General features: G+C 48.3%; 2 protein-coding genes across 2 annotated transcripts; both read right to left on the minus strand.

Moving 5' to 3' along the window:
- Positions 1–1083: 1083 nt before the first annotated feature.
- On the minus strand, positions 1084–17573 carry LOC142571544 (uncharacterized). The gene is made up of 5 exons (XM_075679988.1): positions 17424–17573; positions 8403–8533; positions 6102–6311; positions 3906–4157; positions 1084–1307 (listed from the first exon to the last, which is right to left on the minus strand). Exons 1-5 carry the CDS (start codon positions 17542–17544, stop codon positions 1167–1169), a joined length of 855 nt encoding a protein of 284 aa, XP_075536103.1. The 5' UTR covers positions 17545–17573; the 3' UTR covers positions 1084–1166.
- Positions 17574–32645: 15072 nt separating this feature from the next.
- LOC142571553 (uncharacterized) lies at positions 32646–51702 on the minus strand. Its single transcript, XM_075680002.1, has 4 exons — positions 51464–51702; positions 43592–43722; positions 41917–42126; positions 32646–34329 (listed from the first exon to the last, which is right to left on the minus strand). Exons 1-4 carry the CDS (start codon positions 51582–51584, stop codon positions 33943–33945), a joined length of 849 nt encoding a protein of 282 aa, XP_075536117.1. The 5' UTR covers positions 51585–51702; the 3' UTR covers positions 32646–33942.
- Between the last annotated feature and the right edge of the window lie 20387 nt (positions 51703–72089).

The following is a 72089-nucleotide window of genomic DNA, read 5'->3' on the forward strand; positions in this document are numbered from 1 at the left end:
GAAATTGAGTATTACTCGAATTGACCACGACGCTCCTCACTTTGTACCCTCATTGTCGCCACAGGAAAGCCTGAGCGATCAAATGTGTTGCACGCCATTTAAGGTGATGTAATGTTGAACCGTTAAACACTCCTGCATATAGATGTTTGCTTCTCATTCAGACAGTTTACAAGGCTCTAAAAAAATTCCATGTACTTGTATCACGAGAAACATTAACAATCCTTATTAACAAGTGCTGACCCATGTCAGCAATGTGCGAGGACAGTGCCAAAAACATTACCTTTCTTTTCGATATCAAACGTCAGTAATTGTCCGATGAGTTCCTTGGCTTGCCAACAGAAAAAAACTACAGAAAAAAACTTGCAGAATTGAAGCTACTGAACACTCAAGGCGTGCATATAGATATATGAAAGGAGTAAACCCTAGCCCCACTTTGGCATCAGCCTCCATGCACTTCCCCACGGACCCTTCAATATACAACGCTTTACATAACCGCGAATTTGGACACGCTTATTTCCGAAGAGGTGCTAGGCTCAGGAATGACGATTACGCCGCAAGCGCTCACCAGTATTCATGCCGCAATCAATAAAGAAAACGTTGACGTCACGGATAAGATAAATTTGTTAATCAGATAATAGGAGATTGCCATGTGCCTGATGCCTACTACTTCAAATAATATTCTGAAGAAAGAAAAGAACTATTGAGGTAACTACCAGACTACTACAATACAGAATACACCGCCGTCATCTGAGATAACATGAGACGATGCGGCGACTGCGCGCATACCACAACAGGAACGCAGCCCCAAATAAAAATGACACCGAATATAACGGTGCCTTAGCGCAGTTATATTTTGCAGATACGGAACAATGATTGTATAATGAACTTATCACTTAAACAACGTTCAATTATATAACTCTTCGTACTACATTCAATGTTTCCTTTTGTCATAAAGCCCTACCCAAACACTCGTGTTCTCGCCGATTACCACCTGGTATTTGTTGTTGGACCGGCTTTTTTTCTTCCAGATTTCACAAAGATCTCTATAGCTCGGAAATAAATACAGGGCATTATACGTAGCGGGGAATTAATCATTTATTCGCACAGAGGATGCGATAAATTCGTCAGAACTAAAATAAACTGAAATAAAATATTTACAGCATGGCCTAAATATCGGTCTTGACAACGTCACACGAATCACGTTTGCGCGTAGCCGTGGCTACCCTACGCAGAGACCGTCGGAGGAATCCTGTTGGGCGTTTCTTCTCAGGTCCCTTGAGTGGAGACTGTAATCCCTCTTCATGGCTCTGAGAAGACAAAGGCCAGAATGCGCATGGCATGAATTATGAAACCGCATTTCTGAGAAGTTGTAAAAAAAACGATTACATAAAACGACTGAAACCGTGACAGCGCGACTTGCGCAGCTGCTTGAGGTTGCTAACATGCCGAAGGCATGAGTACCGGGGCCGTTCCCTACGATCGCTTCCTTTGGCAGACAGTTATTTCACCTGCATCCATATAGGATCAACTTTGCCGACGTGTGGCAACCGCATCACTTTAAAAACCGGAAATAAGGTGTCGTGGGCGTGATGGCGACCTGCAGTGAACGTCTGATGACGCTGCTCATGCCGCATGCCTCAAAATATTTTCTTTTCCCTCAGCGACTGCAGATACATGCGATAACGCATCTTCCGTCTCTACATTGGGTTGCTACCCGAATGCACACAGAAAGAAGCTGTTCAGCTTAGTTAAAAAAGCTAAGGCAGCAGAGCGAGTACGGAGATCGAAAGAGCGTGCAACTACTAAATACCATCAGAAATTTTACTCAGCCGCCCAGAACGTAAAAGACATTACACTCAGCCGTCTATAATATAGGAGTAATTGCATTAGAAATCAGTACAGAATAACAACTTCGCATATGAAATGCAAATGAATGCGCATTGCACGTTACCGAAATCGGCAAGGCACCTTGGCAATGCTTATGCGACACTACATAGAATGGACCAGCCAACGAAGCAGCAACATCCTTAAGTGGGATTGGCAGGACACTACATGCGCTGCTTCAGACTTGTTGCCACGGGTGCTGCGTTTTGTTAGTGCACCCACTGTCTATCACGCATATTAATTATAAACGCAAGATTGACGCCCCCTACAAATAAGAGAAGTCCCTAACCTCTGATTAGCGGAGACTTCCGCTGCGTACTGAAATTACATTAGGCGGAATCGCTTACCTCCCATCTTTACATCCCAGCGCGTAAAAATCAGACGGAGCCCAGGATGTCTACATCTGGAGTGCCTTAAATCGACGACCCTACTACGATGGGTAATCCATAAATGTTGTGCTATATATTTACGCAGACAACCGCACGGTTCGAAAGTATTAATTATTACACTGATCGGGAGCTTTAGAAGCACTACGCTTTCATTTTCACAGACAGTTCGGCGCTTAAAAGGTGTATACAGTTATCCGCTCTGAAGTGAATGAAATCTAATTGAAATACCAATGAGGCTGTTCAACATAGAAATGATGATCCTCTACCTACACAATGCGTACGAAAAGGAGGCTGTCAACAGAGAGGCAAGTGCCCCACATAAGATGCCGTAAGTAGGGCTGCACGATCAGCTTTATTTTTCCGCGCTTTTGGGTAGAAAAGAAACTTATGCGTGATTCTACGACATTCGGTTAACGCGGGCTGCGAGCGCTAACCACGTGCACGCACGAACACCCTCAACAGGCCACCGTGATCAGATGGGCGCATTCGCATATAGTGGTACAAGATACCCCAGAAAAAGGCGCGTAGCAAGTGCAGCACTCGTCCTGCCGACTTGCATTGTGGAGGAGGGCTCGTCCTTTACACGCTTTATTAATGATTTCGTGTTCATTGACAAGGACACGACGAGAGTTCAACTAGGTTCACCCAACACTGACGGAATCGCCATGAAAGCTAAGAAACACTGCAATTTCGAGAATGCACGAAATTATTAAGTACACCAGTTCGTGTTTTCGACGTTCTCGTGGAGTTTGTAGACGACATAAATTAACTCGGTACGACAAATTACGAGATAGAATATGTGTAACTAGAGGTATTTTTACGAAGCCAACAAGCACTGACACTAAGGACAGCATAGGGGAAATTACGTGCGAAATTCGAAGGTTGCGGGTTCGGTTCCCACCTGTGGCAAGTTGTTTTTTCATCCACTTTAATTCCCGTTAATTTAGTATTTCTTTATTTTATTTATTAAGCACAAGTAATTTCCCCTATGCTGTCCTTGGTGTCAGTGCTTGTTGGCTTCTTATGATACGACTAATAAAAAATCGGGACGCTCGGTTAACCCCCTCCCTTCACGTTTATTACATAACGAGGGTCTCGAATCCGGCAGCATTGATACCTTCAGGTAGCATGTGTGGGTTTATTGACCAGTTGCCGTCACCCAATATGATCACGTTCTCGTGACTCCTGCGGCAAAAAGGACGTTCCACGTCCGCCGTGAAGGTATGCGAGTGGTGGCGCTGGGTAACACTCCCAGGGTTCTACTAGGACACATAAATACCCAAGAAAGCGTATGGGGAAACAGCGCCGCGTTAGCTCAATTAGAGCATCGCACGCGAAATGCGAAGGTTGCGGGTTCGGTTGCCACCCGTGGCAAGTTGGTTTTTCGTCCACTTTAATTCCCGTTAATTTATCATTTCTTTATTTCATTTATTAAGCACAAGTAATTTCCCCTAAGCTGTCCTTGGTGTCAGTGCTTGTTGGCTTCTTATGATACGACTAATAAAAAATTGGTACCCTCGGTTAACCCCCTCTCTTCTCGTTTAGAGGCACTTTTAGTTTGCTACCCTGCACAGTTGGGAAGGGTCACAGATAAAACTGAAAATATGCGAGCTCAACAGCGCTCAACCATACCACCGAACAAGGGCTGGAGGAGTTGGCGACACCTGCAAAGAAGGAGGCGAACTCGCCACTGCCGTCGTCTTTCGAAGGATCCTTGTGTTTGTGATGAAAAACCTTCCCCAGGAATCGCTGCCAGCCTTGCTTTTTCTTGAAACTTGTTGCCGAAACATGACCCCGATGCGGTGAACCAGCGTCCCACTGCTCGGACAGTGTGAAGCGTTCGTTCGGATCACATTTCTGCTGGTTCGAGGGCTGCGACGAGTTCTGGCGAGAGAGAAAGTTGCCGTTAGCTGAAGACACGAAACATTAGGAGGAATCGAATAGGAAAGTAAAAACTGCAGGGGGCTCGCCGTGTAACTAAATGACACAGCCAACTTAATTATGGCTCTGTAGTGCTGTTTCCGCGTTACATCACTGTTAGTACATTGCAAGAACCTTGGAAGTCCCAGAGAAGCGAGTACAAGTAATATTAGAGTAAGAATGGCTTCTCATCTGGAATAGGTATGAAAGAGCACCGGATAAGACTGACTCGCCGTGTGTAAGCGTGGACATTTTGGAACTAGCATGTGTATACCATACGAAATATAATCAAAGGAGCGTCATTAACTAAAGCAAGGTAGCTACCAATAAACCCTGGTATTCTTGAAGATATTACGAGGCTTTCGCAGCATCGCTCACGATGATGTGAAAGACATTTACAAACAATTGTAGAGCGCAACTCTCAGGCGCCCGTTCCCACGGCGAGCTTCGGCGTCCTACTTACTAACCGAGTGAACGAGCAGAGCGCGAGATGAAAGACGAGCATGTCGAAAAGAGTGCGAGGAGGAAAGCGCAGGAGGAGGGTGCAGCGGAAGCATAAGGAAGAAAATGATATGGCGATAGCGTTAGAAAAGCGTAGTGGCGCGCACGGCGGGTTCTGCGGCGACGATGGCCATGAGATGGCGCCAGAGTAACCTGCGTCGTCTGCATAGAAACAAAGCGTTACATGAGCGGCGGATCCTGTGAATCGCGCCCACGCGTCATTATTAGCGCGGCAGTCGCACCACACCTCGCACCGTTTGCAACGTGCCGCATGGGACCTTGTCAGTGCCATCCATTATATCGCGAAATGAACACGTATGCAGCTGCGCTCAAATTTCACGTTATTAAGTTGCGTGATCAGTGAACTTTTTTGATGTACGAGTAGGCCTATGCGAGCATCGACTGTCAGTTGCTGGTCAGGACGTCCTGAAAAGGTGCGACGATACACAAGCGCGACCAATGACGCATAATTCTGCCCAAGTATTCGCCGCATCACCGCTTCGTCCAGGAAGGCCCACCTTTCCCGCCGGCGCACCACACCGGTCTAGATAACAGCAAACGCTAAAGGTTCCCAGGCTTTTTCATCGACGTAGGATGCACATACAAGCGGGCTGCGTGCATCCATAGTTCACTGCTAGTCATAAAGTGCTGTGAAAATAAGTACCCGTAATATGAAGAGAGACCGCGATTAAAACGTCTCTAATTAGGAGTGACCTTTATTACGGTTTCTGTTCACAAATCAGCCCTGCAACACCCTGTTCATCCTTTCCATTGTTACAGTACTTTTGAAGCGAAACTATTGAAAGTGAAGCTTCATTTAATTTTGTGCTGCGTGATGCCTTGCCGAGAATACAGCAACTGCGGTGACTAGGTTTATGCAAGTTAGCATGTGAAAATGGGCACGGGAGCATTATTGAATCCTATCGCCGTATGTAGGTGACAATGGGTGAACAGGTGGCCGAATAAACAAGTAGAACTATACGCAACAGGTGGAGTCTGCAAAGAAACACCTTGGTGCAGAGAAAAGTTGAAGTGAACGAAATGAGACCACAACGTGCATTGAGTGAAGGACGGTGAGCCACAGAAGTAATTGCATTTCAATAACCGTGAAATATCTGTTAGCCAATTCACCGATTCGAACAGACGCGTGGGATCCTCCATAGTTATAATTTCTAAAAGTATCTTTTTTCGACCAGCGAGCCTCATTGAGCATGTCTGCAATGTCGAAGAAAGAGGTAAATTAACGGGAAAGGAAAGAAAAAAAAGGCCAGGCGCAAGAGGTATTGCGTAATTCACCGACCAATAGTAGGGATAATTGCGTAGTGAAGGAGCCGACTAATGTTACCGGCCTGCAGGTGCATTCCGCTGTGAGCTTTTAGTGCAGATAAATTTGATGCAAAGACTCGCCTCATTGGCGGCTGTAGCACGAGAACAAGTTGGTGGCACGGGTTTGCTCAGGGAGTAGAGCAAAGGTGGGGGCGTGGCAAGTCCAGTCCCCGAGAGCTCCAGGTGAGAATGGAAGGAGCCGGACGACAGAGACCGACTGGGAAGTGAATACCTGGCCTGAATTTCGTCCCAGGGCACAGACTCCTTGGTTACCCAGTAAGGCTGCTCGCGCTGTGAAGGTGCAGGAAAAAAGCGTGCACTGTGAATCATGAAAATAAGCCGTCACATTGTAATTGCCACGTGTTATCGTAGATGCAGAGGGTATGTCAGAAGATACAATTGAAGTTATGAAAGTTATGAACTAGGCCATTTCCTCCGATATTGTGAACTTCTATAAGTAGGTTTCTTTTTCTGGCGATATTTAAAAAAATTAGACTACAACTATAGTGTGTACACTTCTAGTGAGCCCAACCATATAGCAATTACGTTCAGTAACACAAAGCGAGTGCATGCAACGTGTCCAACAAGGAAGACCGCGGCTACACAGATAGCTCGCTCATGTTTTCGTAGCGCGTCAATAAGAAAACTATGACACATGGACGACTACCAGGAGTATGACAGTTGCACTTGTAAGCCTCAGTTGTCTAATTAGCGCCTCGAAAATCACCAGCTTTAACTTTTTGCAAGGCTGGATACGCGTACGAACACTTTGTATCTCAAGAATTGAAGGACGTTTTCAAATCAATCGCTAAAGTTTAAGTTGAAAAGATTGTACGGAAGAAATAAGACAAACTATACAAACTCGGGCAATATTAAAATTTACGTTGTTGTGGCAAAAGGAAGTAGAAGTTATCCGAAACACCTCGTAAATTGTAGAATAACGTGCTCCCATATAAAGTGCCCTGAAGAAAGCGAACGCATTCAGATAGTAGACAGCACATGGGCAAAGTTTTTAAATCAAGCATAATGCGTCTATGCTACTTCAAGTGCCCAAGCCACAAAGCACCTAAATATTGAGCACGCTTTTAAGAATACAGCAGAGCGTGAAACTCGTCCTTGGTATAGCGTTGGTGGTAATGGAGTAGGCTGATCAAGATTGAGAAGGGGTTGTTTACCGCCTTCCAAACTTCTGCCCTCGTTCTCCTGGAAGTGCAGAGCTACAGAACGGAATCGCTGACAGACCAGTCGATTTTGTAGACAGCCCGTTGCCGAAAGCTAACTGAAGGAAGAGCTCATGGCAAGGAGCTGACAGCAACGGACCAATCGCGCTATCAAATCTCAACAAAATGCAAAAGAGAAGGGAATGAGTCTGTATAAACAATATCTAGAAACTCGAGTAAATGTAGGAAAGCCAAGGATACTACGAACAAGAAAAAATTCCGCAGCACAAAAGTGCAGCAGGTAGTCGAGTGCTATACATTGCAAGTGCGAGTGTTCGGCCCAATGTGGTAGACAAGTAACCGAGGGCTGGTTACAGGGACGAGCCAGAAATAAACAATTACGTTGACCGGAGACATTTGCTCACAAGAGCACATGACTCGTTAAGAGCAGCATCATCGTCGATCATGGTTTTCAAAACATCCTCAACACTTATTCGTGAGGAACGGTCATACTTATAAAGCGCCCTTGTGGTTACGTGGACGCAAAAAAAAAAAAGAAAAATCAAAGGTACTTAGTATTAAACTCAGCGAGAACTTACCAAACCAGCTGATGGAATTGATACTCGAAACAGCGCATGAAAGCTGCACGGATGCACTATCGACCACCTTTATATGAAACAATAGACAAGGTGTGCCAGAACATTTTCACCAGCGCACCGATTCCATGCGTCATCGCTAACATACCCGGCAGACATTCTGCACTTTGAGACTTCACGGACATATACCACGTGTAAAGCAATCGTATTTGAACCAGGTTGATGGTGCAATTGCAGCCATCACACATAGCTGTACACCAGCAAAAGTTTATACCGTTTGGGCTGTATTTTCCCCCCAAACAACCATCATCACCCGTCTTCCCCACATTTCCTTTCTTTAACGCTACGAGCCCGGTACTGCCTAGTCACGAACGGCTGGCGCGTTATCGGCTTTACGTAGCATTCTCTACAGGAAGGTAGCGAGCGCCGAGTTTTCAAGAGCGGAAACGCAAGCAAGGCAGATGATTATCGTTGTCGGACAAGATAAGCCCCAAAAGGGGTAAACTTTTTTTTAGACAGTGAACTATAGATAGCGATGCCCAATGATTATAAATGCAGTTCGCATCTTCGATATTCATCCTCAATGGTGATCGACGCTCGAGTATACGATACTTATGGGCACGTACCCTCATCTGCTGCACATACTCCCAAAGACGCAACTTCTCGGTGGTGGCGATCGTCTTTCCCCTGCGTTCTGCGAGCTTGTCGATCTGGTCGAAGGAGAACTCGAGGAGCTCCTCCATGTCGACTTCCTCGTCTGCAGACAAGCAGTAAACAGATGGACTGAGTGAAAACAATTATTGTATTTACATACACCGTGCAGGCCGGAACAGAAGCATTGTGTAAGGGGCGGGGGGGGGGGGGGGTCAAATACAAGTCTATCGAAATTAGGTTAACAGGAAAAATACATAACCGCAAGTACAGTAACATAACGGAAAATTACAGCTTCCGTCAATCATGTCCAGAACACTGAAGCAAAGAAGCGGCATTATCACAACGGCTGCCATGTTACAGGTGCAATCATGCGATTTGCGCTTGTACCCGATTTGCGATTGTACCAGCCTGGTTCGGTCTTTGCCCCGTGCATTGCCCCGGCACGTTAAGGATCCCCTCCCCGAAAGCCAAAAATTAATCAGGAGTCCCACCACTAAAGCGTGCCTCACAATTAGGTCGTGGTTTTGGCACATACCACAGAATTCAATGGAACCAGCATATACCGGGTGTCGCAGATAACTTGGACCAAGATTTCTTTTCAAAACCAAAAGCGCTAAAGAAATCGTACCGACTGCATATTAGCAGTAGTCGTGTGTACTGAGCAGTATTGTTTTAGTCACTGAATATTGTTTTTATCTGGTCTACTCTCGTTATAGCTGGAACCTAACATGTCAATTCTAAAGTTGCAGAGCGCATCAGATAACCGCGGATGCATGCATTGCCTGCTTGCTAAAACTTGCCTGGTTGTCTTTGCCGATAAAAACGAAATCCCGCAAAATATGAAAAAATTCGGCTCCGATCCACGCTGCAGTGAAGGTCGTTGGCAAGCGAAGCTGTGGTAGAATTCGAGTTTTTAGAAGTGCGGCCCCAAGAAGACAGCGAGCCCCAAACGGAAGGCAGCCTTCGGACATTGCGTTCACGTCAACCCAAAGAACAAACTTTCGAGGGTCCCCGCTTCGGGGGACCGAGCGGGCTACGAGCACGCGCGTGATAGCCAAGAAAAGCATACGAGCCTGTTATGGTCGGCCAGCGGGGGTGGTGACCTACAGCTCTCTCCGGTCCCGCCGCGACGAAGCGTTTCGTGAAGCCAACAATACGCCCTCTTCGGACAGCTCTACGCCGCCAGTAGGGCTAGACACGTTTAGCAGACCGAGTATTGTTAGCTGGTTCACTGTCGCCTTCACGGACCACTTGGAGGAGGAAGACTCCCGGAAAAGGGAGTCCTACGGCGCTCCCCCTCGGACTCCGGTCGTTGGACATACGCGCCAGCTTGAGTCAAGCGAGACAACCCATGTCTACGAGGCCCCACTCCGTTTGGTGTTTTCAGTGAAACAAGTGCGGAAGTGAGCCCTCGCACTCAAAGGCGGATTCTTCGACGACTGAACGCTCCGATTCGACGAAGGTTGGACGGCACAGAGGAAAGAGGGTTTAAGCAGCCGTTTTCGGATCTTCGGTGTACTTCGTTTTCAGTAATGCTAGACTGATGAAATTTAACGCTCTCCAGCCTTTATGTAGATATGGTAAATAAATCCTGCGCTCCTCTTCCTCGATAATAACAGGTGCTTATCTTCAACAACGTCCATAGCGTGGGTGAGTCGGAAGACTGCATGGGCCAGCTACCTCTCATTACATGCCCGACCCGAACTCTTACAAGCCGCAGCTACAGAAACCTCGTATGGCTCAGTCAAGTTGGTTGCAGAGAAAACTGGCCCTGTTCCGGGCGAAATTCGGCATTTGAGGAAAGACTCAGGCCAACGCAAGACGCTAGCTGCACTCGGGTCAGCATACTCTGCTCCCGCTTAACACAAGATCTTCGAAGAGTCCAGTGGTGCCTAAATCGACCGCTTGGCAAATATCTTCACATTCTAATAAAACATGCGCCATCGTTTCCCTAGCTTCACCGCAGCGAGCACATGCTTCCTTCTTATATCTCGCTTTATAGGTCCGCGTTCTAAGGCATCCTAATATCGCTTCGAAAACTAATGAGCTTCCCATTGAGTTATAAACGGTTTCTTCCCCGATTTAGTCATTTCTTAAGTAGTTAATCATGGCAGGTCGTTTTTCTACTGCGGCTACCCATGAGATTATTTAAGCCTCTCCGACTTTCCGCTTAACGTTCTTTGTTCCCGTGTTACTCGCCCTACACGCCGCACACTTGCTGGCAAGCTTCGTAGTCTTCTTCCTCCACTGTGAATCGATGGTTTTCCTGTACAAATACCTTAACACTCTCCCAGCCCATTTACTTTCTTCCATATTTCTCGGTCGTTCTTCATTATCAATAGTACTGTGCGCTTCCCTCCCTTCAAAACTTCTCCAGCAGATATCACCCTGCACAGCTTCATTTGTAGGCTTCCCGTAAGCGCCCAATGCGAGGCGTCCCACTTACCTTTGGTTGCAATCGAGTCCCGATGGTACGCCTGATTCAAATAAACAACCGCATTACCAAAAGCAAGTCCTGGAACCATTACACCTTTCCGCATAGCCCGGAGCATCTCGTACCTATGGTATCCCCATGGCGATCAAGGCAGAAAGCTGGGCTAGTTGGTGTGTCATCATGAATCAAAAGACTAGCGCAAATAACAGGGACACAGACAGAGAAGACGACAGGACGAGCGCTAATAGCGCTCGTGCTGTCGTCTTCTCTCTGTGGCCCTGTTATGTGCGCTGGTCTCTTGATTAATCCCCATAGCGCTCTGCGCTTCATTATGGCTGCATTTATCGTCCCCTTTACTGTTCTATTTCTTTGTTTCCATATGTTTATTGCCTTCGTTTATCAATATACCAAGATATTTATATTCTTTTACCCAAGGTATTTCCTGGCCCTGTAATGCCACTGTCTGTTCACAGTTTTCATTGAACACCATAACACCCGATTTTGTAACGCTAAATTTCAAACCGAAATTCTCGCCTTCCTGTCCACAGATCAGCGAGACGTTGCAAACGACTTTGCTTGTTAACTAGCGACACAACGTCGCCCGCATAAAATAAACCTGGACGCTGCTGCTCTACTAATGTAGCCGCCTGTTTTTCTATAAAAGATGAAACCCGTTATTACTTCCTTCTAGCGCCCTCTCCATCCTAACCATGTACATCAATAACAGCAGTGACGATAAAAGGCCCCCTTGCCTCAGTCCGCGGAGGCGACGTCATCCAGTGCTACTCCAAGTAACCGAGTGGCGCGTGCCTTCCTCCTATTAGTCGAGATTACAGTGGAGCCGTTAGAACCGCGCTGGGTTTCTCTTAACGTTCGAAGCTTCACCGTTGTGAAGAAGAGAAGCCGAGAGTAAATTTCCCAGAGTTCTTGTACTTTTAAAAAAAATCTTGGTCCAAGTTATCTGGGACGCCCGGTATGCGCCTTGTGCCGACGCTTTCCGCAGTTGACAGTAGCACCAGAACAGCCTAGCGAGGGGGGTGGGGGGAGAAACAAAATTGAAGGGATGCGTTAGGCGTCTAATACCTCCGATCGCCTTTCAAAAGGCTACAGGGGCCGATCTGAAAAAGTCAAAGTACGCGGGTTTCGCATGAGACGGCATGCTCGCAATCGAGACGCAGAAGCGCGAACAAGCCCCAACTCCAAAATGCCCGGTGCGCAACATCCACATGAATGAGAAAGCATGCGTGTCGCGGGTTATAAATGAGTCACTTTGTTTCGCTTGTGGCCGGCGTCGGCGACACTGGGGTAATAAACGAAAGGGTCGCAGCATCCTGTCGCCAGTCGAAGGTGCCAACGGCGCGGCGCCGATGCCACGTGAGGCAGTTTGAAATTCGGGATTCTCCGCTAGCATGGTCGTCTGCTAAAGTTCCTGCTTGAGCCCTGCATGACATCAGGCGTGCCATAAACGTGGCAGCTTCATGCGGCCCGGTATCGGCGCACTCCTTTAAGAAGTACCTTCAAGCTTAGAAAGGCAAGTACGAGACATGTAGCGGCTCCCACGGTGCGCGTCTACACGGAACGAGTCGAACGCGATGTGAAATTAACGCGCACACAGTAACTGTACTATCAAACACGACCCTCTCAGTCTGAAGGCGAACAGTAAAAGGTCGTCGTTAAACGCTAAAGAGATATGCGCCAGCCATACGGATTTGAAGTCCTATAGCTTATACGTCACAGTTTTGCACACATTGAACAAAACTCATCGTCGCGACAGGACAGACGCAAATAACTACGGGATTCCAAATACGTACTGCACCTGGTCTTCGTCAAATTAAGAAAATTAGTAAGGTGCACAACAAAGGTTAACGGAATTGCACTTGAAAGACAAAAATTGGTCAGCCACTCCACACTGAAGACAGATTCCCAGCGAAGCTGTTTAGCGCGCGACACAGGCGACCCAGAACATTGAACAAAGGTACGAACATGTCCTAATCTGTGGTCATCGTGGCTGTAGAAGTATGCACACACATTCGCGTAACACTTAATAAATCTGTCCCTCACGGAAGACACTGAATGGCTCATACCCCCTTAGGGAAACGCTCATACCACCGTAAACACGGCCTCCCGATTACGATGACAAAATAGAAGTGAAATTCTACGCTGGAATTATCAGAGGGAACAGAACCAGCTGTAGAAAACGACGAACGCGCGAACATTAGCGCTAGAGCGTTTGCGCGGTAGGCGACGAGAATTTTTAAAGTTCTCGTGAAGAAGTTGTACGAAACATTTATTGGAGAAATCTGTTCAAACCCTTGTGAGATTTATTTGGGTCCCACGTGTGACAAGGGTAGTTCAAGGGCGCGTTGCAGGACCCTGGGCCCCACAGGGGCATGTGCCATTGAGCTTAGACCCATTCTGCACTATCAGGGTCGTACCACATGGTTTGTTTTTTGTTAACTCGGACACATGTTTCTCCAGATCGTAGCCATAGACAGCTGCGCTGTAAAACGCATCGCGAGCGCCAGGAAGGACAGTGCTGAATATATACGCGAAGTACGTGCTCTTTAACGCTTCCTCATTTCTTTGGCCGCGAGACAGTTGAGATATGCACCGACAGGACACAACTACCATGCCCGCGGATAATAACCTATACCTTCCTTCGAAATAAAACCACCGCGTGCAAGGCAGTAGATGGAAGTTAATGGTAAATGTGAGCAAAAATTCAGCGTAATTGGCGCCTTGAACACTAACTATCGCAAGATAAAGACAGAACGTGGCGAAATAGTGTACACCGGATGTCGTGCGGGCCGAACCTAATGATAGTCTCAACACAGCGAAGTACTATGACTAGACGATTACCACGAGGCAACCCCACTCCCTTTTCCGCGCCTGTCCTGACGTGAACGCAGCGTTTGCACCGACAGGTCCAGAAAATGCCTATGTGTACCTGTAGCTGATAGCCTGAACTAATGATGAAAAGGGCCCACGTCGAATGCTATCGTGGGAACGGCTTCGTCCTCGAATTCCCCGAGTGTTGCGCGCTGGCTAAATATGCCTCCGCATGATTAGCACCATCGGAGGCGGAGTGCGGCTGAACGATGCGATGTCATGGGCGGGATATTGCGACCGATTTGACGATTGAGATTGTCCGGGATACATGCCACCAGATTCCCTCGTCTAGTCACCTAGTAAAGTCGACGGTATTAAAAGCGGGCACTTTTCTTGCAGCAAGGCGGGCAACCGTGCCCCGATGTGAACTGTGACGTTTAGTATTCTCGTACAAGTGGGCTTGCTAACCTGGAGCCAGTGTAAATCAACAGTTTTTCCTTCAATCCTACGCAGGACGTACTCGTCGATGGGCTCGGTGGATGCCTGGCCCAAACGCCACCTCGAGCCGCAACAGGGTCAAGCGCGTCGGATTTCACATACGACTCGAGCGTTCCAGCCTAATCACTGGTGCCCGCGCGCGTTCCAGAAAGTACTACACAATTCGTGTCGCGCATACCATCTGATGACAAAGTTCGGCGAGAACATAAAATAGACTAACATTCGAGTAAGTTGCAATCGTGCGGGCGCGTCTCCCGCTGAGTGGTAATTTTAATTTGTTAGCCGGGGAAATGCAATCCAGGAGGAAATGAAGTACACGTGCCAATATGCGTAATATGTCACTGTTTGTATCCTGAAGATCTGCGTAGTCCTGGTTCCGAAAACGTGGTGCATTAACATATGTAGAATAAGATTTAATCTGCGATGCGCTGATTAGTTCAAATGCGAAGCATCTTTCCAGTCCAGGCACTTCATGACGGGCGAGCCTATAGCGCTGTTTTGGTGAGCCGATCCCGGTGATACTGCAGTCTGAAATTATGTGCCACAGTAGCGACTAGGTATGTGCCACTGGGTTTTAGTTGGCTTGCAATGTTCTGTTGCGATTGCAAACATTCCGTATTATAAACAAACAATACAGCCTATTATCTGTGCATAACAATGGCCTACAGAACAGTTACATTAGGCATATACAACACTTCTCCCCAAATAATGAATGCTTCGCATTATGCAAATGGCAACCACAGTCCTGCCTACCGTTTGCTTTTCTGCGTATTATCAAAACACGCTCATGCACGGAAAAAAATGAATGAAAAAAACGGAATTTGCACACGCGAGGTATTGTAAAAGAGCCAGAGGCGACGATTGCAAATACTTGCAAGCTGCGTGCCTTGGCTATCGTGGCAGTGCGCACAATACAAAGGCACGGCGCTAGCACTCGTGAAGCGAACAGCGTAGCAGACGGCAGTAAACCGGGTAAACTCTTTGGTCGATGGTGTGTTTATGTATACCACGACGGGACCAGGAAACCGAGGCTAGTGACTGTGCCGTGATCGCGGTGCACCAGTCATCAACTATAGTGAGAAATGATAGTGTCCATTAAGTAAAAAATTACCGACGATTACGTTACTGCCTAATGCGAAATGTGAGCGCAGCAAATAAGCTGTTTCACCTTTTGGATAGATTGAGGCAAAGAAATCGAGCAACACATGTATGCGCTATCACATAATTTTTTTTTTATTTTTCACACGTATTCCTTTAACAAAGACTCCACTAACAGTTCTTGACAGTCATGAAGGAAGCTTTGTGGTCGGAGAAATAGACTGATATATGTTCGACTTGGTACACCAATGCTTGATTCTCAAAGACGAGATCTATACAAGTGCCTCGCGAGGTTGTCACAGCCGTGGGGGAAGCAGAGGCTAAGCGCCGCCGCCGAGAAGACCCTGCCGTTCGCGCCGCCGAAGCGGAGGCTCATCGCCGCCGTCGAGAGCAACCAGCAGTAAGCGAGGCTGAAGCAGAAGCTCATCGCCGCCGCCGAGAAGACCCTGCAGTTCGCGCCGCCGAAGCGGAGGCTCATCGCCACCGTCGAGAGCAACCAGCAGTAAGCGGAAGCGGAGGGGGGCGGCGTGTACACCCAGCGGCAAACGATGGGGGCAGAAGCGCGCGCAGCAAGCGGACAACACGATAAAGGGAGGAGGGAAGAGATAGCAGCGACTGACTGATGCCGCTGACGGCGATAGTGAGTCAACCCCAGCTATCCGCCACACAAGAACAGGGGGGGGGGGGGGGGGACCCTTTCCTCCTCTTTCTGCATGGCGGCGACGGTGTTCTATGCAGTCACGTTATCTTGACTCTCTAGCGGCGTCAGCGGCATCCAGCGGTATCAGTCGGTCGCTGCTAGCGCTGGGGGGATGAAAGGGGGGCGGAGCTGGTTACGAGGCCGACGACGACGACGACGCCGACGACGACGCGAAACCCAGGAACGGACGCCAAAGAGCTGCGCTCTAAAACGCATTACAATTCCCATTTCTCTGCATTGCTAAGCTGACAAAGTGCAAACGAAGGCATGCGTACAAAGGGATGCTCCGGCCCGTCCAAAGAAGCGGCTAAACGTTGATTATCCGCGAGAAGCGATAGGCGAAAACGTGAAAGCAACCGGAGAATCCGCGAACCGTGACTGTGCTTGAGCGCTGTACGAGACGGCGCAACGGCGACAGAAAGCCATGCGTTCATCTGTTCATAAATGCAGTGCTATACACGGGACATCACCTGCCTGGGAATCTTGGTGGCTACGGGTTTCCGCTGCTGGGAACGAAGTCGTGGATTCGATTACCAGCCGCATTCCGATGGGGCGGAGTGAAGGAAGGCTCGTGCCAAGGGGGCACGTTAATAAATGTCTTGGAGGGAAAATAAGATGCAATCCCGTTCTTGCGAGCATCTATAAGTATGCGCAGTGCCATGTCTCGAAGACAGTAATTGCACTTGTCAGAAGCAGCAAAGAATGCAGTTGCGTACGCGCTCGTAGATATCAAGTTCGTTCCCGGACGTGCTGTTGGGAAGCTTATGTCACGTGCCCACGTTGGCCCATTATTGGTTTACACTGTACTAGTCGACGCAGAACAGCAACACTTATCCTACGACCTTCACTCTGTTGGCATGTATGCTTGAAATGATACCAGTTAACAGGTACTAACAGGTACTAACAGGCAACAGTAACAGGTAGAGACTAAGACACAATCTGGTAAATACGTGTATATTACCGAAACATGCGCAGGGATTTTGTCGACTTCACAGGAAGATGGTACGAACACACTAAAAGCCAGTAGAATTCTTCTCGCGATTCTCACTTGCTTTGCCAACTTCGCCTTAGCCTTTGCGCCCGAAAACTGCACAGTTTGTTACGAGAGACGCCGCTGTGCAAGATTCCGAAATAATATCTTTACTTAACGCCTAAACCTTAGTTCACGAGTGCTCTTCCCTACATGCGGCCGCCGAAGTTAGGAAGCCCCAGCATATCCACTTAGCACGCTATTTACCTATCTTCTTCTCTCATTTTAAGCTCGTCGTGAGGGTGTAATATTAGGCCCGGAAGGGTAAGAAAAGTCAGTCAACTCGTTTACCCAGCCAGGTAATCAATAGACAACCTCTACAATTTGCTTGCCTTCCAGAATTTCGATTTCGGTAGCAAGGACAAGACGGCACGCTATTACGGAAAGCCCCTTGTTACGCTTACCCCATAGCACCTCCAGGACGTTCTCGTCGACGCTGTAACACGACAAAGACCGAACCGAATCGGTGCGGGCAGGGGCGTTCCTGCCCTTTGGCTCAGATGAGGCGTGCATCGATGATTCCATACCTATGCGCGTGACCGCCTTGAGTCAATTACCTTAGTCAAACTGCGTGGGAACACAAGAGCGCGTGAATTTAAATACATTTTGCGCAGCTGCAGTACTGGAGCGCATGCGCATTACATGACTCGCGAAAGTTGGTTCTCAGGGCATCTCTTACGTCACCGGTGCGCTTCTGCGTCGTCAGCTATACGCTTTTCATGCTTCTTTTCCTCTATTACATGCAAACAAAGAGAGTGCAATGGTAAGTTGAGTGGTTGCAAGTACCGATGATAACCACTCTGCTTATGAAGAGCGTGAAAGCTTAAACGTTGCACAATGACGTATATCATTTTACTTTATGTTTTGTTGTACGAAGCAACGAAGGCTGTGTGCTACCTCAATTCCGAGAGCAAGGTGTGAATATGTTCGTGGCGGCAACGATTTAGGAGCAGCTTCAAGGATGCACTATGGCGATAGTATACCGGAAGACGAAAGCTGGATGGTTATTGCGCTTTCTCAGCAAGGGTACACGCGACACGCCATCGCTGGTCTCGTTATGCGGCTGTTGAAGGCAGTCAAGCGCATATATCTAGCGTTCTGAGGCAAACGTCGTGGGCACGATGCCCTACGCGGTGTTACAGCCAACGCGCGACGACGAGGACCTTCCCATAAAACTAGGGTTTCGAACCGAACCCGAACTGAATCGACAACCGGGGCTTAACGGTTCTTTTCAGCCGAACGTTAATCAAACAGAACCGTTATGATTTCCACGACCTTAGAACCGAACACAAAACGGAACTTTTTGGAGGAACCATTCCGTATCAGTTCGACCACATATTGAGCCGAGGGGTTTTTTTTTTTTTTTGCTAAAATTCTAGGACCATGCAGAACGATGAGCAAAGCGAGAACAAGGTGAGAGCAAGAGCTATCGTTTCGACAAGTGGACTTGTCGAAACGTTGACTCCTGCTTTCACCTTGTTCTCGTTTTGCTCATCGTCTTGAATTTCCATCTCCCGCCTTCCCCGTGTTTTCCAATTACCATGCAGGCAGCTTTCCTGATGAGTGCACCTCGCTAATCAAGAGATTGCGAGAGACAGCGCGTGTGTAATACGTGGGCGCGATTCACAGCAGCCGCCGCAAACAGACCTCCGCTAATGCAGCGCTTTGTTTTCATACATAGTTTCCGCATCATGTTTTTACTGCAGCGTCCTCCTTCGCTTTCCTCCTCGTGCTCTCTTCGCTTTTCATCCCCCGCTGGGCTACGCGTTCGCTCGTTCATCATTCGCTCTGCTCGTTCGTTCGGTTAAGCAGACGACGCCAACGCAGAGAGGGAGAATAAATTTTATTTGGAAAAGAAGTCGGAAATTCTTCCTTGATGAGTGGGGCCCTCAGTTCAGGGCTCCATTACCATGCGTGACTTTGGGAGCCCGCTGGATGACCGTTGCTGTTCCTACCGGTTTGAGCTGAGCAGCGCCGACTCCCAAGAGGAAAGGGTAGAGCTGGGTATAGAAGGAACACCCGAAGAATTAGGGCATTCCCATGCGGATTGGTACACCGTGGGATTGGCCCCACAGTAGGGAGAATAGGAAGGGTATAGGGTGAGATGAAAGATTTATAGCATGTGGAGACAAGGAAACGAATTGGTCTGCAGTTACGGCCAGCCAGCGGCAACTGCCCCATTAAGCGAAAGGTGAGAAGGGAGATAGCTATGGCGGCCTTGCCAGTAGTACTCGAGCGTCGCGGTGAAGTGTAGGGGCTCAGCCACTGCGTCGTATGGGTTGAACAGCTCTTCCGACGGTGCCCGGCCGGTCATACCTCGGACGCCCACATTAACGCGTTCATTACCATGCGGATAGGCGTGTCCATGAGGCCAGACGACATGTACCCTGCTTAACGCAGAAGGGGGACAGAGGAGAGGATTCTGTGTGTGCGCGCAGTCACAAGTCCTTACGCGAAGGCCCGACAGGCAGCCTGCGAGTCTGTCAGTATGGTGATTGGGCTGTTACGTGCAAGAAGGGTCGAGGTGTGCACAATGGCCTGAGCAATAGCTCCCTACTCCTCTGCCGAGCCGCTGTCCGTTGCGAGAACTGTGGTACACACCCTAACTGCGTCTGTGTTGTCAGTTACAGCTAAACACGTGGCACGGCTCCGGGGGTAGCGGGCCGCGTCAGTGTAAAGAAGCGGTGTCTGTGTGGTGCCATTTCCAAAAATGCGTGCCAGGGCCTGAGTTCGGGCGCGTTTCCGGCCGGCGTGTCGCTCCGTATGCATATATTGCGGAGAATCGGGGCTACTTGAACGCTAGCATGTAGAGAAGGAGCAAGGTGATATTGTGGGACGTGTGTGGGTGTCTCAGAGACAGGGTAGCCAAGACGAGGGAGCATAGCGCAGCCCTGACGGCTGCACCTGAGATGTTGGAGCTGACCGTTGCGATGAGCCTCGAGAAGCTCGCCTACGATGTGGTGAATACCAAGCTGAAGAAGGCGCTGTGTGGAAGCATGTGAAGGCAACCCAAGCGCCGTGTTCGCTACCTTCCCTAGAAGGACTACCATCTTCTGAGTCTCAATGAAGGTGACATTATAATAGAGGTGGTGATAGGTGAGGCGGCTGATTACCACAGCCTGTACTATGCGCAGCACATCTTCTTCGCGTAAGCCTCTTCTACGAATAATAATGTGGTGTAACATATGTGTAGCTTCTGTTATTTGCTGACCCAGAAGATGTGTAGAGTCTGAGGCTTTGCCGTCACATTGAATGTGGAGCCCTAAGATACGGAGTCTAGTTACCTGAGGGATAGGGCTGTCATGTAAAACAGAGAGACATTAGGGGATTCGTTGACTCTGCGGCGCCGCCTGTGCACGAGGAGCAATTCAGATTTCAAATACCGTCACTGCAAATGCCGTCACTGCAACGCGGATACTCACAGCACCCAGCATTCTAAACCTGCTCTGTACCTTTGGCGGCAGAGTATATGGAGCTTCGCCACGACTCTCAGACGCGCGAGCGGAAGGAGAGGCCGAGGAGGAGAGGTACCAAGCACTGCAGAGTGGCTTTCGTTCGCCTTTTCTTTTATTTATTTTAATATAATTTATTTTTACTTGGTACTGAGTATGCATGGGCTCGAACTTCATCTTTATTCGTTTTTTTTTTTTGTCAGTGTGGTGCTTAGGTGGGATATATCATCAACCATTTTAGTCGTTTTCATCTTTACGTGTTAATGAGCATTTTTGTCCATCATTTGTCAGTCATGGTGCCATAGTCCTCTCTCTCTCTCTCTCTCTCTCTATATATATATATATATATATATATATATATATATATTAATGAGATAAGAAAGGCAGAGGATAAGATTTAGTGGGGGTAATCACGTGCTTCCAACCTTTCTAACTTGTCCAAAAGCTAGATATATATATTTATATATATATATATATATATATCTATATATCGTATCACCCTGCCTTATAGGTATCAACTTTCAGAGGTGAAAAAAACTGACTGGACCAGCAAGATTTGGAGAGATAGAATAAAGTCTGGACAAATTACATTCCGCCCGAGGCCGAAGCCTCAAAGCTTTTCTTTTGTAATATATGTACATCACTTACTGGCAGACTTCGCTAAAGATATGTTCGCTGTTGCAATTAGTAGGCATTTGTTTTCAGGAACCGCGCTAGCGTACGAGTTGCTTCTTGAGTATACAGGCATTGGGCCAGCTTACAAGAACGATAAATCGTCAGTTTCTGCCACGAGCGGAAGCGGTTACGTAAGGCTTATCTTATCTTCTTAACTCTTATCTTAACTTCTTATCGTTAATTTTAGACATCGTCCGCAAGCCGGACACATAGTGGAGGATAATGATTACGCCGCTTGAGGCTGACTTGTGGTAGAGCCGCACGTCGTACCGCTCGCATCTCCGCACGTCTGCGGTCGTGCGAAAAAGTGCAGATGTCGCATAGTGGTGCACAAATTTCAGTTTACACTGCATGTACGGGTCCAGTGTAAACCAGCATTTGTGCACCATTGTGAAACACGTATAATTTTTCGCGCGATCGCACGCGTGCGGCTCGAGCGTAGATTGGCCCTTAACCCAGGCACTTGAGGCGTCTTTAGCACAGCACGTGGGCTTCAGCGGCCGTCGTTGCGATACTAAACTCGACGATGTTCCCACGGCGCGTCACAGCTGCGACTGCGCCCGGATGTGTGAACTGCATAGCTTTGCGAAGGTTCCACGTTATTAGCATTTCGCTAAAACACTTTGCTCCACTCTTCGACATTCGGCAGCCCTAAGAACAACGATCCAAAATCCGTTTTCAGAAGAAGAGTGCTTGCGCTGTAACTACTCGCATAGGAGAAGATGCTAGCCAATGGTCAAGTGGTGCGTGTTGCTTTACAGCGAAGCTTTCTTTGCCTCTTCTCCCGACTTTATGGGCGCTGCCGCTGCGGTCTTTCTCGCGCACGTCGATGGGTTTCTTGAAACACCACCAGATGGAGCTGGCGGGACGACCGACTTAGTGTTCCTGTATATGCTCCCGCAGGGAGCAGAGTTGCGCATAGGTCCGCCGCCGTGATCCAGCTCTGCAGCGAAGCCACTCCTCGCGCGCGCAGGAGCCAAATGCTGCGCGGTGTTCCGCCTTTTTCTCTAGTGGTCGCGAGCTACAAGCGCCAGTTGTTCGCAGGCGCTTAGCAAAGGGCACTTCTTAATACAGGCTACACTCGAACGAGTCATTCGTGCAGCCGGAGGGGGTGGGCTTCCAACCAACCGAAACTTTGTATGTACCTATGTAAACACGCATATACAAACACACACACGAACGTACAAATAGGGGGCAGGACCGCCTTCGATTCCCCAAAATAAAGTATTCCCGTGGCTCGAACAGCTCCAAAGTTAGCTCGCAAACGCGCAGTACGTTGCCACAAAAAGCGGTGCAATGATTTTCAGCATGCATATGAAGTTGTCTTATCATGGTCAGAAAGCAAGAAATGTTTTAAAGAGTGTTTAGAACTTCACACACGTAAGGTGAACACTTAGCGCATTTTGGCTGCCGAAACCAGCCGATTAATGACCGTCGCCAAGAGAGCTATCGTGCCTGCAGTTATGTCAGTGACCGTTAACAGAGCGCCATTTATCACTAACCATCGTTCACAGCAGCTGCACGTTTTCGACACATGCGGTGCAGACACAGATTTAAGCGCATTTCAAATGTTGACATGCGCACATTTTATTTACTATTACTATTTAGTAGTACTTACTATTTAGTAGTGCTTACTGTTTAGTAGCAGCAAATCTGCAAGTAGAAAAAGATTCAAGATGCAAGAGCTTCTAGCTGCTCCTCTGAACGCACGATCGACGGTCCACTGATTGCAATGGCGGTGGTACTGACGGAAACGACGAGTTCGCATGAGTCGGCGATGCGCCCGTAAAGTTGGCTTCGCAGCGCCGCGGATCATTTGACGTCATTTTTCGCGCTCGGCCAATAGCGGTGCGAGCGGCGCCGGAAAAGTTATGCGCAACTCTGCTCCCTGCGGGAGCATATACAGGAACACTAGACCGACTGGTTACTCTTCGAAGCAAGATCAGGATGCCTTAGAACACGCACTTATAAAGCGAGATAGACGGAGGCGTACAATAACAAAGTTCACAATAGGGGTTCAGAAACCTTGGTTATGGGAATTCATCGTGAATTTTCTTGTCTTTTCAGTTTTTTTTTTCTTTTTAATATAGGTAGGACATTAGACAAGATATTAACAAGAGCGAGGTGGCGCAACCCACCGCCCAGTTCCAAAGGGGACGCTGATAACATCCATCCATCCACCCAGGCCGGTGCCGCCGCGGTAGCGTTTCGTAGCTTTCGCGTATGGCACGTGCTGTGCTTGCTTTCCTATGCGACAAAAACGCAGGTGCTGGACTGTGGAGGTCGCTTGCTGCGGCGTGATAGTGTGAACATTACAATCGTCCATAGCTTGAACAGCGCTTGGAGCTGGCTTCTGAACAGCGTGCTGGCCACGTGTGCAGAAGGAACACGTAAAAACGCGCCAGCAAAATGGCTCCATAATGTGCATTCAGTGTCGAGGACACCCAGGCCCGACAGAAGCGTCGCGCGGAGTAGGAGCCTGTTCGCTACGCAGCGAAACGTGTTGCAGTTGGCGAATGTATGTATAATATGTATAGATACAATTACAAAATTAATTGAATTACGTACAGCCCCATAATTCAAGTAACGTCTAAAATTTCTGCCACGTTAATCAAAGCAAACAGCGTACAAAGCTTCGCTTACCTCGATTCCCACAGTCCGCCAAATTCTTACAGTGAAGCATGCTTATGGCTACGGTAACATGCATTTTTGTTCTGCGGGTGCAAAAACCGTGGGCCGATCCCGGACACGGTGCAATAACGAGCCGACCCGCGGCGGAGGTGAAGCAGGATTCAAGAACTCCGCCAACTTGAAAAAATGAACATAACATCCTGGGTCCAAATAAAACCCCTATGAGATATTTCATTCATTTTTCATTCATTTATTGATACTGTCAGCCTTTCTCAGGCTATTACAGGAGTGGAAAATCCAATATATTCACATTCTAAACAAGGTACATTTCACAACTACGATATCGACACAAAAGACAAAGGAAAAATCAAACAGATAAGAAAACGCATGCAAGTGCTGAGGCACAACTATTACATTTGTGTACTACGGTCCAGGTAAGATTTCAGGCATTCTAGAAAGGCATCGAGGGAGTTAATATTTACAATGGAATCAGGCAGCATGTTCCATTCTGTAATAACACGAGGAAAAAAACTGTACTTAAAACAATCGTTATAAGAACGCGGCACAGGAATGTACATGGAATGGCGATGTCTTGATGTCTCATTAGGGTGTATTGTAAAATATGGTGATTTGTTGATATTCAAGTGGCCATGAATTAAAAGGTAAAAATACTTCAGCCTATCTACCTTAGTGCAGTATTCTAAACTTTTAAGGTTTGCTAATTTACATAATTCGGTTGGTGAATCAGTTCGGCGATATTTATTGAAAATAAAACGGGAAGCAAGTTTCTGAACTTTCTCAATTTTTAATTTGTTAGACGCAGTGTAAGGATCCCAAAAAATTTTGCCATATTCAATTACAGGTTTTACAAGGGTGTTATAAGTTAGTGTTTTTACATCGGGAGTTGCATTACGGATTCTGCGTCTTAGTGCCCAAATTGCTTTGCGTGCCTTGGAGCATACATGTTACATACATACATATTAAGCTGATAAGAACAGATACTAAACTTTGACCCGCATCAGCCATCTCTACGTTCGCCCCGCCCTCTCTTTGTCGTCGTTCCAAGCGCTTGCGTATCTACTTCCCTTTCCTTCCGCTGTCCCGTGGTAGCGGTCCCGTGGTAGCGGTCCCGTCGAAACGTCCCGTGTGTCTAGTTTCCTCCGGCTCCTCGGGGTTGCGGTGACGTTGTGCACGCGAATGTAGAGAAAAATCACGGCAAACGAGATTTTACACTTGTTCAAAATTCGATGTCGCCTCTGTGTTGTGTGCTAAACAGCTTCGATGGTCATTGGCCTTGACAGAGTGGAATGAATTACGATTTATTATGCTCCGACTATTTTTTGTCTTTGGAGATTTTGCTGCCGCCCGTGAACAACTTAGTCGGTGCGGGCGCGCAGCAGCAGCAGTAGGTGGCAACAAGCACCTACCGCTGTGGAGTCTTCTCCCTCATCGACGCATCTGCTCTCGCCTTTGGCCACTTGCTCACGCAACGAAACTGATGGTGCCCGGTACCGCGCGTTGTTCGTAGACCTCGCGCTTGCCGCGTGGTGGCCGCATCTCGCTCAGCTATTTGGAGCACGCGCTCTTGAATGCTGTCCAACACTACGTGAACATATTCAGACACTAGAGCAACAGTTTTATTGCGCTATCAACGCGGAGCTTCTATTCTCGTCGTTTCGTCATGACGCTGGCCTCTCTATATGCAGTGAGACTGGTCCTACGCCTTTATGACAAACTGGTACCGTTGGCTGTCAACCGCAACCATCACAGTGGAACCTGTAATTCATTTGTAAACAAAGTGTATGCAAGGACGAAAGTTACACATATAAATGGTATCCATTAATGAGCACATTCCCCCCTTTTCTTTGCGGAGTTTCGAAGTTAATACGAGCCCACAAATTCGTGCACCACTTTATTCTGCCGAGACGGCGAAGGGGTGAAAGCCTGCTCACAATAGTCAGAATCATTTACACTTGGTATTGAACAGCTTGTGCTCGCGTAAAATATATTTGCAGTGCCTAACAAAAGCATGAACTGACAAAGCTACGCACTCTGAGTAGTACAACAATGTACAACGCGTGTTGCGTTTTTAGCACGACATACGACAGCACACAGCCTACGCAATCTATAGCTTCATACACTTGTCGACGATAGCACAATGAGGAAAAAAGAACCTGAACGAACACCGAGAATAACACCAGTGCATAAGCTTATAGCCATGCCTGAGCTCCACACCCCGTCAACAAAGAAAAAAAATCTCGCAGAAACTTTTCTGGGAGTTGTCTAAGTGTGTGTAAGCCTTGTGCCACTTGCTCATCTCCACGAAGCCTGGTATCATTATCAATGTAATGAAACTTTATCCGGCCAGTACAAACGACAGCGCTGCGGCGACACGAACTGGTGTGGATAGGGGCGCAAGGAGCATTGATTGACGCAAGCAGAGTACTGCAGGTGGCGGCGCCAGGCGTGCTGATTGCGTTCCGATCATTATAGGCCGTTATCGCTCTCTAGCGCCTTATCCACCCGCGTCCAACCATTATGAACCGTGAGCAAACCTACTCGGGCTGTGGCTTCGTAGCCATCGCCGCGCGGACCGTACTGGCTTGAAAGCGATCTGCGATGCCGAAGAAGAGTGCCAACAACTGATAGCTTCACGCGCTGTGTTCATGTCGCTTAACGTTGAAGAGGGACGCTCGGGCCCGTATCATGAAATCGATCTACGAAAGTGTCCGACTACCGCGTGTGCAGAGAGCTCCGTGAGCGCTGTGTTCTCGCTGCTTCGTTGGCGTCGAAGCGAGAGGCAGCACGAAGGTGAATTCGCCCGTTGCTGCGGGCGCTATCTCGAAGCTGACGGACGGACGGCTTTCTCGTTGGGTAAGCATAAAATTGCTGACTCATTTAAATAGCTGCTTTCGTACACGTTTGCATCTTCAGTACCCTTAAAATCAATCCCTAACATAAAAGAAACAAACATAGTTCTTTACTGACACGGGTAGCCCTAAAACTTGGCCAAAACATGTGAAATCTCTTGCGAATGCCTGTCCGCGAGAAGTCGAAGGCCAACTGTCATGTTTGTCAAGGCGGCGAGTGCGCCGACACGCGTAAACGAAGAAAAACAGAGTAAAGAGCGCGAAACATACCACGTGACTGCGCTGAACCAATGTGGAGGCACAGATCTATCCTGCCTCCTAACATGCTCCTCGCCGAAGCAGCGGCGGCAAGATGAAAGTATGTCGCTCCCTTTAGTTTTATTCAGGGGTCTCACGCATCCCGGCCGGCACCGCCGCGGCAGCGTTTCACAGTTTGTGTCTAAGGCACGTGCTGCGCTTGCCTTTTTATGCGACAAAAATGCAGGTGCTGCTCTGTGGAGGTCACGTGCTGGGCTGTGACAGTGTACAATCGTCCATAGAATCGTCCATTACAATCGTCCATAGCCGGAAGAGAGCACTAGGAGCTGGCGTCTCAACAGCGTACTGGTCACGTGTGCAGAAAGAGCTCGTAAACGCGCCCGCAAAATGGCTCCAAAGCATGCGTGCAATGTCGAGGACACTCAAGCGCGAAAGAAGCATCGCGCGGAGCAGGGGCGTCTTCGGTACGCAGCGAAACGTGGTGCAGATCGCAAATGTATGTAGTTCGTTTCCGACAGTGCATGGAATCCGCCGATTTTTTAGTTCTCGCAATATTTTTTTTTTTTTTTGGCTTTGGAAGTTTTGCTGCCGCCCGCGTGAAGTTGGCTGACGCGGGCGAGCAGCAGCACCAGCGGGCGGCCGCAAAGACACCCACCGCTGCGGGATCTTTCTCGTCTCGTGTGTCGAGTTTCCTCCGGCTGCTCGGGGTGGCGGTGACATCGTCCACGCGAATGTAGGGAAAAATCACAGTAAACGAGTTCGTGCCTTTGTTCGAAATTCTTTGCCACATCTGTGTCGTGTGCTAAACAGCTTCGCTGGTCATTGCCCTTCACAGAGTGGAATGGTTTACGATTTTTTTTTATGCTCCGACTTTTTTTGGGGATTGGAAATTTTGCTGCCGCCCGTGAGCAATTTAGTTGGTGTGGGCGCGCAGCAGCAGCAGTGGGTGTCAACAAACACACCCACCGCTGCGGAGTCTTCTTGCTCTTCGACGGATCTGTCCTCGCCTTTGGCCACTTGCTCACGCGAAAAAAAAATTAATGGTGTGCGGCACCGCCCATTGTTCGCAGACCTCGCGCGGGCTGCGTGGTGGCCGCATCTCACTCAGCTATTTGGAGCTGAGTGCTCTGCTACGCTGTCGAACAATTCGTGAACAGATTCTGACACTCGCGCAACAGTTTGAGAGAGGCGATGAAGTCATTTTTAGATGTGCTGCGGAGATGGGAGCGCCTTACGTATAAGGAAACAAACGCTTGTCTGGCTTCAGGCAAATATCGAAATGTCAACGAATTAGACCAGTGACGATGACGAGACAGATGTTGGGCTGCCACCACAGCGACAGTCAGAAATTCCTGCGATCAACGTTAAATGCAGTCACTTTAGCGCGGATTCGTACGGCACCCCAGCATTCTAAACCTGCTCTGCACCTTTCCCGGCAGAGTATTTTGAGCTCCGGCAAAGCTATCACACGCGATAGCGAAAGCAGAGGGCAAGGAGAAGAGCCACCAACGGCCCTCGAGGGCTTTCATTAGCTTTCGTTTTTATTTACTTTTATTTCATTTATGTTTACTTTGTACTGAGTATGCATGCGTTTTCGAAGTTTGACATTATTCGCTATTTCTTTTTATTACGATTGGAATTATATGGACACTCGAGGTGCATTTCAGCCGCCGCCGTGAGGTTCTGTATAAAGTCCAAGTGCGCTAAAAACGTCGCCGCGCGCCGTACGCTGCATGTGCGAGTGAAAGTTTGCGAGGGTGAGCCGGCGAGCGGCGTACAGTCTCGTGTGCGCGAGCGAGCGAGGAATGCGGGCCAGAAGCGTGCCCTCTCCTGTCAACCGCGAGGCAGGCGTGTCCGGCGAGCAAGCACGTACGCAGGATTTTTTTCAGGGGGGGGGGGGGGGGGGGGGGTGTACGTTTACTAGTGTAAATGTGAATAATGTCCACCGTCAACTGCATGTCACTGCTATAACCAAATATGGTATACCCAAGATTGGCTACCCACACAACGTTAATCCTTGCTGTCCGGAAACTGAAGTGAGAAAGAAATAGAAGATAGGACAGACGAAAAGGCGAGATAGAAAGATAGATTAAAGACGAGGACAAGGAAAGGCGACTGCCGGTTGCCTCCAGGTGTTCAGCCTGGGGCTGCCGTCTATATGAAGCAGAGGCCGAAGAGGTGCTGCTTCCGCCCGGTGGGCAGAAAGGTTCAAACACCCGAAATCAACTCAACCCCAGGATCCTCTTTCCCCAGACACGGATAAGCCGCGCACGGCTACACGCGAGAAGGTGCAACCCTCATGTGCTCGGGTACATGGTGTCGCAACACACTAAACGCCTGCTGACGGCAGCGGCACTTAGGACTGCTTACGTGTGGGAATGCGAAAGCATTGTAGTCGCTTTGGAGAAATGTTTTCGCTTAAGTATGCATCCGTATGCCGTCGTACGTTGTAAACTTGCACGGCATTCCCTTTTGTTGTTCCCTTGCTTCGTGTTCGGCGGCGTGCTTCCGTGAGCGACCACGTTTCACAGATGCCACTGAGGTAGATGCTTCGGAGTGCATCGCAATAGACGCAGCACCGATGAAATCCGAAAAGCATGCGAAAAATGGAAGGCAGTGACGTGATGTGCGCAATCACGCACGCACTAGACAACTTTAGTCAACTATAACAGCAGAGATCATGCCCTTTGTGTTTGCTACGCGAAATATCCGGCAATAAAGAAATAAAAAAGCCACCGTGGCGTCGGGGAAGCGTACTCTTCTCGCACCCGGGAGGCTCGGATTCGTTTTCCAGCCAGACAAATGTACTGAATTTTCTTGTCACTTCTATTATAATTGACTTTACTCGGATTGACGTCAAATTTGTCAGCCTGTGAGCATTTTTGACGTTTTTGCTTTTCGCGCCGTCGGCCATTTTTGGTACCATCCTTCGGATTGTCGCATAATGGAGCGTATAATGCTGTCGCATGAAAAGGAGTCAACACTAGCCCCACTTTTGCATCAGCCTCCACGCACTTCCTCACAGACCGATGTACAATGCTGTACAAAAGTGCCAATTTATTTCGTGGCAGCATTGAGACACGCCTATGTTAACAGCTAGCTGCTAGGCTCAGAAACGACGATTACCCCTTAAGCGCTCACCATCATGGATCCCTCAACCAAATGAAACAAGGGCTGTGACGCCAATTAATTTTTTTTTTTAAACTTCCATAGGCGATTATTATCCTGATGCCTACTACTGCAAATCATGTTCTGCCCCCTCCCCCCCCCCCAACAGAAAAGGAAACTGCCCTTCCCCTCTGAAAGATGGCCAGCGAAGCTGCTTATGTGGGCCTATTAATGCCGAACTGCACCTCCGCCGCGGGTCGACCCAGCATTGCACTATCTTCGGGATCGGCCCACGTATGTTGAATGGTTGGTATACGCGCGGACGCGATCCGGGAGACCCTAGCCATATACAGCTTTGCTGTGAAAAGCTATAGCCGGTAACCACCAGACTGCAGCAAAAAAGAATACACCACCTGGTAGTTCTCCAAAGCACCATCTGAGCTTCCATGAGACGATCTCGCGACTGCGCGCATACCTTTCTTTATAAAACAGCGCCTTAGCACAAGTGGAACACAGACCTCATTAAAAATTGACTGTGAAAGTCTGTAAGCTAAGGTACCATTATATGCTATAGATCGCCAACAGCAGTTCTGCACAAACCCATCACTTAAACAAAGTTGAATCAGAACGCTCGATATCACGTTCAACGTTGCCAGTTTTCATAAACCCCTAGCGAAACATTCGTGCTCATGCCGATTATGCGCTTGCATCCAGCCCTATGTCATAGGAGGGACTTTTTTCTTCCCAGATGTGACGAAGATCTCTATAGCATGAAAATAAAGACTGGGCATTATACATAGCAGAAGAATTAATCATTTATTCGCGCAAAGCAAGCGATAAATTCGTCAAAACTAAAATAAATTGAAATAAAATATTTACAGCATGCCCTAAACATCGGTCTTGACAACGTCATGCGAATCGCGTTTCCGCGTAGCCGTGGCTACCCTGCTCAGAGACCGTCGGAGGAATCCTGTAGGGAGTTTCTTTTCAGACCCCTTGAGTGCAGCCGGTGATCCCTCTTCATGGGTCTGAGAATGCAAGGACAGAATTAGCGTGGCATTAATCACGGAACTGCATTCCTGAGAAGCAAAAAAAAACGATTACTTAAAGCGACCGAAACAGCGACGGCGCTGCTTGCACCGCGGCTGGAGGTTACGAACAAGCCAAAGGCATGAGTACTGGGGCCATTCCCACCATTGGTTCGTTGGGCAGGCTCATGGGGAAGCATGTGTCAGCAGACCTGATCGCCGGAGTGTCCACCGAAGCGTCATCACGCCATATGAAGACAGATTAAAGAATGAAAAAGATTGATAGTGACAGTGAATGATAACGTTATAATAGAGATTGGTAAAGGTTAATAATGACTAGTAATGAATACTAATGACTCAATGAATACTAATAACTCCGAAATGACCAATATGTGCAATCACGACTTGTAATGACCACAATGGATTAGAAATGCTTAGTAGAGAGCAGTAATGACTAAAAGAAGAGAAAGAGGCAAAGAGAAAGAGGCGAACGATAAGAGGAGGAAGTGCTTTCGCCGTTCACCTCTTGCGAGAGATCTTAACAGATCCTGCAATTGTTTCACCTGCACCGCTACGATGGTGGGCACTCATCACTCGCGATCAACTTAGTTGACGAGTGGCCATCGAATCACTTCAAAGACCGGAAAGGAGGTCTCGTTGGCGTGTTGGACACCTGCAATGAAGGTGTGATGTCGCTGCTCATGCTGCACGCCTCAATATTTTTCCCTCGGTGACTGCGGATACTGATACATGCGATACCAAACGCTCCGACTATTGTGGTAGAAACTCAATGCACAGAGAAAGAAGCTGTTCCTTTTATAGCTAAAAAAGATCGAAAGGCAGCAGAGCGAGCCCGGGGACGGAAAAAATCCTCCAACTACAAAACGCCGTCAGAAATTGCGCCCAACCGCCCACAACGTACAAGACATTACTATCAGCCATCTATAATACAGGGTGGTTCAGCGAAGACTTCCAAAAATTTTTAAAGGTTGCCTGTGGTAGATAGCTCAATTCTATTTAATGAGCCGGTCTACTGGAAGCGGCTGACACCACTTGCACAAAAAATTGAAATGCTAAATTCACCAATTTAAATGAATTCACTTTCTAGCTAATTATCTTTTGACCCATATTGCAATTTAAAAATTCTAGCAGTGGACTTCACAAGGCGGATCGATTTGGAGCGAATTTTGAGGACGACACCAGTTTGGAGATATAGATTCCCGAACTTTGAGGAGAAATGCATTCACGTTCCGGTTACGTGTGTGCGCAACGACATTTCGTTAACAAATTTACTGGAACGCCAATGCATTTCTCCGCAAAGTTCGGGAATTCATATCGCGAAACTGGTGTCATCTTTAAATTTAGTTCCATGTGGATCCGCCTTGCGCACTCCCGGCTAGAATTTGTAAATTGCAATATGGGCCATAATGTAATTACTTAAATTAGGGAATTTGTATTAGTCGATTTTGGATCTGAAGTTCCTGTGCAAGTATTGCTAGCCGCTTCGAATGAAGCAGCTAATGAACTAGAAATGAGATATCTGCATTAGGCAACTTTTAAAGATTTTTTAATGTTCGCTGAAACATCCTGCACACAAGAGATTTTACACTAAGACGTCTATAGAATACAAGTAATGGCATTAGAAATACGTACGGAATAACAACTTCGCATACTAAATGCAAATGAATGCATTTTGCACAGCAAAATTGGAAAGGCACCTTGGCAATGCTTATATGACACCTTGCATTACATAGAATGAAGCAGGCAATAAAGCAGCAACATCCTTAAGTTGCACAGGCAGGGCACACTACATGCGCTGGTTCAGGAGGAGTAGATTTTAATGAAGAGACAGGAGGAGAGGTTGGCCTGGAGAGCGCTGGTTCAGGGTTTTGTTGCCACGGGTGGTGTGCTTTGTTATAGCACCCACCGTATCTTCATGACGCATATGAATGATAAACGCAAGATTGACGTCCCCTACAAATAGGATAAGTCCCCAACCTCTGATTAGGGGCAACTTCCGCATCCTAATGAAATTGCCTTAGGCATAATTGCTCAACTCTTGCCATTACATCCCAGCGCGTCAAAAGCAGATGGAGTGAAAGACTTCTACGACTGGAGTGATTTAAATCGAAGACACCACTATGGTGGATAATCCGCGAAATCCACGAATGCCGTGCCGTTTAACGCGACAACCGCACGGTTCGAAAGTATTACTTCTTACATTGCTCTAGAGGTTTAGTGGCAGAATGCGTTTATTGTCTGATCTCACTTATAAGAGGAGAAAAGACAGTTGACCTCTCATTCGGTTGCAGTGCCACAAGCGCAGTTCGGCGCTTAAGAGGTGTTGGCGCTTAGAGTGAAAGAAGTGTAATTGAAGTACCAATGAGGCTATTCCACTCAGAAAGGGAGTTCTGTATATACACAATGCGTACGAAAAGGAGGCTGTCCATAGAGAGGCAAGTGCCCCACATAAGATGGCCTAAGTAGGATTGCAGGATCAGCTTTTTATTGCTCCGCACTTTTGGGTAGGAAAGAAACCTATGCGTATATCTGCGACATTCGGCTAACGCGGGCTGCGACCGTTAGCCACGTGCACGCACAAACACCCTCAAAGGGCCACCGTGTTCAGATTGGCTTCCTGCGCCGCTATGTGCAAATGCGCCTGAGTAAAATGCGCGTAGCAAGTGGAACGCTCGTTCTTTACCAATGAATCCCTGTCGGTTCACAAGGTCACTCGGAACAGTTCAACTATAGCAATACCCAACACTGACGGGATCGCCTGCCAATGCAAATGGGAGCTGCCATTTCGACAATGTGCACAAAGCTATAAAGCACACTAATGCGTGTTTTCGGCGTTCTCGTGGAGACTTTACACCACACAAAGAAATTGGGTACGATAAATTACGAGAGACAGAATGTATAGAAAGTCCGGGAGGTTAACCAGAGGCATTTCTGGTTTGCTACGCGGCACGGTAGGAAAGCGTAGCAGGGATAAAGATGAAGAAAATATGCGATCTCGACAGCACTCAACCATACCACCGAAGAAGGGCTGGAGGAGTTGGCGACACCCGCGAGGAAGGAGGTGAACTGGCCACTGCTGTTGTCTTTCAAAGGATCTTTGCGCTTCTGATGAAAAACCTTTCCCAGGAGTCGCTGCCAGCCGTGCTTTTTCTTGAAACCTGTTGCCGAAACATGACCCCGGTGCGGTGAACCTGCGTCCCACTGCTCGGACAGTGTGAAGCGTTCGTTCGGCTCGCATTCCTGCTGGTCCGAAGGCTGCGACGAGTTCTGCCAAGAGAAAGTTGCCGTTAGGTTAAGACACGAAATATTGGGAGGAATCAAAAAGGAAAGTAAAAACTAGAGGGGCTCGCCGTGTCACTAAATGACACAGCTCAGTTAATCATGGCTCTGTAGTGCATGTTTCACCGTCACATCATTGTGAGCCCATTTCAAGAACCATGTACGTCCCAGAGAAGTGAGTAGAAGTAATATTAAAGAATGGCTTGTCATCTGGAATAGATATGAAAGAGCACCGGGTAAGACGGTCTCGACGTGTGTACGCACGGGCATTTTTGCAATTAGCATGTGTATACCATGCGAAATATAATGAAAGGAGCGGCACTAACTAAAGGAACCCTGGTATTCTGGAAAATATTAGGAAGCGTTGGCAGCATCGCTCACGACTATGTGAAAGACATTCACAATTTTAGAGCGCAGCTCTCAGGCGCCCGTTCCTGCGGCGGGCGTCGGTGTCGTACCTCCTAACCGAGCGAACGAGCACAGCGCGAGATGCAAGACTGATACCGAAAAGAGCGCGAGGAGGAAAGCGCAGGAGGAGGGTGCAGCGGAGGCATGAAGGGGAAAGCGGGGGGGATGGCGAAAGCGTGAGAAGAAAATCGTAGTGGAGCGCATTGCGGGCTTTGCGACGACGATGGCTACGAGATGGCGCCAGAGTAGCACGCGTCGTCTGCATGAATCCGTACACAGGAACGCAGAGGCGAGCATGGAGGTTGATAAGGCACGTAATGCTAACAGGAAATTAACGGAAGACAGACTCCACTGCACAATCCGCGAACAGCCTCGAACAAAGAGTCGAAGTAGAACAGACAATGACAAGCCTAGCGAAAAGAATAGAAGAAACATTCAATACAATACAGTGTGGATTGCAATAAACACTCAAACCTCCCCCCCCCCATGACACGCTTAAAACCGAAATGATCAGCACGCTACCCACCTTAGGCAGCAACACAGACACTCTGCAATCCTCGCTCCTACCATTTAACATGGCTATGAGTCAAGCAGGATGACCTCACGACGGGCACGGCATTCCCACAGATGCGCCCGACGCCAGGTCCATGGTGTTCCGCAGAGGGAATGGCGGAACAAGTTGGGATATTACAGGTGGAACTGCAGGTCGTTTGCCAAAAAGAGGGCAGCGCTGCAGTTCGCAATGGCAGACCTCGACCCCAAGGTCGAGGTTTCCAGTGTCATGGACCCCCAATGTCATCGACCCCAATGTCATCGCGCTACAGGAAACAGAATCCGCAATCAAAATAACAGGCTATACCTGCTTTAATGAGCTCTCGACAAGCAAGTAACCGAGTGCCAAAACAGCCATTGCTGTACATCGAAACATCACCGCAATGTAAATCGACTTAGAAATCGAAAATCTGCACTACACCTTTGTGCAGCTAATGCCCAAAAACGGGAAGCATAAATGCTTGTGTATGCTAAATATATATAGCCCGCCAAAGTGCAATGCTATCCCCTTCCCCACAATCGTGAGAAAAGCAAGGAAAGAGGCGGTACAAGCCCAGCTTATCGCCCTGGACGACCCTAATGCAAGCCATACCATGTGGGGCTACCCGCGAAATACTAAGAAGGCAGTGTCGATAGCAAATGGGGCCAACAACCACGACTTGACCCTGCTCACAGATCCCACGCAGCCGACACGTATTGGCAACAGCGTGTCACAAAACACCACTCCCGATCTGACCTTCGTCCGGCAAGTGGAGGGAGCGACGTGGTCCAATACAGGCCTCAATTTGGGCAGTGATCATTATGTCCTGAACATTAGAACACATGCAGTGGGGTATAATAAAAAGAAGAAACTGCTCGTCAAACATACTAAGTGGGACCAATTTAGATTCAAACGCAACCGTCAGGCAGCAACCAAGATTAAAGACCTAAACGAGTGGACGGCGCAGCTTCTTTAGGATTCGGAAGAAGCCACGACCGAGGCACCCACCGAGGAAGATGGCCCCAGGCCCGACTAAGCTGATCAGCCTCTGGGAAAAGCAGCAGACTCCATGCAGAATGAATGAAGCACAAACCTAACCGCATACTTAAACTAGCACTGACCCAGGCTGATGCGGAAGTACTGGAGTATTCACGCGAGCTAAATTCGGCTCAATAGATGCAGCTGTGCAACAGGCTAAATGGCCAGCTCGGCTCGAAGAACCCCTGGTTCTTGTTTAGACATTTGCTCGATCCAGATAGCAGCTGAGGGGTAACGGCCAAGAAGGTCAATCGGCTTCTGTGGGCGCATCCGGCATCGGAGTAAGATCATACAGGAGCTCAACAGCCGCTATTTTAATACAGAAGAAAATGTGCTGGCGTACGCAGAGTACACTGGCGAAACGAACGAGAGCATAGATGCCGACATAACCGAGGCTGAGGTGAGAGCTGCGCTCGCCAATCTAAAGACCACCTCGGCGGCGGAGCCGGACGACATAACAGATAAAGTGCTGCGCAACCTCGATGAGCGGACAATTAGAAGCCTAACCGGCCTCTTCAGTCAAGTGTGGCGCACCGGGGAACTGCCACAGCCATAGAAGGTGGCTGTCGTAGTCCTTATGCCTAAACCTGGAAAAATGCTGCAACTGGAGAATCTCGATCCGCCCTGTCTCACGTCATGTCTGGGCAAAGCACTAGAGCACGTGGTTTTAACACGCCTCGCCAAGCATCTAGAGGAACACCAATTATTCCCACACACCCTCTTTGGCTTTCGACCAGCTGTGTCCACGCAAGACATCATGTGGATGCTCGAAAGGGACGTTGTGGATGCCGGAATCCCGGGGGCAGTGCGCACGATCCTAGGGCTCGATGTGCACAAAGCGTTCGAAAACGTCAGGCACGAAGCTATACTCAGAAACCTATCGGACATGAATGTTGGGGCACGGGCGCACAGATACATTATGGCCATTCTTCGCGAGCGGACAGCGACCTTCAACATTGGAGATAACAGCCCTCACATCAATCTCGGCGCTAGGGGTACACCCCAAGGTGCAGTACTATCTCCTTTGATTTTCAGCTGTACAATTAGGAACCTACCCAAAGAACTTAAGATCCCGCTCATACGCCATGCCAGCTATGCGGACGATGTGACCATTTGGACGAAGCAAGGCAACGCCGGAACCGTCAAACATGAATTGCAAACAAGCCTACGTGGCCGGCAACGGCTTCAAATGCTCCTTTACCAAGTCACATCTGTTTATTGCCGGCAAAACAACGCAGGCAATCAAAACTAGACTGCAAATCGTAATCAGTAGAGAAGTAGTACCCCAGGTCGCCACCATCAGAGTACTGGGGCTCTTCCTAGAGGAAAAGGACTTGTGCAAAGAAACTGAAGAGACTCGCGAGCACCTCTCTCCAGATAATCGGGCTGCTGCGACATATTACTGTCCGCAAGGTTGGACTTCAAGAGAAAGAGGCATGCAGGCTAATCCAGGCTTACTTTGTGTGCAGGATAGCATACACATGCCCTTTCCTTCAACTACGAAAAATCGAGATCGCAAAGAGCACTTCACTGCGTTCAGCCTAGAGAGTAGCCGCTGGACTTCCTACATGGGCAAGCAACTAAAGACTGATGCAGTTAGGACTCCATAACGCCGCCACAGAAATCGTGAAAGCGCAGAGAGCGGCGCAGTGGTGGAGGCTGTCATACACACTGTAGCAAGGGCATGAGATCCTACAACTCCCCCTCCCCCCACACACAGGAACCACCATGAGAGTGAAAATTCCGAGAGACATTAGGAACAAACTGTTCATTTCCACCACTCCCGAAGAACATGGGAGAACACAACAAGGGACGCCGACGCGCACGCGCGGAATCCCTTAAGAAGACTAGTAGACAAACCGGCCACGTATGTGGACGCCTCGCCTGCGGGGAACAGCTCATATTCGATGGCGGCTGTGGACAGAACGGGGCGGATCCTCCGATTCGAGGAAATCGCAGCGAGGTCTATCCTATAAGCGGAAGAGTCCGCCATTGCTAGTGCAACCACAGTCGCAGGGACGCTCTTCATAGTATCGGACTCAATGTCAGCGATTAAAAGCTTCAGATCGGGCCAAGTAAGGCAAACCGTGGCAGAAAAACTACAGAGGCCGGAGGTAAGCATCAGGCTTCTCTGGGTCCCTAGCCAGGAGGGAGACACCGGCAACGAAGCGTCCCACCTTACAGCCCGCGGAACTACTAACCGGGCCGAGGGGCAGCCTCCTCCGGAGGACCCTGAAACACTGTCACTAAGTGACAGAGATCGCTTCCATCGGCAAAGAGAGGAACGACAGATTTACCACCTCCATGCGGCGGTTTAAACAGACAACAGGCCGTGGCCCTGCGCCGAGCTCAAACGCGCAGTGGACTCAGCCCCAGGAGACTGGCGGCCATCCTGAACTTGGCTTGTAGCGCGAAGTGAACACGGACACAGACAGGAGCAGACAGGTGTCTGTTCACTTCGCGCTACAAGCCAAGATCATGTTACCGTACCAACTCGCCCAACTGTCTATCCTTTTGCCATCCTGAAGAATGACAGCGTCTCGACATGTACGTTTTGCGGCTTAGCACAGGCTGGAGAGGATCTCATTCTATGTGGATGCGACCACCACCCGCCCCCTAAAGAGCTCCTGCAGCTAGCCCCCTCACCTGAGGAATGGGAGAAAGCATTGAGAAGTGTCGACCAAGAATCACAGTCCAGGCTGGTGGAATGGACGGCGACAGCTGCGGCCCCCGTGCCCCGACCTAGCCTACCCTCCCCCCCCCTCTTGACTTGGCTCCCCCTTCCCTTACTATTTAATAAAGTTGTTTCCTCCTCCACCATGGAAACAAAGCATACGACGCGCAGGTCAGCCTACGCGTCACCCACGCGCTGTCTCTCGCCGTCTCCCGATTAGCGAGGCAGTCGCTCCACACTTGTCTCCTGCTGCACGTTGCAGAAGGAGCGAAGTTGTCAACGGCGGCCAATATATATATATATTGAAAGAAAAGACATACAGCTGCGCTCAAATTTCTGATTAGGGAGTATCGTAATCGTACGCGATTTTTTTTTCTTTTTGTATGGATGCGTAGGTCCATGCGAGTATTAGCTGTTTCAGATGCTGGTCAGGACGTCCTCAAAAGGTGCGGTGAGAAACTGTCGCCACAAATGACGCATAATTCTGCCCAAGTATTCGCCGCATCACCGCGTCGTCCAGGAAGACACCTTCCACGCCAGCACACCACAGCAGCCTCGATAGCACCGAACAATAAAAGATGTTCGCAGGCTTTTTCACCGTCGTGGGATGCATGTAGAAGCGGGCTGCGTTCCTCCGTAATTCAAAAGGATAGAAAGTTGGCGAGTGGGTACGGTAACATGATCTTTACTTGTAGCGCGAGCGACACAGACTAGAGGTAGACAGGACGAGCGCTAACCCTCAAAGAAAATTTTTATTGGAACTATCAACATGCAAACACCGCAGCGTACGAACGTGACAAGGTCTAAATACATCACTTAAACATATCAAAAGGTAGGGAAGGCAAAAAGCAAACAACAAAAAGACACTACTTGAGATTAACACACGTGCTCAAGATCATGCCTCTGAAATTCACTACTTGCCATAATGCGAAAAGGTCCCGTAATATGGAGAGGGACCGCGATACAAGCGTATTCTCTAACTACAAGTGAGCTTTGGTACGGTTTGTGCTCACAAATCAGCCCAGAAACATTGTTTACCCTTTCCTTTGTTAAAGTAGTTTTAAAGCTAAGCTTTTTAAAGTGAAGCTGCGTTTGTGCCGGCTGATGCCTTGCAGAGAATTCAGCAACTTCGACCACTGCAAGTACATATGGATATTGCCATGTGCAAATGGGCATGGGAGCATTCTTGGAAAATCCCGCAGAATGTACGCGACACCGGGTAAACAGGTGCCCGAATACACAAGAAGAACAAGACGCAAGAAGTGAAGTTTGCAACAAAAGCACCATAGTGCAGAGAAAAGGAAAGGTGAAGTGAACGAAATGAGACCACAACGTCCATTGAGTAACGAACGGGAACTGCATAGAAGTAATCGCATTTCAGTGAACATACAATATCCATTTGCAAATTGATCGATTCGAATAGACTCGCGGGATCCTGCATATTTTTTTTAATAATTTCTACAAACTTTTTTCGACCAGGGAGCCTCATTGAGCGCATTTGCAATGTCGAAAGAAGAGCGACATCGAAGGGAAAGGAAAAAAAAAGTCGAGGCGCAAGAGCTACTGCACAATTCAGAGACCAAAAGCCGCGATAATTGCGTAGAGAAGGAGTCTACTTAAGTTAGCGGCCTGCAGGTGCATACCGTAGTGGGCTCTTAGTTCGGATACATCTGATGCAAAGACTCGCCTCATTGGTGGCTGTCCCACGAGAAGTCGCTGGTAGTGGTTTCCTCAGTGAGTACAGCAACGGTGGGGGCGTGGCAAGGCCATTGTCAGTGCCATCCATTATATCGCGAAATGAACACTTATGCAGCTGCGCTCAAATTTCGCGTTATTAAGTTGCGTGATCAGTGAACTTATTTGATGTACGAGTCTGCCTATGCGAGCATCGACTGTCAGTTGCTGGTCAGGAAGTCCTGAAAAGGTGCGAAGATATACAAGCGCGACCAATGACGCATAATTCTGCCCAAGTATTCGCCGCATCACCGCTTCGTCCACGAAGGCCCACCTTTCACGCCGGCGCACCACACCGGTCTAGATAACAGCAAACGTTACAGGTTCCCAGGCTTTTTCATCGACGTAGGATGCACATACAAGCGGGCTGCGTGCATCCGTAGTTCACTGCTAGTCAAAGTGCTGTGGAAATAAGTACCCGTAATATGAAGAGAGAGACCGCGATTAAAACGTCTAATTAGGAGTGACCTTTATTACGGTTTCTGTTCACAAATCAGCCCTGCAACACCCTGTTCACCCTTTCCATTGTTACAGTACTTTTGAAGCTAAACTATTGAAAGTGAAGCTTCATTTAATTTTGTGCGGCGTGATGCCTTGCCGAGAATACAGCAACTGCGGCGACTAGGTTTATGCAAGTTGGCATGTGCAAATGGGCACGGGAGCATTATTGAATCATATCGCCGTATGTAGGTGACAATAGGTGAACAGGTGGCCGAATACACAAGTAGAACTATACGCAACAGGTGAAGTCGGCAAAGAAACACCTTGGTGCAGAGAAGTTGAAGTGAACGAAATGGGACCACAACGTGCGTTGAGTGAAGGACGGTGAGCCACACAGAAGTAATTGCATTTCAATAAACATGAAATATCTGTTAGCCAATTCACCGATTCGAACAGACGCGTGGGATCCTCCATATTTGTTGTAATTTCTAGAAGTACCTTTTTTTTTTCGGCCAGCGAGCCTCATTGAGCATGTCTGCAATGGCGAAGAGGGAAATTTAAAAAAAAAAAGAGGGAAATTCACGGGAACGGAAAGACAAAAAAAAAGTCTAGGCGCAAGAGGTATTGCGTAATTCACCGACCAATGGTAGGGATAATTGCGTAGTGAACGAGCCGACTAATGTTACCGGCCTGCAGGTGCATTCCGCTGTGAGCTTTTAGTGCAGATAAATTTGATGCAAAGACTCGCCTCATTGGCGGCTGTAGCACGAGACCAAGTTGGTGGCAGGGGTTTGCTCAGGGAGTAGAGCAAAGGTGGGGGCGTGGCAAGTCCAGTCCCCGAGAGCTCCAGGTGACAGTGCAATGAGCCGGACGACAGAGATCGACTGCGGAGTGAATACTTGGCTTCTACTTCGTCCCAGGGCACAGCCTCCTTGGTCACCCAGTAGGGCCGTTCGCGCTGTGAAGGTGCAGTAACATTAAAGCGGCCACTGCTTGCGACTGAGCCATAAAAGCAAGCCGACACATCGTAGTTGCCACGTATTATCTTAGATACCGAGGGTGTTTTCAAAGATACGTTTGAATTTACGAGAAGAAAACCTATTTTTTTTCTGACATTTAAAACGTCTATCAGATTAGTTGTTTTGCTTATATCTCAAATTTATACTCGTACACCCATAGTTCCTTTAGATTTCTAGTGCCCCAACCATTACAGAAATGACGTTCAGCAACAGGCAGCAAGTACTTTCTAAACGTTTAGTTTTAGCAATACTGGAAACGATCACGAAAACTTAGGAAAACGTCCTTCAGTTCTCGCGATAGAATCGATCGCTGGAGTTTTTTTAGTTCTTTGGTATAGTGTTGTTGGTAATGGAGAACGCTGAGGTAGTTTGGCAGAGGGTTCTTTACCTCTTACAGAACCTCTACCCCCTCCCCCCCCCTCTTCTTACAAAATGGGTGGAGCTACAGAACGGAATCGCTGATATATCAGTCGCTTTTGTAGGCAGCTAATAATTAAAAGCTAACTGAAGGAAGATCTAATGGCAATGAGCTTGCTGCAACACACTAATTCCACCATCAAAGTGAAACGAAAAAAAAAAAAACGGCAGCGAAGGGAACGCGTCTGCATCAACAATGAAGGTGAAGAATCACGAGTAAATGATTGATAGTCGAGGGCACTACGAACACTAAGAAAAAAAAACTTGTGCAGCGTGCAAATGCAGCAGATAGTAGAGTGTTATACAACGAAAGTGTGAGTGTTCGGCCCCAATGTGGTATACAAGTACCCAAATGCTGGTTACACGGACGCGCCAGAAACAAAAAATTACGTTGTCTGCAGACATGTGCTAGCAGGGGCACATCACTTAGTTTTGAGAACTCGTCTATTTCCCGCGGTGCTCGCGAACAGCATCACCATCGAAAATGTTTTCGAAACAGACTCAAGAATGGAACTTATTTATGAGGAACGGTCATACTTATCATAAAGCGCCCATTTGCGACTACGTGCATGCAAAAAAAAAATAAAGAAATCGAAAATGGTATTACACTCTGCGAGAACTTTCCATAGCAGCTGTTCAAACTGATGCTCGAAGTAGCTCATGCAAGGCGCACCGAGCGACTATCGACCACCTTGATATCAAATAGAATGCGCAAAAAGGTAAACTAAAACATTTTCACAAACTCACTGCTTGCATGGGGCAGCGTTAACATACCTGGCAGACATTTTGTCCTTTCAATGAGACTTCACGGATAAATGTAGACCATCCGTAAAGCCCTCAATTGAACCGGGCTGAAGGTGGAGCTACAACCATTGCACATAGCGGTCTACGCTATAGATAGCGATGACCAGTGATTATAAATGTCGTTGTGAACGTAATTATAAATGGTGATGGACGCTCGAGTACACGCTACTGATGCGCACGTACCTTCATCTGCTGCACATACTCCCAGAGATGAAACTTCTCAGGGCTTGCGATTGTCTTTCCCCTACGTTCTGCGAGCTTGTCGATGTGGTCGAAGGAAAACTCTAGAAGCTCCTCCATGTGGACCTTCTTGTCTGCAGACAAGCAATGAACACAGTTGGAGTACGATGGATGGACGCAAAACTAATGACGGTCCTGATTTTTTTTTTAAATTTTATTTACAATAACCTTATATGCCTAAGAGCAATTGTGTAAGGGGGGCCAAATACAAAAGTCTATACAAAGTAAGTTAACAATCGAAGAAGATGATGGCAAGTACAGCAAACCCTGTCCAGAACGCTATAGAGCAAAGAAGGGGCAATATGACAACGGCTACCTTGTTACAGGTATAATCAGGCGATTTATGATCGTACCCGAATTACGATTGTACCACCGTGTCCAACACGTGTCCCATTCATTGGGGGCACGTTAAAGATCCCCTGGTGGTGAAAATAATTCGGGAGTCCCCTACAACGGCGTGCCTCAATCAAAACGTGGTTTCGGCACGTAAATTTAGAACAGAACTGTACCAGCGTATACCGGGCGTCCCAGCTAACTTGGACCAAGCTTTTTAAGTACACGAAGAACGCCAGAGAAGCTGTACCAACTGCATAATAGCGGTAGCTGCGTGTACTTAGCGGTATTTTTTTTTTCATCACTAAATATTGTTTTTATTTGGCCAACTTTCATTATTGCTTGAATCTAACATCAATTATAACGTTGTAGATCGCCTCAAATAACCTCGGATGCAAGCATTTCTTTCGTGCTAAAATTTGCCTGGTTGTCTTTGCCGATAAAGAACGAAATTGCGCGAAATACGAAAAAATTGGGCTCCAATCCACGCCGTGAAAGTGGTTGGCCAGCGAAGCTGTGGTACCACCTGATTCGATAGACCAATGCGACGTAGCCTTGAACTGGGTCCTGCCGAGCCTGAGCACGACGCCGTTGTGCATATTGATGTTGCTGTTCCTTTCGTCGCTCATGGTACTCGCGCTGCTTTGCAGGCGTCGTAACTGTGCGTGGTTTTTCCATAGCGCTATATCACAACACAAATGAAATTAGTTGCTCGGTGGGCTCTTTCACATATGAAAGTGTAGTGACGTCGCTCCCTGCTCCGTATGCTACAGTTACCTCTTCCCGGCAACGGCAGCTTATGCACCCGTAATCATTAAGGGGAAAAGCTTGCGGCGAACGGTATGCGCGAAGGCGAGCCTTCTGGATAATTTTTTTTTGAATGCGACAGCATATGTCCCATGAAGTAGAAAATGCGGCGAGCGCCCGGCGTTAACATCCGATGATCTGGAAACCCATTTGACCAAGTGATGACGTCACGTTCCCAGCGCTGGACCTGCTGCGGTTCGCACTGCGAAATCCCACGGTGAAAGAGTGAAGTGAATTAAAGTGAACAAGTTAGATTAAGGCGACTTAGGTGAAGGAAAGCGAATGAAGGTGAAGTAAAGTGGTTTGAGGGCGCTAAAACTCGTAGCAAAGTTGAGTAAAGAGTTTTGAAGAACACGTGAAATGTATGACGTCACGCATCATGGACGTAACCAATTAAGTAGAGATATCACTTATTGAATTATTAAATTTACCCTACAGGCTCGGAGGAGCATTGGGTAGGGGGGATGACAATAAGGCAAAAAGGGAAACAAATGGATTTATACATTGTGGTTTGTCACGATGCTGTCGCATTCAAATCATGCAAGGATATTTAAGTGACTAGCTTCGAAAAGCGGAGCTGTTTAAGCTCGAGTTCCAACCATGCCCGGTGATCGCTCAAAACTCTGCGCAGCAATGCAAAGGGAAATGAAGAGAGTCTAGGCGAGACAAAGGCAACAGCTAGGAGTGCGCGACGAGACGTTCATTTGAGGGACCACCAGCCGTTTGTGCGCAGGCGCAAGCAACAGCGGGCGTGAGAAAATCTCAGGGCTTTTGCTCCTTGAATATATGAGTCTGCCTTGAATATACGAGACTGAATTTTTTTTCCTCCCCCTCAGACCGACGCCGCCACTGGCGCGGAGAACACGGCACGCGCCTCCCGCTGTGGTTGGTCGAGTTTTTGGAGACTAGAGAATCCCGGGATCCGAGCTCCGCTGTATAAAAAAAAAAATCACGCGGTGGGGCGCTTGCGCGACTGTTATTAGAGACTCGGTTGGTTTACGTTAGAGACTACGTTACGTTATTAGAGACTCAGTTGGTTTACGTTTCGCTCCGCTCGCGGTCTCCACCGTTGTGCCAGCGGAGCGGCGCGCGAAACGCGAGTTTTAGCCCGGCGGATCACTCACTTGCTCGAGCGGAGCGCTCTGCTGCCCAGTGGTCAGAATATGCATTACTGAGAAATGAATTTGAATTACGCTTGTTTTTATAATGCAAGAGATTTTGAATACAAATATATTACATGTTCTCAGTGCATTATTTGTTAATAATGTACTGAGTACTAATGTACGGGTCAGCGCCGCAGTCGCCGTCGTCGACGCAGAACTGCCAGTGGTCATGTTCGCGGCTGCCATCTTGCATTTTCCATACACGCACGCTCGCGCGCTGCGTATACCCTCCGCTGGGGAGTGCTTCCCAGCAGGCGCAAACGCTGCAGCGCTCCGTAAAACCGCTGTCCGCCTCAGCGTTGTGCGCATGCGCAGTCGCGTCTCCGCTCGCCCGCTCCGCTCCGTTTGCCTTAAAACCACTGGGCTAAAACTATTGTGCTGCGCTCAAGTGTGTAATGGGTGAATAAGCACGGCCACAGCCAGACTGGTCAAGGGGAAGTGACAGGGCGCTACGCTGGTTGTGGGCCTCGGGCTCTTGTCGCGTAACAGAGGAAACGCATGCCACTGGCCGAGCGCTGACGATGCGATAAAGCGTCCAAGACTGCGAAAGAGAAGGAAAGTACTTTTTATTCTCGCACAACGGAGGAAAGGGTGGGGCTCGTGATAACTATGGAAGGCGACTACTGCTACAGTAATATGCACGTTGGGTAAAAATGACCTGATAAGTTCCTACGTCGGGTGAACTCATCCAAACGCGAGAGCGTAAGTTTGCACAGGCAAACGGCGGTCGAGCTTGTTCGTCGATTGCACGCAGCACGGCAGCAGTTGCGAAAGCACCGCATCACGTGGTTTTGATGTATTTCGCAGGTTTGTTTGGCGAAAACCAGGGAACTTTCAGCCCGAACAAAATACTTCAATCCCAGGTTATTTAAGGCACTCAGCAGATTTATAATTGGCCAAATGAAGACAACAAATAAGTAGTGATAAAACAATGGTTGTAAAGTGCACACGACTACCGCTAATATGCAGTTGGTACGATATCCCAGAGTTCCTTTTTTATTTATTTTTTAAATCTTCGTCTAATCTATCTGGGACACTCTGTGTACACCTTTTGCTGAAGCTTTGCGCAGTTGACAGTCTCACCAGAACACAGCCTAGCGAACGGGTGGGGGAGGAGGGGGGGCAAAGTGGAAAGAATGCATTAGAAGTCTGTAACACCGATCGCATTTCACAATGCTACAGGGGCAGATCCGACAAAGTCAAAGTACGCGGACTTCGCATGAGTCGGCATGCCGGCGATAGGGATGCGGAAGCGCTAACATGCCGGAGCTCCACAATGTCCGGTGCGCAACATTCACAGGAATGAGAAAGCATGCGTGTCGTGGGTTATAAATGAGTCACTATTTCGCTTGTGGCCGGCGTCGGCGACTCAGGAGTAATGAACGAAAGGGTCGCAGCGTCATCTGGCCGTTGCAAGGTGCCTATGCGCGGTGCTGCATGATGTCACGTGGTGCGGTTTGAAATTAGGGATTCTCTGTTGGCGTGGTCGACTGCTAATGTTCCTGCCAGAGCCATGCACGGCGTCAAGCTTGGCATAAACGCGGCAGCTTCGTATGAACCGCTATCAGCGCTCTCCTTTACGAAGTACCTTCTCTGAACTTAGAAAGGCAAGTAGAGGCACATAGCGGGTTCCACGGTGCGTGTGTATACGGAACGAGTCGAACGCACTGATCTACGCTTGGCATGTCATGCAAACATGCAGCACCAGTTTCTCCATTGCGGAGTGCAGGGCGCAGTTGAGTTTAAAATGACCATGAAATTTAACGCGCACGCAGTAACTGCGCGATCAAACCACGAGCCTCTCAGTCTTAAGGCGGACAGTAAAAGGTCTTCGTTGACGCCATATACGCCAGCCATACGGGTGTCGGGCCCTATATCTTGTACGTCGATCACAGTTTTGCCATATTGAACAAAACCCATCGTTGTGACAGGACATACGCAAATATCTACGGGATCCCAAATACGTATTTCACCTGGTCTTGCGCAAATGAAAATTGTCAAGGTGCACAATAAAGGTAAGTGGAATGACACTTCATAGACAAAAGAAAAGGCATCGTGAGCGCCAGGAAGGACAGTGCTAAATAGACGTGACGTACTTCCTCCTCACCCTTCCGTCGTTTCTTTAGCCGCGAGACATTTTAGGTATCCACCGACAGGAGACGGTTGCCATGCCCGCAGATAGTACCCTTCTACACGTTCCCTTGAAATAGAACCACCACGTGCAGGGCAATAGATGCAAGATGATTCTAAATACGAGCCCAATACAGCTTACTCGGTGCCTTAAACCTGAACCATCGCAAGATAAGGACAACTGAGTGAAGTGGTGTACACCGGATGTCATGTCAACGCTTCATAATGGGAGATTGGCGATAATATTGTCACGTTGTAGAGACTGAATCGCGAAAGTAACTATTGGGCGAACCTGTTCCCATCAAAGAACAAGCAAAAGTGAAGCACGACGATAGCGGCGAGGACAGTTGGCGATCGTCGAAAATGTGATTGGGGGGGGGGGGGGAGGGGGGGGTCGAGCGCGTCGGCGTTGACACAATACGTCGAACGTTCTAACAAAATCGCTGGTGACAGTACCTCCCAGAAAGAATACTACGCAATTCGTGCCGCGCATACAATCTCATTACTCAAAGTTTGGCTAGAACGTAAAACTAACGATAACATGCGAGTAAGTTCAAAAATTGTGGGGTTTTACGTGCCAAAACCGCTTTCTGATTATGAGGCACGCCGTAGTGGAGGACTCCAGAAATTTCGACCACCTGGGGCTCTAACGTGCACCTAAATCTAAGTACCCCCACGGGTGTTTTCGCATTTCGCCCCCATCGAAATGCGGCCGCCGTGGCCGGGATTCGATCCCGCGACCTCGTGCTCAGCAGCGTAACACATGGGTTGAACTTTGCAATTTTATGGAGTCATTGTAAATATTCCTTATTATAAACAAACACAACAGCCTATTATCTATACATAACCAGTCGCTACAAAACAGTTATTATGCAGACAACAGGTCTCCACAAATCATGAATGTTTCGCAATACGTAAACGTCAATGACAAGAACAAAAAAGGAATTGATTAGCGCACGCGAGGTATTGTAAAGAGACGACGATTGCAAATACTTGAAGTTGAGTGGCCTCGCTATTCGGGGCGGTGCGCGATGGGGCCTCGCGGAATACAAAGACAGGGCGCGTGCACTCGTGAAGCGAACAGCGCAGCCGACGGCAGTCAATCGGGTAAAATGTTTGGTCGATGGCAAGGCGGGCCGCCGATCTGGCTGCTAAATGCCGTGCCGTTGACGCTCGCGCGATAGAAAGTACAGGAGTGTACACGTTCATGACTGGAGTGAGTGTGTGCGTGCACCTCAACGGGGCTGCAAAAACGAGGCGACAAAACACAGGGCTAGGAATTTTCTTGTTAGACATCACTGGGCATGTCTCAGTTTACTGTGCCGTGATCGCGGTGCGCTAGTCATGGACTATAGTGAGAAATGATTTTGCCGATTAAGTAGAAACACATTACAATTCCCATTACCATTTCTCTGCAATACTAAGCTGACAAAGTGCAAATGAAGGCATGCGTCCAAAGAAGCGGCGAAACGCCGATAACTCGCGAGGAGCGAGAGCCGAGAACGTGAAAGCAACCGGAGAAATCCGCGAACATTGACTATGCTTGAGCGCTGTACGAGACTGCGCAACGCCGACAGAAAGCCACGCGTTTATCTGTTCATAAATGCAGTGCTATACACGGGACTTCACCTGCCTGGGAAGGTCGGTGGCTACGGGCTTCGGCTGCTGGGTACGAGGTCGTGGATTCGATTACCACATTTCCGATGGAGCGGAGTGAAAGAACGCTCGTGCCGAGGGCGCACCTTAAAAAGCAAGAACTCAAAGTTTAGGAGGGGGGGGGGGGATGCAATCCTGAGCTTCCGAGTGAGCGCACGCGGGGAAGCGTGTGCAGTGCAGTGTCCCGACGAGAGTAATTTTCTTTGACTGAGTGCGCGAAGAATGCACTTCTGTACGCGGTCGCAGATACCATAAATTTCGTCCCCATGCGTGCTGTTGTGAAGCTTAAGTAGGGGGAATCAGTGTTTTGCACAGTACCATTCGACGTAGAGAAGAACACTGTATTCTTAGACTTCACTTGATGCACATTATAATTTTGAAATTACAGTAGTTACGAAGTGCTCTTACAGGCAGAGTACCGATTACGACACAATTAGATAATTACTTGTATGTCACCGGAACATGCGAAAGCATTTTGTTCGCTTGACGGGAAGATGGCACAAAAACTCTAAAAGCCAGCAGCATTCTTTTCGTAACTCCCACTTGCTTTGATATCTTCGCCTTGTACTTTGCGTCCGAAAGCTGCGCACTTTGAGACGCTGTTTGGATCCGACCTGCTGGTACGATCTGTTGGGAACTCGGCGCTGACGCCCGTGGTTGTACCTGGGTCGCAAGCCCCAAGGGTAGCGTTGGCCTGGCGGCCTGGGGTACAACTGGAAGCATCCGAAGGTCCCGGCAAAGCATGAGTCGACTGGTAACAACGAAACAACTTGTTTATTTTAACATCGCAAAGAGTTGGTGGTCAGGTTTGACCGAAGTAGAGAGACGGGAGAGCACTTCACTCAACAGAAGAAATCGGAGCCCTCCCTTTTGCGTCCGGGGGCAGCTGTTTTTATACTCTCGCAGTTGAGGGCAAGAAGGAACCCCTCAAAAGACGAGCACGTGAATGTACAATGGGCTAATGGTGACGCACACTGTCGTAGCGATGCCGTAGCACCATGACGAGCACGATGCCGTAGCACCCTGTCGAGCACGATCTCGTAGCACCCTGTCGAGCACGATCTCGTAGCACCCTGTCGAGCACGATCTCGTAGCACCCTGTTGTAGCGCTGCCGGTCGGGCACAATGACTGTAATGAGAGGATGGTCCCTGCTTTGGCATCGCCTGTTTCGGGCACAATGACTGGAATGAGAGGGTGGTCCCTGCTTTGGCATCGCCTGTTTCGGGCACAATGACTGGAATGAGAGGGTGGTCCCTGCTTTGGCATCGCCGCAGTCGCGCCTGGAAACACCTGCCGATGAGTGTTGCGGCGACGACGATCGGGCCAAAATGTCTGCCGCCCCGCCGCAGTCGCGCCGGCAAAACCACGTGTCGCAGGCGAAACGCAACAACGCCGTTGTATAAGGCTCCGAATTAATATGGCACCTACCGGATCTTTACTGAACGCTTAAACCTTAATTTGCGAGTGCTCTTCCCTACATGCGGCCACCGAAGTTAGCAAGCCCCAGAATATCGAGTTCGCCGGCAGTTTAGCTCTCTTTACCTCTCATTTTAAGCTCGTCGTGAGGGTGCAATATGAGGCCCGAAAGGGTAAGAAAAGTCACAGTCAGCTCTTTTAACCGCCCGGGTAATCAATAAACAACCCCTACAATTTGCTTGCCTTCCGTAATTTCGACCTCGGCAGCAAAGACAAGACGGCACGCTATTGCGGAAAGCCTACGCTTACCCCAAAGCACCTCGAGGACGTTCTCGTCGACGCTGTAACACGACAGCGATCGCACAGAATCGGCGCGGGCAGCTGCATTCCTGCCCTTTGGCTCCGATGAGTCGCGCATCGTCGATTCCATTGTCTGTGCGCGTTACCGCCGTTCTTCAATGCACTGGTACTGCTGGTATTACACTAATCCCACAGCGCGGGACTGGCGGGACCACGCGAGCGCGTGGATTTAAATAGCTTTTGCTCAGGTGCCGTACTGCAGCGCATGCGCATTACATGACTCGCGAAATTTGATTCTCAGCGCATGTCTTACGTCACCGATGGGTTTCTGCGTCGTCAGCGATACGCTTTTCATGCTTCTTTTCATCTGTTACGTGCAAACATAGAGAGTGTAAGGGTAAGTTGAGTGGTTCAGTACCGATGGTTACCGCCCTGCTTATGAAGAGTGTGAAACGGTAAACGTTGTACAATGACGTATATCATTTTACTTTACGTTTTGTTGTACAAAGCAACGAAGTCTGTCTGCTACCTCAATTCCGAAAGCAAGGTGTGAATAGGTTCGTGGCGGCAACGATTTAGGAGCAGCTGCAAGGATGCATTATGGCGATAGCACCGGAAAACGAAAGCTGGATGATTATTGCGCTCTCCCAGCAAGGGTACTCGCGACACGCTATCGCTGGTCTCACGGAATGCAACTCACGGGCCGTTGGCGTTGAAAAGAGCACAGGCATTTCTGTCTCCGCAATAAAAGATGACAATCCAGTGTACGGTGCACTGTATCTGCTTTTTGAACGTCGCTGTTAGAAATGACATCAAACTTCAGCGTACTACAAGTTACAGCTTGAGTGATATTGTGAACAAACGTTTGCAGAAGAAGTCGGAAGCAATATTTTTTTTTTACAGCGGAGCTGTTTTACGCTAGGTTCTCGTGGTTTGTGTGCGTAGGCAAAAAGGATGGCGGCCACCCTAGAGCTATAGCATAAAGCAAAAGCGTATCACCGGGTAAGCCCCAGCTGCGTTTAATCGCGAGAAATGTCAAAACGTACTGTGATGAAAAAAAGATGTAGAAGTAAAACCGCAATACCCACTGTTTACTATGGATTTCAGTTTGATATCACAGGCTCTGTAGTCAAACCACGTAATCTTATCTCAGTTCCTTTCCACCCATGCAGTAGGTAGGCGCGGGAACGATGAGTTTATTTTTAGACGCCAAACAGTGAAAGAACTTGTGATAAAAATTTAGTCGAGAATTTCTGCGGCGATGAGCCAGGGCGTGTAGAAAAAGTAATTTTAGTGCTGTGATGCTAGAGTTGTAAAAATAATCACTCAAGATGAACCTAGCCATTTGATGTCGGACTGCTTCGAGTCTTTTAATTAGGTTTACTTGGAAAGGGTCATATATTGTGCTGGCATAATCTAGCTTTGAACGGACTATAGTGTGTTGTATGCCAAGAGCTTAACAGAGGAAGGTGCAAGGGAGAGATTGCAACGGATGTAGCCCAAGGCACGGTTTGCAGAATCAGTAACTTGATCAGCATGAATGGTCCAAGTTAGATCATCAGAGATGCGTACAGCGAGGTATTTGAACGAGTCGCCGGGAATTATAGGACAATTGTTAATTGTGCAGTCAGGATTTGGAAAGTTGCGACGACGGTGAAATGAAATTACTGCAGTTTTATTAACGTTGAGAAGCATTAACCAAGTTTTCCACCTCTCTTCAATGTGATGAAGATCGTTATGGAGGATAGAAATATCGGTCGAGTCTGTTATGGAGCGGTATAGAATACAATCATCGGCGAGAGGCGCACTTTCCATGACACTTGAAGGGGTAAGTCGTTAATATATATTAAAAACAGAAGTGGCCCGAGGACCGTGTCCTGGGGGACACCGGTCCTCGGGTCACTTCTGAATAATGTCTTCTGAATATTCTGAATAAAGTATTCTGAATAAATATTGGGATAAAGTTCAAATGAAAATGAGCGGCCCGCGTGCCTACATGCTGCGAGGGCAGGCATGCGACTGTAGCTAGGCCAACAAAGATGGTGTCTTAATGTGTGCCGTTCTACTGCGCGCCCAACCTTGGCGGTCACGTTATCGAGAGCACGCTAGGGAACGAGTGCGTATCTCGTCATCAACCCGGTCGTGGCTGCGCATGGCTATCCGCACGGCCGAGCCCATACGCGTCCTGCGCGCCTTATGTTGGAGATGCTTAACGGCAGGTGGCATGGGCTACGGCACGAGCCGAGATGGCCGTTGGTTCCACAGGCGTTGTCTTTCCGAGCGCCTAGACTTTTGGGTCACGTTTGGCGAGGTGACTCAGTTAAAATGGTGAAGCCATCACCAGTGTCCCGCTTTTAGACAGGCAAGCTCACTCCCCACGAACCTACGTTACTACAGGGACTGCGCGCATTCATCGAGTAAAATCTGTTCACGTTTGCTTGTGTGCGTGTGGTACCATGCGTGTTGACTTAAGAAGCGAATGTTTACGGAAATTCTTGTGGTGTATAAAACAGTAAATCTTTCTTGGCGCAGTTGTGTAATACTTTGCTGGCGCTATCAATGCGCCACATTTCGGGCGAAAGTGTTACTTTATTTCAATTTCATATAGACTACGCAACGCAAAATAAAAAAAAACACAGAAACACGATGCATTTTTTTTTTCAAGAAATAACCCGTCAGCCTATCGACGTCCCACCTGAGCCCTTGTTCCATGTCAGTTTGGACCTTCTCGGACCCTTTCCGACATCTGCTTCAGGAAACAAATGGGTTGCCGTCGGTACCGATTAGGCGACGCGCTATGCAACGACACGAGCGCTGGCGACCAGCTGTGCTACAGGCGCGACGGACTTCCTCCGTGACGTGGTTTTAGTAGACGGTGCCCTACGACAATCGCTGCCCGACCGAGGCCGTACCTTCCTTTCTAAAGTCATTGACGATGCCCTGTGCTGCTGCTCCACACAGTACAAGATCGCCAAGTCATACCATCCCCAGACCTAAAGGCTCCCCGAGCGCTTGAATCCGACCTTAACAGATATGCTTTCCAAGTACGTATCGGTTGACACCGTGATCAAAACCCTGCAGTGTCATATGTGACATGCATATAATTTCCCCCGCCACGACATTGCTGGATACTCTCTCTTTTACCTTTTGCTCGTACGTGAACCAGCTTTACCGTTGAACAGATTTCTTCCTTCCCCTGCCACTTCGACTAGTGAATGTGAACGCAACGCCATTGGCCGGGCTGATTACGCGCGGCACATAGCCCGTAGTAGACTTCTGCTTCCCAATACAATCAGAAGCGCCGATACAGTCAGCGACGCCACAACGAACGTCTTGCTCCTAGTGCCCTTGCGCTACTTTGGTCCCCCTTCCGACGGACGGGCCTTTCTGAAAAACCCCTTCCTCGCTACACGGACCCACACCGCGCCCTTCGACGTGTGACTGACGTTACCTACGTGATTGTGCCCGCCAATCCTGCTACATGTTCCCTTCCGTTGTCCTGCGACGTCGTCCTTATTTCGAAACTCAAGCATTACCACCCTTCCTCTGTTGTGGGTCCTTATAGTGGGGCTGGATCGGCGCTTCTGCAGCCGGGCGTCATCCTACGCGCTACTCGAAGACGATGATGTCGATAACTGAGCATTAAATTTGTGCGTGTTTAGTGAGTAACACAACCGATGGTATGTGCTATTAACAGCAAGGATAAAGGTGGGCAGTGACAGAACGTACAATGTAGAATGTACATTATGAGCAGAATGTACAATGTATGCTGTTAAATTGAACCAGTGAGGCTATTGAGCATAGAAGTAGACAGCCCTGGACGTGCAAGCCTGTATGAAAAGCAGCAAGCAAGCACACAGAATAGCCACACACCGAAATAAGACGCCGCATATAAATGGGTTGTTCAATAAAGACAGACTAGTGCTCTGAAATATTAATTTCTTAATATTATTAATCAGCATGTTTATCGCTGGCTATATGCTCCGCGTTAAATGAAATGCTCACGTCCCACCATTTCTACCAAGCCAAGACAGCAGGAGTCAAGCCATCTTTGGCACCTACTTAAATATCGCCTCCAATGTGTGAACTACCCCTGGTTCCATGTCTTGTTCCATGTCAAAGCAATATCCCCCCTTCTTTTCTACCGTTCTTCAAAGCATCGCAACAATACCCTTACCCGTTTTATAGTCCAGATCTGGCACACTCTGGCTTCTTTATGTACCTCATGGTAAAAAGGGACATGGCTCTGACATATAAAAAACATTGGTTAAAACGTTGGAGGCGATTTCGAAGCAAGTGTCAAAAGATGGCTTCACACATGTTATCTAAGCTTAGTAGAAACGGTGGTCACATGTGCATTTAGCTTACTGGGGAACGTACCGAAATGAATAAAAGTGCCGATGAATAATTTTTAGAAATTAAGATTTCAGAGCACCCGTCTCAATCTTTATTGCACAACCCTCGTATATGAGGTACGGAATCCCCGAACATTTTTTTCTCTAAGATTTTCCATAGATATGAAACCCATTATTTCTGCGACATTCGTCAAACGCGTTCTGCGAGCGTTCAACACGTGCACGCGCTGGTACCTTGAAAAGGACGCAATGTTCAGCAAAGCTTCTTGCTGGGAAAGTTGGTATGTACGTGGCTCGTTAATGAACAGAAAACCAGCGAAAAGGACGCGTTTTAAGTGCGGCACTCGTATTGCCCACTTCAGCCCTTGTGTACGCGTCTCTATCGATAGTTTCTTGTTATTTACAAAAACACTATGTGAAGAGTTCAACCGCGTTCACCCAACACTCTTGACCGAATTTCCTGCCAGCGCTAATCGCAACGAGACAAAATATTATTATTTATAGAAGTTGCAAGAATATTGTGGAGAGCACTCTTGTTAGCGTTCTCGGGTGATTGTACGCCCAATAAAGCAATTGGATACGACAAATTAAAAGAACATCACCGCCCAAGCACTACGTACAGATGGTTAACCAGCGAAGCTGAAAAGTGCGGCCCCGGTGTTTATCACAGGGTAAATCCCTACGCTTCATTAAACGATGGCTTGGTAAGCCGCCGGATTCTCGGTACGCAGTTGCTACTTGCGCTCGGCTGCACGAGCCTGTTCTTGTGCACGAGCTGCAGCATCGGCCCTGCGTATACAGACGAGCTCGTTCCCGATTCTGTTCGCGGCGTTGCTACTCGAAAGCTATCTGCCCCTCAATAGTACGTATGACGCGTAGCCTACCCATTTCGGAGCCGGAGAGAAACTGCTGCGCGCGCACTCGGCTGCAACGGAGAGCAACGACGTCACTACTGGCGCGGCTAATCCAACACATATAGATAGCACAAGGCCTTTTCACTCCGACCCATGACGTCATGTTACCTGGCCCGACTGCTATAGAATCTAATGGGGTTGCTCATGAGTAGTCAACTGTGATTTTGACGTCACTGTTTTCATAACGCCAGCCTTGTCAATAGAAATTTCGGGCCAGTTAGCGCGACGTCATGAATCGGAGTAAACAGGCCTTGTGCTATCAAGGTGGTGTTGGGTAATCGCGCGCCTCTCTTTCTCCCTCTCTTTCTTTTTTTTTTTTTCGTGCGTGCGCACGGGGTTGCGCCTGAGTACATTTCTCCTTACAGGCGAGTGACAGACGGACGCACAGACGAATCCGCTAGCTATATACAGCTTCGCTGTAAAAAAATGTGTAGCAAGGCAGTGAAGTTAGAGGTAGCTTAGAGTGCTACACTGCACGGGGCAAGGGGGTACGAAGACAAAGGAACAGATTATGAAAGCTCAACAGCCCATAGAGATGGTTTGTGCGAGAAGAGGAGAAGTTGGCTAATTTCCCAGGAAATAACTTCTTTGGGCTGTATGCTTTCATAATTTGTTCTCTTCCCTCATCTATTGGGAGTGTATACTCACGAAGCAACGGGCTGGAGGTAAATGTGACTCCTCTCACGAAGCAGTCATACTCGTCTCCAGCGATGCCTTCCGAAGTGTCATCGAGTTCAACCGCGTTCACCCAACACTCTTGACCGAATTTCCTGCCAGCGCTAATCGCAACGAGACAAAATATTATTATTTATAGAAGTTGCAAGAATATTGTGGAGAGCACTCTTGTTAGCGTTCTCGGGTGATTGTACGCCCAATAAAGCAATTGGATACGACAAATTAAAAGAACATCACCGCCCAAGCACTACGTACAGATGGTTAACCAGCGAAGCTGAAAAGTGCGGCCCCGGTGTTTATCACAGGGTAAATCCCTACGCTTCATTAAACGATGGCTTGGTAAGCCGCCGGATTCTCGGTACGCAGTTGCTACTTGCGCTCGGCTGCACGAGCCTGTTCTTGTGCACGAGCTGCAGCATCGGCCCTGCGTATACAGACGAGCTCGTTCCCGATTCTGTTCGCGGCGTTGCTACTCGAAAGCTATCTGCCCCTCAATAGTACGTATGACGCGTAGCCTACCCATTTCGGAGCCGGAGAGAAACTGCTGCGCGCGCACTCGGCTGCAACGGAGAGCAACGACGTCACTACTGGCGCGGCTAATCCAACACATATAGATAGCACAAGGCCTTTTCACTCCGACCCATGACGTCATGTTACCTGGCCCGACTGCTATAGAATCTAATGGGGTTGCTCATGAGTAGTCAACTGTGATTTTGACGTCACTGTTTTCATAACGCCAGCCTTGTCAATAGAAATTTCGGGCCAGTTAGCGCGACGTCATGAATCGGAGTAAACAGGCCTTGTGCTATCAAGGTGGTGTTGGGTAATCGCGCGCCTCTCTTTCTCCCTCTCTTTCTTTTTTTTTTTTCGTGCGTGCGCACGGGGTTGCGCCTGAGTACATTTCTCCTTACAGGCGAGTGACAGACGGACGCACAGACGAATCCGCTAGCTATATACAGCTTCGCTGTAAAAAAATGTGTAGCAAGGCAGTGAAGTTAGAGGTAGCTTAGAGTGCTACACTGCACGGGGCAAGGGGGTACGAAGACAAAGGAACAGATTATGAAAGCTCAACAGCCCATAGAGATGGTTTGTGCGAGAAGAGGAGAAGTTGGCTAATTTCCCAGGAAATAACTTCTTTGGGCTGTATGCTTTCATAATTTGTTCTCTTCCCTCATCTATTGGGAGTGTATACTCACGAAGCAACGGGCTGGAGGTAAATGTGACTCCTCTCACGAAGCAGTCATACTCGTCTCCAGCGATGCCTTCCGAAGTGTCATCGAGTTCTTGATGAATAGCCTTCTTGGGCAGTCTCTGCGTGCGGTAAAGAAATACGTAGAAAAGACCACTAGATAAGAAAGACTGCCAGGGCGTACGCAGAGACACTTTGCAACTAACGGTTGTGTGTTAACCACCCCAAATGCAATGAAATGAACACCAACTAAAGCAAGGAAACCCCCGCAAACTTTTCTTTTCCGGAGCAGCGTTTACCGGCGTCGCTTCCGAAGCTATGGAATTTGGATGTACGCGTAGTGCCGCGGCTCGAGGTGGCGTTTGGGTCAGGAATCCACAAAGCCCATCGACGAATATATCCGGTAGTAGTAATGAAAGACAAAGGGTTTATTTACATTATTTACACTGGCTCCAGATACCGAAGCCCACTACATGTAGAAGCATATTAAACGGCCGAGTTCGCATCGGGACACATCAGTTTGTCATTTTCAGATAGAGGGTCTCGACCCGTCAACGGTCGGCGCCAAAGCTGCGCTGACTTCTGGATAGGCGGGTGATGAATGGGGTGGGTTGCCTTTGGTCTAAGGAATGCTCTTCGCCGTATTGAGACGTAACAGTATCCACCGCCGCCAAGAGATTCGGCCTGACGGTGACCAGCTGTCAGGTTGCCCGAAGCGTCGATGTTCGGTCGCGACTTCACGGATTGTCCTTGAAGTGATGGCTGATGTCTCACTGCAGCTTGAGGGCACAGCCTTCGCGTTGTTGCGGCACTCTTCCTAGGAAAACAGAAACTCACACTCTCTGGTCGGCGCTCCCGAGCAACACTCCTACCGGACGCTATGATCCCCACAACGCTTTACAAAGTTCTACTCTCTCTCTCTCTCTCTCTTCTGTCGTGATAAGCCCTCGGTAAGACAGAAATTGGTTGCCTATCTCAATAAAATCGATTTTGATACGTACAGAACACGTTCTAAAAAAAAAAAAACCCCTGCGTTTGTAGCTTAATATCCCCGGCTCAGACCACCTGCCTTCTTATTCTGGCTCTCTTTCCTATACTTGACCTCGAAGTTGTATTCCTGAAAAATGAGACTCCATCTCAGCAGCTTCCCATATTTTTTCCCGATATTTGTCTCAGTCATGCAAGAGGGCAATGGTCGCTCTCGGCCGCGAATTTCGTGCCTTGAATATAGAATCCTAGCTTTTGAATGGTCCATACTATGCACATATACTTTTGTCAGTTTTCGACTGAGGTACAGCACGGGATGCTTTTCATCGCGTTCGTTAAGTTGAGCGAGGACGACACCTAGACCACGGTTGATGGCGTCGCAATAAAGAATAAATTATCTGCAAAAGTTCGGCGAGACAAGCACAGGCCGTGAAGACAAGGCTTTCTTCTCCAAACAATCTACATATTCCAAATTAGGCTGCGAAAATCTTTCACTTTCGTGAGACTCGCGCACTAACCTTGTCTTTCCTTTCCACAAAGGACTCTCAATAAAGAAATAACAAAAGAAATGTCGCGTAATTTACGCGCTTGAAACTACAAGAAAATTCGAGATTATTTTTAAATACTTCCACGCACGCTCTAAGCGATACTGAAAACGCTGCCATCTTATGAATACACGTTAAACACGCACCAGAGCTTTGCTTGTTTGTGTCCGCGCTAGACACGCCTTAAAAGAACGGTACAAATACTTTCTAAATTGTACGGATACCTGTGATGTTGTAACCACTTTTTTTTTTTTTTGAACCAATAAATCTGAATCTGTGTCTAAACAACGGCTCCTCCAAACAACGCGTTTTAGTTTGAAAGAAAAATCTCGCGGCCACTTCCGAAAAGTGTACTGATGCTCAAGCTTGCCACTACAAGACCCCAACAAATAACCTGGGCTTGACTTTACAAGCGTATCTCACACACAAAAAAAGGAAGTTTATCTGCCTAAATGAAAGAACTACATGTCAAGAAAGAGAAGTTTCAAAAATATATGCGCGCGCAAACCATCTCTTTTAGAATATCGATGAGGTTCCAAAATAAACATTCTAAACAAAGCTCCCAACTTGCTTATCGAAACGATCTCTCAATCTCAAAACGTCTAACACGACACTAAAATTAAAGAAACAAACGCACAGTTTCCACAAAACATGTATAGCGCTCTTCATTTGGAATAGCCGACGGTTGCGTCATCTCTTTTGCGCCGTGCTTGATGCTCGCGCGGTCTGAAGCTCTTGTCAATCTCGTCAACCAGGGAATAGAAAAGGCATGCAAGCTTTTTTAGGCTTGTAGCGCAGCCCAGAAAGAGCAAAAAGGAAGGTGGAAGGGTAATGAAAAGGAACGGAGAACAGAGTGAACGCTCACTCTGTTTTCCGTTCCTTTTCATTGCCCCTTCCACCTTCCTTTTTGCTCTTTCTGAGCTGCGCTACAAGCCTAAAAAAGTCATGGCATACCAGCTCGCCCAAACTACCACGCTTTTGGCACGCAAGCTGTTCCCCTCGCAACCGACCCCGACACTTGACGTATTGGCGACATGCCTTCTAGGCACTCCACTACGGATTCACGGCCGCTTATGACCAATTCGCGTTCGCTTACCGCCGCGCTCTCCTGTGTCATACAGGTTAATGCCTTGGAAAGAAATCAACAAGGGGGAACTTAATTGCCCCTGGCTTTTGTCCACCTTCGTGCAGAACACATCTTTCTTTTCATCACCTGGCAGCTCGAACGCGCTCCGACTTGAAACATATTCTAAACGACAAACACGCCTTTCTAACTCTTTCACTGCGCTATCCACGGGGTTTAGCGCCTTACCCGCCATGGTTGCTCAGTGGCTATGGTGTTGGGCTGCTGAGCACGAGGTCACGGGATCGAATCCCGGCCACGGCGGCCGCATTTCGATGGGGGCGAAATGCGAAAACACCGGTGTGCTTAGATTTAGGTGCACGTTAAAGAACCCCCGGTGGTCGAAATTTCCGGAGTCCTCCACTACGGCGTGTCTCATAATCAGAAAGTGGTTTCGGCACGTAAAACCCCATAATTATTTAATTAATTAATTGGGTTTAGCGCCTTTCTCTTTATTGGGCCGCGTTGCCTTTTCTGCCGCACTCCTGACTTTGCGACGCCTCTTTCTCTTCGCACGCTTTCTGGTGCTCATTTTCGAATCCCTTTTCTTTTTTCCCGTTGGTGGCTCTTCAGCAACTTCCTGAATTTGTCGGGGAAATCAGAAAGATTTCCTCCTCCAGCTTGACTACGTCTCCGGAGCTAGCTGCTTCGTCCTCTTTCTTTACAGTCTATTCATCGTCGCAACTCAGCGCCTGACTCTCCTCCTGAATTTGTGTCGGCGAAATCGGAAAGATTTCCTTTTCCGGCTTAACTACTTCTTCGGCGCTAGCTGTTTCATCCTCCTTTTGTGAACTTTGTCCATCATCGTGACTTTTCTGCGGAGCTAGTTCGCCTGCTTTCTACCTCGCCGAAGCCATGACCTGGGCTTCAGCAAATGTGCATCCACCTTTATTCAGTAGCGGCTCTGAGCTGTTCGAAAAAAGGTACGGGCATCCTTCCGGTAGCCCATTGGAGACTGCTGCTACTATCTCGATGTCTCCGAAAGGTCCTTCTGTCACCTTACTGACACCTTCCTGACGTTATTCGCCCCTGCTCCTTTCACCCACTCTGAAAAATTATCCTTCAGGCTACACGCAAAGTCAATAAAGCATTCCTTAGGCTCCTTTCTTTCCTGTCGAAATCTCCTCCGAAATTCCTGTGTACGCGCTTGCCTTCGCTCACTCGGGCTACGACTTGGGAGGCTTCTCCCGGCAGCAACGCAAACAACCGCTCCGGCCAGTTGTCTTGGTGAAATGACTGCTGCTCGCAAATCCGTTCAAAATTAGTGAGGTAGAGACCTATATCATCGCCTGTTTTATACGGCTGAAGCAAACTCGTCATTTTCACGCTTTCCGTGTGTGGTGGCGCCGCATCCGCACTGCGCGCTAATCTCGCTCCCTCTTGTTTTATTTTCGCGAGCTCAATTTCTGCCTGTTTTTGTTCCCTCTTTTCCTTCCTCTCCTTCTCTTCTTTCTCGCACTCTTTCTCATGCGCTCTTTCTTCCCTCTCACGCTCCTTCTCTCCCTCCCTTTCTTTCCTCTAGCGACTTCTCTTTTCCCGGTGGCGATCAAACACAGCTAATTGACCGATAGAATCCTGTCCTTATCGTCCGGCAAAACGTTGTCGCTCAAGCACTCACCCAACGTCGAGTTTGCGAAGGTCATGTCTCCTGCAGCCCCGTTTCTAGGTCCACCGATCCCAGATCGTGGAACTGCCTTCTGCTGCTCTTGCTTCCAGTTTCCTCGAGTCGTCCAAGACTCCACGCCGTTACTGTGACGGTTGTGCCTCCCTGAGCCACTAAGAGGAGGTCTGATGATCCCGGATCCACAGAAGTCGCTCTTCCATCCGCAGTTACCTCGAACTTGCGAAGGCTTCCCAGATCCGTGGATCCCAGATCGTGAGGACTGCGTTCTTGATCTCACAGCTGCCAACCAGTTTGTTGCGGCTCGAGGTGGCGTTTCGGTCAGAAAACCACCAAGCCCGTCGACATACACATCCGGTAGTAGGACGGAGGAAAAATGGTTTCTTTACATTATGTACACTGACTCCAGGTACGGAAGCCCACTCCATGTAGGAGCATATTAAACGTCTGAGTTCACTTCAGGACACATGAGCTTGTCATCTTCAGGCAGGCACGTACCCAGGATTTTTTTTCGGGGAGGGCCCAACAACTCCATCATCATCATCATCATCATCATCATCATCATCATCATCATCATCATCATCATCATCATAATCATCATCATCATCATCATCATCATCATCATGATCATCATGATCATCATGATCATCATGATCATCATCATAATCATCATCATCAGCCTGTTTTATGTTCACTGCAGGACGAAAGACTCTCTCTGCGATCTCCAATTACCCCTGTCCTACGCCAACCCATTCCAACAAGCACCCGCGAATTTCCTCATTTCATCGCTCCACCTAGTGTTTTGTCGTCCTCGATTGCGTTTTCCTTCTCTTGGTACCCATTCTGTAACCCTAATGGTCCGACGGTTATCTAACCGGCGCATTACATGACCTGCCCAGGTACATTCTTTTCCTCTTCATGTCAATTAGAATATCGTCTATACCCGTTCGCTTTTTGATCCAAACCGCTCTCTTTCTCTCTCTTAACGTTATGCCTAGCAATCTTCGTTCGATCGCTCTTTGCGCGGTCCTTAACTGGCTCTCAAGACTCTGCCCCATATGTCAGCACTGGCAAAATGCACTGATTGCACACCTTACTTTTCAGTAATAATGGTAAGCTTCAAGTCAGGAGCTGGCAATTTCTGCCGTATGCGATCCAACCTATTTTTATTCTTCTGTGAATTTCCTTCTCATGATCAGGGATCCCTGTGATTAATTGACCTAGGTACACGTACACATTGCAGTAGTACTCTGCAAATTTCGCGATAACCTGATTGATTACATGGATGTGATCCATTGTAAAGTATCTCTTCCTGAAGCCAGCCTGTTCCCTTGGCTGACAAAATCCAGTGTTGCCCTTCACAGTCTTTAGTGGCTGACTGGCGATCCTGATCTCTTGTTCCTTTGCCCGGCTATTTATCATTATCTTCATCTTCTGCGTATTAATACTCTACCCCACTCTTAGACTCTCTCTGTTAAGGTCTCCAATAATTTGTTGTAACTCGTCTGCATTGTTGTTGAATAGAACAATATCATCGGCAAACCGAAGGTTGCTGTGATATTTGCCGTCGACCTTTACTTCTAGGCCTTCCCAGTTTAATAGCTTGAATTCTTCTAAGCACGCAGTGAATAGCTTTGGAGAAATTGTGTCTCCCTGTTCGACCCCTTTCTCTATAGGTATCTCCCTGCTTTTCTTGTGTAGAATTAAGGTAGCTGTAGAACCTCTGTAGATATTCTTACGCGAAGGACGAGTCAGTAAGACGAGAAGCTATTTACAGATTATATTTACAACAACGGTTGCAGCGCTGACCGGTTAGATTCACAGCGCGAGCCCAGTTCGTTCTTCCTCCTCTTTTCTGGAGTGATTGCGCCCACGCGCCTCGTTCAAACAAACAAATACCACACGCATGTAGCAATATTTTCCATGCTTTTTACGTAAGCGTTGTGTACTCCTTGATTACGTAGTGCCTCTATGACTGCTGGTATCTCTACTGAATCAAATGCATTTGCGTAATCTATATAAGCCACATAGAGAGGCTTATTTACTCTGTAGATTTCGCGATAACCTGATTGATGACATGGATGTGATCCATTGTAATGTATCTCTTCCTGAAGCCAGCCTGTTCTCTTGGTTGACAAAATCCAGTGTTTCCCTTATTCTATTTGAGATTATTTTGGTAAATATTTTATATAATACTGGGAGCAAGCTAATAGACCTATAATTTTGCAATTCTTTAACGTCTCCTTTTTTGTGGATTAGTATAATGTCTGCATTCTTCCAGTTTTCTGGGACCCTTGCAGTCGATAGACACTTCGTATAAAGAGCCGCCAGTTTTCCAAGCATTATGTCTCCTCCATCTTTGATTAAGTCGACTGTTATTCCACCTTCTCCTCCCGATCTTCATCGTTTCATGTCTTGCAGATCCATTCTGACCTCATCGCTAGTTATAGAAGAGTTTCTGTATCCTGTTCATTACTGTTTTTAAGTGAGGTATCGTGACTCCTCTGGGTACTGTATACAGGTCAGCTTAAAATTTTTCCGCAGCTTTTACTACATCTTCGACATTGCTGATGATATTATCCTTCTTATCTTTTAGTGCATACATTATGGTTTGTCCTATGCCAGGTTTCTTTTTTACTGATTTCAGGCTGCGTTCATTTTTTACGGCTTCTTCAGTCTTTCTCATATTATAGTTTCGAATATCAGTTATTTTCGCCTTGTTGATCAGTTTTGACAGTTTCGCGAATTGCGTAACGCTGTGCGGCCGCCAGTGCCATACAACCGCGTAGAGCACAGGACTCTGCGATTCTAGACGTACTGCGCTCACCGCGAAAGGTTAGAAAAACACCCACATAAACACAGCAGAGAAGTGGCTAGGTGAGGCGGTTCGACCGATAACTGTAGAAGCATCATTCAAAACAAGTAATTGTTCTCCACTTCCAGCGGCGTTTTCTCTACTTCCTTTTTAAATAAAAAATGTTGATCCATAAATATTCCCATAAACAACGGTTAACTTTTTTATTATTCGCTTTTGCTTGCAGTTTGGTTGTTGCCTTGGCTCTTTCCCTTAGTAGATCGCTTAATTTCTCAACTCCTTGCGATTTTTGTTTCCAGTTGCCAATTTTGCACGAAAAGTGCTATACAATTAGGGAAAAACTGACGAGGTAACGGGCGACAGTCATCTTGCTTATGGGTTAAGGGTTATTGCAGGGTTTCATGGTGGACTCTCTTTCACATTATTTTATTTCCCACCTTAGCTAACCCATATCACGTGTATATGGTTTCGGGCATCTGCCAGCGTCGCGGCGAGCCGTAACTCAAGGAAATAATGAAGCAAAGGGAAAAGTTAAACGCAATTGGCGTTTTCTCTGGCCGCAACTCGTTCCATGAGAGTACAGACCAGCTGAGTAACAGCCGCATCCCCCTCCTGGTCCCAGGATCAGCCTAAACAAAGAAGGTTGAACTAACAAAAGCAACAGCTATGGGCATGACGGTTGAATAGATGGTGACAACTGAACGCATCTCGAGTTAATTGCGCGGGTGCGGAATCTATGAGAAAACTGTCCTTCACATTACAAGAGAGGCCGATGACTACCGCCATCTAAAAGGAGTGAACAAGGCAGCATAATGCTGACCGATGAACAGCTGCCAAGTCTCAACATTGATCTGGCGGCGCTTTAGGAATGTGTGAGGAGTGGTGGCGTGGGTGGGGAGGGGGGGTGTATGCCACATGATTTCGGGGGGGGCCCGGGCCCCCCCGGGCTCCCCCCTGGGTACGTGCCTGTCTTCAGGTAAAGGGTCTTGGCCAGTCAACGGTCAGCGTCCAAGCTGCGTTGACTTCTGCAGAGGCGGGTGATGAATGGGGTACGTTGCCTCTCGTAAACGTCTAGGAAATGCTCTTCGTCATATTGAGATATGACAGAAGGCTAATTATGCGAGTATATACCTTTTCAGTTGCTCATCAAAGCGTCCGCAAAAGAAGGCATTTGCAGCGCCTGAACGGCCACCATGTCCCACGATGTGGCTTCGAAAACTTCTCGCACATTTAATTGTGAACGCTTTATTGCGAGAAAAATTATATGGACACTCCAGACGCATTTGTGTCGTTGCCGTGAGGTTCCGTATAAAGTGCAAGGGTGATCAAATTGTCGCCGCGAGCCGTATGCTGTATGTGCGAGTGAAAGAGTGCAACGCTAAGCCGGTGATATCGGGTCACCCTGGCGCACGCAAAGGATGAAAGCGGGAAGCAAGCGCTCCGTCTTCCCTCGCGCGCAAGGCTCCGGTGGGAGGGTAGGGAGGGGGGGCGCGTTCTACTCTGGGCGGCCAGAGCGGCCGCGCCCACCCGAGTGGTGGTGGTGAAAAACTTTATAGAGTAATGACAGGAGAGAGTTGGGGACGGCCTTAAGGCCCGGCAACTCACAATATCTAGGAGGAGTCCCTAGTACGGGACCCCTGTGGCTTCTGCTGTAGCACGCGCTCGGGCCACTAGGGCACGTTGATCCTCCAGGGTCGAGCAGCCGAGCAGGGCAGCCTCCCAGCTTTCTCGGGTAGGGGGGCATGGGAAGGGGTGTGGCGGGACCGCCGGGTTTGAGGGGCAGGCCCACACCATGTGGAAGGGGTCCGCGAACGGATGGTCACAGTGTGTACAGGCCCCGGAGAATGCCGGGTTAAAGTGTTTGAGTATTGCTGGGCACAATCCCGTGTTGGTGCAGAGACGGAGGAGCCACCGCTCGTCCGTCTTGTTTAGGCCTGATGCCGGGGGTGGGAATCTGAGCCTGTGCAATTTGTATAGGGCCGTGATTTCTTTGAAGGATTTAGCCGCATTGGGTGCTGGAACATCAGGCGATGGAGGGCAAAGTGTATCTCAGTAATTTCGTGCAGGGCCTGAGGCATCGGCAGCCTCGTTTCCACCTGGCCCTGTATGGCCAGGGGTCCAGATGATTGTACGCGGGTTCGGGCGATCTAGATAGCAGCATCGTTTAAGAATTTGACTGCGCGTTCAGTGATGCAACCCCGGATGAGATTTTGGCACGCAGCCCGCGAGTCGGTAATGATGATCCCAGATGTGGGGTCCGCTGCAGCAAATGCTATGGTGACTTCCTCCGCGTGTATGATGTCGGGTGCTCGAAAAGTGAGCCCTTGAATAGGTACGTTTTGGTGAACAACAGCGGCCGTGTACCACCCGCCGTCATGCGGACCAGATGCGTCTGTGTATAAGACCTCCGTGCGTGAGCTATAGCGTTGCTGTAGGGCGTTAGCCCGCGCTATACGCCTACCATCGTTATGTTTTGGGGCAGAGGCGGAATGATCAGGGCACCACGCCAGTCCTCAGGGATCGTCGTCCGCTCTTCTACCGTGTAGGAGTAGGACATGTGTAAACGGTGTAGGAGGTCTCTCCCAGCCTGCGACGAACGAAGTCGCAGGTACTGGTTGTTGAGATTAGCCTCTTTAAGTTCCCCGTATGTGTTTGTCATGGCCAGGTCTGCGAGACGTTGGTTAGATGTCGAGATGGGGAGGTCAAGGGCACGGTTGTAGATTTTGCGGTGTATGCAGTCGAGTGTATTCTCGTCGTATTTACGCAGACGCAGGTAGGGGGGTCGAATACAGGATCCGGCTGGTCACGAAAGCGTTAGTGAGGCGCAGAGCGTCCCTGCTCCGGAGGCCTCCCCGTTTATTCGAAACCCGGGCGACCATACGGCCTACCTGATCCCCTACCGTGCGCAGTTTGCGCAGGCTGGTGTCAATCTTGCGGTGTGTGTGGATGAAGAGCCCAAGGACTCTGATTTCATCACGTTCCGGGATAGGCCCGGTACGCAGGGAAAGTTCAATTTGTGCGGTGTCCTTTGGTTTGGGGCGAAGATGCACGTATTCTGCTTTGGCAGGTGAGCGTTCGAGACCGCAGCTACGGGCGTAGTCGTCTACTAACGGCACTGCTTGTTGCAGGCACGTCTCGATGCTGCCAAGAGATCCCTGGGTTGCCCATAACGTGATGTCGTCAGCGTACATAGCGTGCTGCACGCATGGGACTGAGCAATGGGGGGAGGTGAGCCATGGCAAGGTTGAACAGGAGAGGAGAGAGAACCGCTCCTTGTGGTGTTCCCCGCGTACCGACGGGGTACGGGCCATGCTCCTTGTCTTGAATACGGAGGTATGTCTGCCGTTCCATGAGGAATTGGCTAACATACCTGAAAGCATTATGCCCACAGTTTGTCTGTGAGAGGAGGGTAAGAATGATGTCATGAGTGACTCTAAGGCAAGGACTACCTTGTGATCATTGGGGTGTCCAACTGGTTTGATAACGTCTCGGTTTAGTTGCAGGAGAATGTCCTGTGCAGAGCGATGTGGGCAAAAACCGTACATAGTGTCCGTAAAGGTGTGTTGGGCTTCCAAATATTCAGAGAGCCTATCTCGGACCATGCATTCCATAAGCTTCCCCACACAGGAGGTTAAGGTAATGGGACTGAGATTTTCGATGTTAATGGATTTGCCTGTTTGGGGTATGAAATTAATCAAGGCCGTTTTCCAATCAATCGGTAGGGGCTCACGCCCCTCCCAGATTTGACTGAAATAGTCGAGGAGGTTTTGAAAGCGGCCTGCGACGGGAACAGAGTCCGCCGTACGCTGTGTTTTCTCGGCTTAGTTCGCGTTGATGCGAGTCGCAGCATGAAGGTCAATTCGCTCGCTGCCGCTGCCGTACTTCCTCACTCCAGCGTTTTCACAGCGAGTTTCCGCGGTCATCGAGTGAGATGTGTTCATGTTTGCTTGTGCGTGCGTGACACCGTGCTTGTTAAATTAGTAAGATCTTGATGAGGGCTAGTCGGTTCACATTTAGAAATGAGGTTAAATCAGCGCGAATAGAACAATGACATGAGGAAACAAATACTCCAGACAAGCGCTGACTGCCAACTGGAAGTTTATTTGAAATTCTCCAGCCATTTTAGGCCTTTTTCAGCATAGGCATGCGCACACCAGTCGCAAACATATCTGCTAATCAGCAATGTCATAACCTTTCATGCAAAAACGCTATTTCTATTTCCGGCAAGGCAGCAGAGGCAGCGCTTACCCATTTATTTCCTTCATTTCTAATGTAATAAGCCTATATTATTTCCCTTGCCCTCTTACCTTTTCCTTTAGAGATGAATATTGCTTTTTGTTTTTCAAATATGGGAGCGCAGGGACGCTTATTACAATGTCCGGCTAAATGACGGATATAGCCATTCTTTAAAGGGACACTAAAGGTTACCAGAAAGTCAAGTTAAAGTGATAAAGCAATGCTCTAGAACGTCTAAGGCGTCAATATAATCGCGAACAGAGCTTTAGTAACCGAGAAATTGAGGTAAATGCACGACACGATTTGAGACCCCCCAGCGACATTTCGGTACTAGCCCGATGACGAAAGCACTCCTCATCATAATTTATGTCACTAGTACTCAACTACTCGTATTAAAAAGATCATTTCATTACATTATAAGACGGAAGAAAATGCTACTTGTCTACTTCTATTCGATTCTAAGAAAAAAATAACATTTTGACGTTACCCTTGAGTAGTATGGGTGATCGAAAGGTTTCGTTTTCGCTCGACTCTGCGCGCTCGACTTGGCGCCGCGCGCGCTTTGGAGTTTCAGTTGTTTCTTTATCGCGTCGTGCTGCGGCGGTCCTGCTGGCTCGCGAAACTTGCATTTGCAACAAGCAGTGAGAATGCCACGTCCATGTGATGTCGTGGGATGCGCGAACGGTCCGCGGAACTTGGCCAAGGGCAGTTGCAGCGGCGAATCCAACGTTACTTATCACTATGTGCCAACGAGTGAACCTCTCCGTTCGAAGTAATTAAGTGCACCTCTGCCGCAGCGCGCTGGCAAAGATCCGAAAAATCACGTAGTGCTCGCTGCACTTTCGTCCAGAGGATTACGAGTTCAACGCCGACTTACTGAAGTCGCGTGAAGTGCATTTCAAAGCACGCTGTCGTCGTAGTAGTACGCAACGACGCCGGCAGCACGAGCCCTCAACAGCAGGTCACGTTCATCAGTGCTTAAATTGCTGAACTCGAGCCCAGCATCGCGAGCTAATGTGTCGCTGTCAAGGTCATCCATTGCAACGAGCGTCGAAGTTGGCGTCATAAAATAAAGAACCAGCTTATCGTCGTGCGCTTTCCCTTGCGCTAGCCACCATAGTTCCGCTTTCGCGCTGCTGTCGGCTCTGTCTTGGCTCTGTTTCTGGCCGCGTGTTTGCGTTTTGTGCAGAAAAGCCGCAGCGCCGTCTGCGGGAGCCGCTTTACTCACCGACGGCGCAACGTCACTATGAGACCATGACGTCAATACTCTTCGATCGGAGGGCGGGTGATTTGAACTGCGCTAGAGGTACGCGGACGCTTCAGAACGCATTTTCTCTTAAAATAAGTCTCTTCTTCGCACGAAACAAGCGTTTCGAGCTTTCTGGGATGGTATTTCAACAGTCCACGTTGACTTAATATTAACCTTTAGTGTCCCTTTAAGTTACTGCTGTGCTGACCAGCTCTTTCGATGAAACACTGTCCCGTTTCACCTATACAAGTTTTTACACTGCTCAGCGGTATCTGATAGATAACGTTACGCCTGTAGTCAGTGAAACGAAATTTATGATTTGTGGTGCACAGGGGCCTTTCGCGCGTTTTCATACGATTACATATCCAGGAAAGCTTGCAGAAAGAAAAAAGAATAAGTTCCGAACCATCACAGAAAGACAAGAATAAAGACAAGTGATCAGCGCACGTGGTACCATACTTGCACAAGTTGTCACACAATCTAAAGAAAGTTTCTAATAAACATAATGTTAATTTGCTTTTCAGTGCCCCGTGCAAGCTTTCCTCGATATGTTCTCGCATGAAAACGCACGAAAGACCCCTGCGCACTACAAATTATAAATCTCGTTTCACTGACTGCAGGCGCAGCGTTATCTATCAGATACCGCTGAGCGGTGGAAAAACTTATATAGGTCAAACGGGACAGGGTGTTTCAATGAAAGAGCTCGTCAGCACAGCAGTAACTTAAAGAATGGCTATGGGAGTCATTTAGCAGGACATTGTAACAAGCGTCCCTGCAGTCCCATATTTGAAAAAACAAAATTCATAGGGAAAGGAAAAGGTAAGAGGGAAAAGGAAATAATAGAGGCTTATTACATTAGAAAGGAAGCAGATAAATATGTAAGCGCTCCCTCTCTTGCCTTGCCAGAAAAGGTAAAAGCTTTTCTG

The sequence above is a fragment of the Dermacentor variabilis genome, chromosome 1 (genome assembly GCF_050947875.1).
Source record: "Dermacentor variabilis isolate Ectoservices chromosome 1, ASM5094787v1, whole genome shotgun sequence".
NCBI classification, from domain to species: Eukaryota; Metazoa; Arthropoda; class Arachnida; order Ixodida; family Ixodidae; genus Dermacentor; species Dermacentor variabilis.

What these genes read in the sequence shown, in the direction of transcription:
- LOC142571544 (XM_075679988.1), bottom strand. Translation starts at nt 17,544, where the DNA reads ATGGAATCATCGATGCACGCCTCATCTGAGCCAAAGGGCAGGAACGCC. An exon ending in CGTCCTGGAGGTGCTATGGG is followed by an intron (nt 8,534 to 17,423) that starts GTAAGCGTAACA and finishes GCTTGTCTGCAG; the next exon opens with ACGAGGAAGTCGACATGGAG. An exon ending in AGTATGTGCAGCAGATGAGG is followed by an intron (nt 6,312 to 8,402) that starts GTACGTGCCCAT and finishes GCACCTTCACAG; the next exon opens with CGCGAGCAGCCTTACTGGGT.
- LOC142571553 (XM_075680002.1), bottom strand. Translation starts at nt 51,584, where the DNA reads ATGGAATCGACGATGCGCGACTCATCGGAGCCAAAGGGCAGGAATGCA. An exon ending in CGTCCTCGAGGTGCTTTGGG is followed by an intron (nt 43,723 to 51,463) that starts GTAAGCGTAGGC and finishes GCTTGTCTGCAG; the next exon opens with ACAAGAAGGTCCACATGGAG. An exon ending in AGTATGTGCAGCAGATGAAG is followed by an intron (nt 42,127 to 43,591) that starts GTACGTGCGCAT and finishes GCACCTTCACAG; the next exon opens with CGCGAACGGCCCTACTGGGT.